The sequence below is a fragment of the Daucus carota genome, chromosome 9 (assembly GCF_001625215.2).
Source record: "Daucus carota subsp. sativus chromosome 9, DH1 v3.0, whole genome shotgun sequence".
Classification (NCBI taxonomy): Eukaryota; Viridiplantae; Streptophyta; class Magnoliopsida; order Apiales; family Apiaceae; genus Daucus; species Daucus carota.
Window position 1 is genome coordinate 43,552,530 of NC_030389.2, and position 71,730 is coordinate 43,624,259.

The window sequence follows — 71,730 nt, forward strand, 5'->3', positions numbered from 1 at the left end:
GCTAAACTAAAGTTATCATTGTGAAAAATCTAAATGCTAAAAGATATAATAAAATTTTACTACAACGTCAAATATTCAATGCAATCTCAGAATAAATATAAAAAATATTCAAAATCCAAAAATAAATATTCAAAATGTAATCAGTATTTGAATATTTGGTGAATGCAATTCACCAGTGCCACCACTATATATAATTAAGCCATCTATTGTCATATTCATCTCTCAAAATACATATCAACCAAAACAACCATCATGATTCTTGATCACAATATCTCTCTTGGTGCAGAATCCCCCACCAATGAACAAACATGCACTGTGAATCTGAGAGTCTCACAGCTCCTCTGCACCAATTTGATTGATATTCTCAAAACAGATGATGGAAAACTTCAATTAAACTACGATGCAGAACAGAATCATCCATCTTTTCTTCGAACCTTCTCGTTCTCCTTCGATGAGCTTCGACACTCCCCCTGGATGTGCACCAGATGGCTACGCGATCAGCTCTCCCGAATACTTTTCATGGACTCCGCCACTCGAAAGAAAGTGGGAGATGAAATTGTTGGACGTGCTGCACAATTGGCTTATTTCCGTGAGCGTGAGCAGACGTTAGATTCTGGGTACATGTTTGAGGCCACACTGGAACTGGTGCATTTCCATTTATCATGTATCGAGAGAGGACGATACGAGGCAAGAGGAGAAGGGGGAGAGGAGACGACGTGTTCGGTGTGCTTGGAAGGGCTGGAGGAGGGGAAGGAGTTCAGCAAGCTGCCGTGCTCTCATGTATTTCATGCCAGCTGTGTTGATTCTTGGTTGGAGAGAAATAATACTTGTCCGAATTGCAGAAATGAACTGGGATACAGAGATGATACGGAGGAGATGCTGGTGAAGTATTTGAGACAGAATGCGGCTGCTGGAAGATTTCCTGGTGCATGAGGGAGAATACTGGTTGGAGATTGCTCATGGGGTTAATTTGGAGATTTTTGTTTTGGGATTTTTTTTTTTAATGTTTTAAATCTGATTGGATATTCTGAAGGATAAGGTAGGTCCGACAGCTGTGAATTATAAGCTGATGTCGGTGAAAGATTCACAATTTAATAGTGGAAATTTTATGGGTTTTTTTTTTGGGAAAGATATGGATGAATTGTATGCGGATGTGAAAGATTTACAACTTTATAGTTGAAAATTTTATGATGTTTTTTTTTGGAAAGATATGATGAATTATATGCTTATATGTATGCTTATATTTTATGAAACCTATAGATGAATGGAATCAGGGATAAATTTTTCTGTGTTGGATAACATTGATTTTTTTTAGTTTGATCCAATGTTCATGGCTTCATGCATAATCTTATATTAGAAATTTTCTTCCATTATAAGCGCACTTGTCGAAATTACAGTGACCAAATTGAAAAAAAAGATGCTAGCAGACTATTTGAGACCGAATGCTCTGCCTGAAGAGTTCCAGGTGCATGACCAAGCATACAGGTTGCATATCGCTTATGGGGTTAATTTTATTAGAGATTTAGTTTTAGTGTTTTTTTTGAATGTTTTAAATCTGATTGGATATTGAGAGGAATAAGGTAGGCCCGTTTTGAATAGACAACTGTAAATTATATGTCGATGTCAGTGGGAGATTCACATTTCAATAGCTACAATTTTGTGAGGTTTTTTTTTGATAGATATGTGTGATTTTGTAAATCAAAATAATTTTATAAATTAAGACTTGTTCGAAATGAAAAACTAAGGTAAAACTTAATTAATCCTTAGAAATTTAGACAGAAAAGCTTAGCAAAATAATTTAAAAAAAAAAAAGCAATATTGATTACATCACCATCTTTTCTTTTCATTTTTGTCACAACACTTTCACGTCAGTTAATTGTATCGAAATACAAAATCAAAGGGATCGGGAAAGCTTCTTTAATACTCCCTCCATCCCTGAGTATTATACATCGGGAACGGGACGCGGCACGGACTTTAATACTCCTGTAAAGTGTAGTTGTGTAATTTATTTTTAAAATTTTCTTTTTCTGAATTAAAGTTTGAATGTTATATTTTTATTCAGAAAAAAAAATCTCAAAAATATATTACGAAACTATATTTTATAAGAGTATTGAAGTGCGTGTCGAGCAGTTGAAAAGAAACGTATACAATTAAATGAGACAGAGGGAGTAAATGAAAAACCATCCTATTAATACACTTATTACATTATCGTTGTTTAGATGTAAAATTTTGCATGTAATGACATTTGATCCTGTTTTGAGTATTATTTTTTTTAAAAATTATTCTTAAATACATGTTTTTATAATCTAAATTTATTTTATATTGAGATAATTTATTTTGGTATAATCATTATATTGTTTATGATTCATAAAATGATAAAAAAAATATTTAGTAACAACAAATATAAATTGGATTGTAAGATCTTTAATTTTTTGTAAAATTTAATTTTTAAAATATATAATTCTTTTAGTGTAAGAGTGACAATGATTCATTATCACGGAGTTTGTATTTTCACGAGAGTGTTAACACCACTTTATTCATATTTATCGCAATTTGGAGCAAGATGAGTCTTGAATTATATTAATATGAATATTTTTAATAATATCACTATTTATTTATTTGAAAATTAAAACATAATAAATGTTTTATATGATTGTTCATAAAATAAATTATTTAAGTTTTAAAAATTAAAATTTATAACGATATAATTTTGCTGGTGGGATAGTCATTACATCACAATCGCGTAAGTATTTTCATTAAGGTATAGTAATACATTGATTAAATAAAAAATTATATGACGACGATGATCAAATTTTGTTACTTTGATAATACTCTGCTACATGAAAATTATTCATTTATTTGATAACTAAAACATGATATGCGACAACCCGGGTCAAATCCCGAGTCTTTTTCGAAAATCGGGTCAAGTCCCGAAATCCGAATCCGAAAATAAGCCCAAATAAATTGGCTCAATTGCAACAACTTGGGTAAACCACAAGCCCACCACAGGCCCCCAAAAGATCATGATTTGTTGGTGCAATTAGTAGTAGTACTTATGCTTATAAACTGAAGTAAGTCTCCACACTTCTCGATGTGGGACTGGGATGTTACATGATATGACTATATGGAGCTAATTATTTCATAAATTATATAATTTACGTTTAAAAATTAAAATAAATAATTTTGACGATCATATTATTCTGTTGGTCGGACAAAATTAAATCGAATTTGAAATTCAATATCTTTTAATTGGGGGACCCTCGGATTTGATATATATCTTTGTAATTTAAAGCTAAAACTTATATAATTTGTGATTGTCTCTCATTATTTTTCCCCCCGATTCAAACGGAACTAATCGGATTCAAAAATTAATCGCTTATCTTGTGGCTTCGATTATCGAATCTAATTTTTTTATTTTGATTTTTTTCAGTTTGCTTTTATTTTGATTTGTGGCTTATTTTCAGGTTGCTTTTTCTCCTTGGTGAGACGTTTGTTTTCGCTTCTTGATTGTAGCGTTAGTTTTGATTTTGTGATGATATTTCGTTTGAGATCGCAATTTTGATCGATAACTCAAACGATAGCTCCTTCAGGGCATGATGAAGAGGGTACCAATATTTCAACGAGAATACATAAAGTGAGTACTTGTATTTATATATACATTATCCTTAAAATATCGTTTAACTGTCTCTTCAAAAGAATAGGCGATAACAATTTACTGCCGATCATTGATATAGATGCCGTATGGCCTTTTATTATTCGATTAACACTTTTGTTTTTCAAAAACAAAGAATGTATATTTTGCTAAACTAAAGTTATCATTTTGAAAAATCTAAATGCTAAAAGATATAATAAAATTTTACTACAACGTCAAATATTCAATGCAATCTAAGAATAAATATAAAAAATATTCCAAATCCGAAAATAAATATTCAAAATGTAATCAGTATTTGAATATTTGGTGAATGCAATTCACCAGTGCCACCACTATATATAATCAAGTCATCTATTGTCATATTCATCTCTCAAAATACATATCAACCAAAACAAACATCATGATTCTTGATCACAATATCGCTCTTGGTGCGGAATCCCCCACCAATGAACAAACATGCACTGTAAATCTGAGAGTCTCACAGCTCCTCTGCACCAATTTGATTGATATTCTCGAAACAGATGATGGAAAACTTCAATTAAACTATGATGCAGAACAGAATCATCCATCTTTGCTTCGAACCTTCTCGTTCTCTTTCGATGAGCTCCGACATTCCCCCTGGATTTGCACCAGATGGCTCCGCGATCAGCTCTCCCGAATAATTGCCATGGACTCCGCCACTCGAAAGAAAGTGGGAGACGAAATTGTTGGACGTGCTGCACAATTGGCTTATTTTCGTGAGCGTGAGCAGACGTTAGATTCTGGGTACATGTTTGAGGCCACACTGGAACTGGTGCATTTTCATTTATCCTGTATCGAGAGAGGACGATACGAGGGAGGAGGAGACGGGGGAGAGGAGACGACGTGTTCGGTGTGCTTGGAGGGGCTGGAGGTGGGGAAGGAGTTCAGCAAGCTGCCGTGTTCTCATGTATTTCATGCCAGCTGTGTTGATTCTTGGTTGGAGAGGAATAATACTTGTCCGAATTGCAGAAATGAACTGGGCTATAGAGATGATACGGAGGAGATGCTGGTGAAGTATTTGAGACAGAATGCGGCTGCTGGAAGATTTCCAGGTGCATGAGGGAGCATACAGGTTGCAGATCGATTATGGGGTTAATTTGGAGATTTTAGTTTTGGAATTTTTTTTCTTCCGGTTATGGGGTTAATTTAGAGATTATGGTTTTGGGAATATTTTTTTTTGATGTTTTAAATCTGATTGGATATTCGGAACGATAAGGTAGGCCCGGTTTTGAATTCTAGACAATTGTGAATTATAAGCTGATGCCAGCGAGAGATTCACAATTTAATAGTTGAAATTTTATGAGTTTTTTTTTTTTGGAAAGATATGGATGAATTGTGTGCGGATGTCGGTGAAAGATTTACAACTTTATAAGTTGAAAATTGATGTTTTTTTTTGGAAAGATATGATGAATTATATGCTTATATGTATGCTTTTATTTTATTAAACCTATAGATGAATGGAATCAGGGGTAAATTTTTCTGTGTTGGATAACATTGATCTTTTTTAGTTCGATCCAATGTTCATGGCTTCATGCATAATCTTATATTAGAAATTTTCTTCCATTCGAAATTACAGTGACCAAATTGAAAAAAAGATTCTAGCAGACTATTTAAGACAGAATGCTCCTGCCCGAAGAGTTCCAGGTGCATGACCAAGCATACAGGTTGCATATCGCTTATGGGGTTAATTTTATTAGAGATTTTAATTTTCGTATTTTTTTTCTTTTAAATCTGATTGGATATTGAGAGGAATAAGGTAGGCCCATTTTGAATAGACAACTGTGAATTATATGTCGATGTCTGTGGGAGATACACATTTCAATAGCTACAATTTTGTGGAGTTTTTTTTTTTATAGATGCGTGTGATTTTATAAATCAAAATAATTTTATAAATTAAGACTTGTTCGAAGAGAAAAACTAATGTAAAACTTAATTAATCCTTAGAAATTTAAACAAAAAAACTTGACAAAATAAACGAAAGCAACATCGATTACATTACCATATTTTTTTTTGTCATAAGACTTTCACGTCAGTGAATACTGAATTGTATCGAAATAAAAAACCAAAAGAATTAGGAAAGGTTCTTTTATACATCAAAAACCATCATATTAATACACTTATTTACATTTTTGTTGTTTAGATGTAAAATTTTGTATCCAATGACATTTGATCCTATTTTGAGTATTGTTTTTTTAAAAAAATTATTCTTAAATACATGTTATAATCTGAATTTATTTCAAAATGATATATTTTATTTTAGTAAAATCATTATATTGTTTGTGATTCATAACGTGATAAAAAATATTTAGTAACAACAAATATAAATTGGATGGTAAGATCTTTAATTTTTTCTAAAATTTAGTTTTTAAAATTTATAATTATTTTAGTGTAAGAGTGACAATGATTCATTATCACGGAGTTCGTGTTTTTAACACCACCTTATTCATATTTATCGCAATTTTGTGTAGGATGGGTCTTGATTTCTATTAATATGAATATTGTTAATAATATCACAATTTATTTCTTTGAAAATTAAAACATAATAAATATTTTATATAATTGTTTCATAAATTAAATTATTTAAGTTTTAAAAATTTAAATTTATAACAATATAATTTTTTTTGGTGGGATAGTCATTACATCACAATCGCGTAAGTATTTTCATAGAGGTATAATAATATATTAATTATATAAAAAAGTTATATGACGATGATCAAATTTTGGTACTTTCTTAATACTGATGTTACCTGAAAAATATTTTTCATTTATTTGATAACTAAAACATGATAAGAATTTATGGAGCTACTTTTATCATAAATTAAATAGTTTGCGTTTAAAAAGTAAAACGAATGATTTTGATAACCATATTATTTTGTTGGTCGGATAATCATTACATTTCACAAAACATGAAAGTTTTTTTTATAGTGGTATAATAACAATTATTATTGATTAAAAAAAATATGATAATAATCAAATTTGATATTTTGGTATTTGTTCCATAGATTTTATATTTAGTTGATTCTATAAATGAAATTGATACCTCTAATTTGCAGCTAATATTTGTATGATGAAGTGGGTACCAGTATTTCAACGAGAATACATAAAATGGGTACTTTTATTTGTATATATATTATTTTCAAAATATGGTTTCAGTGTGTCTCATGCGATAACAATTTACTGTCGATCTTTGACGTAAAGCCTTTTATTATTAGATTAACACCTTTGTTTTCGATAACAAAAAATATATTGTTTGCTAAACTAAAGTTATCATTGTGAAAAATCTAAATGCTAAAAGATATAATAAAATTTTACTACAACATCAAATATTCAATGCAATCTAAGAATATATATAAAAAAATATTCCAAATCCGAAAATAAATATTCAAAATGTAATCAGTATTTGAATATTTGGTGAATGCAATTCACCAGTGCCACCACTATATATAATCAAGCCATCTCCCCTGTGATATTCATCTCTCAATACATATCAACCAAAACAACCATCATGATTCTTGATCACAATATCGCTCTTGGTGCAGAGTCCCCTACCAATGAACAAACATGCACTGTGAATCTGAGAGTCTCACAGCTCCTCTGCACCAATTTGATTGATATTCTCGAAACAGATGATGGAAAACTTCAATTAAACTATGATGCAGAACAGAATCATCCATCTTTGCTTCGAACCTTTTCCTTCTCCTTCGATGAGCTCCGACATTCCCTCTGGATTTGCACCAGATGGCTCCGCGATCAGCTCTCCCGAATAATTGTCATGGACTCCGCCACTCGAAAGAAAGTAGGAGACGAAATTGTTGGACGTGCTGCACAATTGGCTTATTTCCGTGAGCGTGAGCAGACGTTAGATTCTGGGTACATGTTTGAGGCCACATTGGAACTGGTGCATTTTCATTTATCCTGTATCGAGAGAGGACGATACGAGGGAGGAGGAGACGGGGGAGAGGAGACGACGTGTTCGGTGTGCTTGGAGGGGCTGGAGGTGGGGAAGGAGTTCAGCAAGCTGCCGTGTTCTCATGTGTTTCATGCCAGCTGTGTTGATTCTTGGTTGGAGAGGAATAATACTTGTCCGAATTGCAGAAATGAACTGGGCTATAGAGATGATACGGAGGAGATGCTGGTGAAGTATTTGAGACGGAATGCGGCTGCTGGAAGATTTCCAGGTGCATGAGGGAGCATACAGGTTGCAGATCGATTATGGGGTTAATTTCGAGATTTTGGTTTTGGAATTTTATTTTTTTTTGATGTTTTAAATCTGATTGGATATTCAAAAGGATAAGGTAGGTCTGACAACTGTGAATTATAAGCTGATGTGGTGAAAGATTCACAGTTTAATAGTTGAAATCTTATGAGGTTTTGTTTTTTGGAAAGATATGGATGAATTATGGACGGATGCCGGTGAAAGATTTACAACTTTATAGTTGAAAATTTTATGATGTTTTTTTTTGGAAAGATATGATAGATTATATGCTTATATGTATGCTTCTATTTTGTTAAACTTATAGATGAATGGAATCAGGGGTAAATTTGTATGTGGTGGATAACATTGATTTTTTTTAGTTTGATTCAATGTTCATAGCTTCATGCATAATCTTATATTAGAAATTTTCTTCCATTATAAGCGCACTTGTCGAAATTACAGTGACCAAATTGAAAAAAAAAAGATGATGGCAGACTATTTGAGATAGAATGCCCCTGCCCGAAGAGTTCCAGGTGCATGACCAAGCATACAGGTTGCATATCGCTTATGGGGTTAATTTTATTAGAGATTTTACTTTTAGTATTTTTTTTTGAATGTTTTAAATCTGATCGGATATTGAGAGGAATAAGGTAGACCCGTTTTGAATTAGACACAACTGTGAATTATATGTTGATGGCTGTAGGAGACTCACATTTCAATAGCTACAATTTTGTGAGATTTTTTTTATAGATATATGTGATTTTATAAATCAAAATAATTTTATAAATTAAGACTTGTTTGAAGAGAAAAACTAAGGTAAAACTTAATTAATCCTTAGAATTTTTTTAAAAAAAATACTTGGCAAAATAAACGAAAGCAACATCGATTACATTACCATCTTTTCTTTTCTTTTTTGTCATAAGACTTCCACGTCAGTGAATCATATCGAAATACAAAACAAAAGGGGTCGGGAAAGCTTTTTTTCATGCAACAAAAACCATCCTATTAATACACTTGTTTAAATTATCATTGTCTAGATGTAAAGTTTTGTATCTAATGACATTTGATCATATTTTGAGTATTTTTTTAAAAAAAATTATTCTTAAATACATGTTATAATCTGAATTTATTTAAAAAAGATATATTTTATTTTAGTAAAATCATTATATTGTTTATGATTCTTGAAGTAATAAATATATTTAGTAACAACAAATATAAATTGGATTAAGATCTTTAATTTTCTCTAAAATTTAATTTTTAAAATTTATAATTATTTTAGTGTAAGAGTGAGATTCATTATTACGGAGTTCGTGTTTTCATGAGAGTGTTAACACTACTTTATTCATATTTATCGTAATTTTGTGGAGGATGGTCTTGAATTATATTAATATGAATATTGTTAATAATATCATAATTTATTTATTTGAAAATTAAAACATAATAAATATTTTATATAATTGTTTCATAAATTAAATTGTTTAAATTTTAAAAAAAAATAATAACAATATAATTTTGTTGGTTGGATAGTCATTACATCACTCATCACAATCGCGTAAGTATTTTTATAGAGGTATAGTGATATGTTGATTAATTAAAAAAATTATATGACGATGATCAAATTTTGGTAATACTGACGTTACATGAAAGAATTATTCATTTATTTGATAACTAGAACATATATATCTTTATAATTTAAAGCTAAAACTTATATAATTTTTGCTTGTCCCTCGTTTATAATCAATTCAATAACAAAGAATATTCAACTACTAGTATGTAGATCCCGAAAAAAAAAAGTTATCAATTAGAAAAATTGAAATGTTAAAAGAATCTATATTATACTATTAAAGACGAAACATTAAAAGTTTGGTCGGTCGGTACTTGGACCGGATTATGAAGCCTTTTTATATAATCAATTATCTTTTTTAACTAAAAATATTATGTTTTTCATATTTTCTAATTAGAAAAACTCAATTTTTTAAAAATAACAATTACAACATACATATAAAAAAAATATTATTATATAATTATCAATATACAACTGATGATATGTTTTATCTAAATATATTAATGTTATTTTTACTTACTCCATGTTATCACTTTAAAAGTAATATCATATATCCATACTATCTATTTATACTATACTATACAATTATTATTATTATTATTATTATTATTATTATTATTATTATTATTATTATTATTATTATTATTATCATTATCATTATTATTATTATTATTATAAAACTGAAATATTAATAATTTCATTGGTTGGTCGAGCTTTAATCAGCCGGTCGGTATTATGATACGGGTCTCCTTAATATATAAAGTGTTCTAATAAACTTTTTTATTATCAATTAAGCCAAAACATTTAAAATTTTGGTTAGTATGATCGGTTTGTATTTCAGTTAGATTTAAATTATCATTGACAAAATTACAAATATTATAAATCATTCGTGCATTACACGGGTTATGAGCTGGTAATACTAAAAAGTCAAATATAAAAAATATTCCGAATCCAAAAATAAATATTCAAAATGTAATCAGTATTTGAATATTTGGTGAATGCAATTCACCAGTGCCACCACTATATATATTCAAGCCATCTCCCCTGTGATATTCATCTATCAAAAAAAATATCAACCAAAACAACCATCATGATTCTTGATCACAATATCTCTCTTGGTGCAGAATCCCCTACCAATGAACAAACATGCACAGTGAATCTGAGAGTCTCACAGCTCCTCTGCACTAATTTGATTGATATTCTCGAAACAGATGATGGAAAACTTCAATTAAACTACGATGCAGAACAGAATCACCCTTCTTTTCTTCGAACCTTCTCGTTTTCTTTTGATGAGCTTCGACATTCCCCCTGGATGTGCACGAGATGGCTCCGCGATCAACTCTCCCGAATACTTGCCATGGACTCCGCCACTCGAAAGAAAGTAGGAGATGAAATTGTTGGACGTGCTGCACAATTGGCTTATTTTCGTGAGCGTGAGCAGACGTTAGATTCTGGGTACATGTTTGAGGCCACACTGGAACTGGTGCATTTCCATTTATCGTGTATCGAGAGAGGACGATACGAGGGAGGAGGAGATGGGGGGAGAAGAGACGACGTGTTCGGTGTGCTTGGAAGGGCTGGAGGAGGGGAAGGAGTTCAGCAAGCTGCCGTGCTCTCATGTATTTCATGCCAGCTGTGTTGATTCTTGAGTGGAGAGGAATAATACTTGTCCGAATTGCAGAAATGAATTGGGATACAGAGATGATACTGAGGAGATGCTGGTAAAATATTTGAGACAGAATGCTGCTGGTGGAAGATTTCCTGGTGCATGAGGGAGCATACAGGTTGCAGATCGATTATGGGGTTAATTTGGAGATTTTAGTTTTGGAATTATTTTTTTCGGTTATGGGGTTAATTTTGAGATTTTGGTTTTGAATTTTTTTTTTTTTGATGTTTTAAATCTGATTGGATATTCGGAAGGATAAGGTAGGTCCGGTTTGAAACAAAGACAACTGTGAATTATAAGCTGATGCCGGTGAAAGATTCACAATCTAATAGTTGAAATTTTATGCAATTTTGTTTTAGAAAGATATGGTTGAATTATATCGGATGTCGGTCAGAGATTTACAATTTTATAGTTGAAAATTTTATGATGTTTTTTTTTGGAAAGATATGATGAATTATATGCTTACATGTATGCTTCTATTTTATTAAACCTATAGATGAATGGAATCAGGGGTAAATTTTTCTGTGTTAGATAACATTGATTTTTTTTTAGTTTGATCCAATGTTCATGGCTTCATGCATAATCTTATATTAGAAATTTTCTTCCTTTATAAGCGCACTTGTCGAAATTAGAGTGACCAAATTGGAAAAAGATGCTAGCAGACTATTTGAGTGCTCCTGCACGAAGAGTTCCGGGTGCATGACCAAGCATACAGGTTGGCTTATGGTTGGTTGGGGTGAATGATTCCGGAAGGAACGGAATGAAAAATGAACTATATTATGGGCAATTGTTAACAAATTTCATTCTTTCCTCCATTCCATTCCTTACATTATATGTTAGAGATCAAACCTTCAATTTGAGATGGAATGCTCCTTCCCCTCCTATCTCTATTATTCCGAGTAATTTTACTCATTTCATTCCATTACATTCTCCCCAACCAAACACAACATAAGAGATTTTAGTTTTCGTTTTTTTTTTTGAATGTTTTAAATCTGATTGGATATTGAGAGGAATAAGGTAGGTCCTATTTTGAATTAAAGACAACTGTGAATTATTTGTTGATGCGAGTGGGAGTTTCACATTTAAATAGCTACAATTTTGTGAGTTTTTTTTTTTTTGATAGATACGAGTGATTTTATAAATCAAAATAATTTTATAAAAAGACTTGTTCGAAGAGAAAAACTAAGGTAGAACTTAATTAATCCTTAGGAATTTAAACAAAAAAGCTTGGCAAAATAAATGAAAGCAACATCGATTACATTACCATCTTTTCTTTTCTTTTTGTCATAAGACTTTCACGTCAGTGAATTGTAATGAAATACAAAACCAAAGAAACCGAAAAAGCTTCTTTTATACATCAAAAAGACAAAAACCATCCTATTAATACACTTATTTACATTATTGTTGTTTAGATGTAAAATTTTGTGTCCAATGACATTTGATCCTATTTTGAGTATTATTTTTTTTAAATTATTCTTAAATACATGTTATAATTTGAATTTATTTCAAAATGATATATTTTATATTAATAAAATCATTATATTATTTAGTAACAACAAATATAAATTGGATGGTACGATCTTTTAGTTTTTTCTAAAATTTAGTTTTTAAAATTTATAATTATATATTTTAGTGTAAGAGTGACCATGATTCATTATCACGGAGTTCGTGTTTTCACGAGAGTGTTAACACCACTTTATTTATGTTTATCGCAATTTTGTGGAGGGTGAGTCTTGAATTATATTAATATGAATATTGTTAATAATATCACTATTTATTTTTTTTTTGAAACACAATATCACTATTTATTTATTTGAAAATATTTTATATAATTGTTTCATAAATTAAATTGTTTAAGTTTTAAAAATTAATATTTGTAACGAGTTTGTGGGATAGTCATTACATCACAATCGCGTAAGTATTTTATAGAGGTATAGTAATATATTGATTAAATAAAAAAATTATATGACGATGATCAAATTTTGGTACTTTGGTAATACTGATGTCACATGAAAAGAATTATTCATTTATTTGATAACTAAAACATAATAAGAATTTATGGAGCTAATTATTTCATAAATTAAATAGTTTGCGTTTAAAAATTAAAATGAATAATTTTGATGACCATATTATTTTGTTGGTCAGATAATCATTTCATTTCAAGAATAAATGAAATTGATATCTTGTAATTTACAGATAATATTTGTATGATTACTGCATAATAAATCCGATAACAAATAATTTCTTGTGGGTTGAATACCGTTGTCGTTGTTAAAATTGAAATGCTAAAAGAAATAATAAAATTATACTAAACAGTTGAATATTAACTGTAATCCAAGTATACATAATAAAAATTCCAAATCAAAATCTAATTATAAAAACTACAATTTACCTGTCACCACTATATATATAATCAAGCATCTCTCTGATATTCATCTATCAAAATAGATTTCTACCAAACATCATCATGATCTTTGATCACAATATCTCTCTTGGTCCAGAATCCGCTACCAAGGAACAAACATGTACTGTGAATCTGAGAATATCACAGCTCGTATGTACTGCTTTGATTGATATAGTCGAAACAGAAGAAGGAAAAAAGGAAACCTTCTCGTTCTCTTTCGATGAGCTTCGACATTCCCCGTGGATGTGCACGGCATGGTTACGAGGGCAACTCAACACAATTGTGCCGGTCATGAACTCTACTATTAGAAAGGAAGTGGGAGATAAAATTGTTGGTCGTGCTGCAGAATTGGCTTACCGACGTGAACGTGAAGGGACGTTAGATTTTGGGTACATATTTGAGGCCACACTAGAGCTGGTGCATTTCCGGTTATCATGTGTCGAGACGGGGCGATACGAGGCGGGAGGAGACGGGGGAGAAGAGACGACGTGTTCGGTGTGCTTGGAAGGGCTGGAGGTGGGGAAGGAGTTCAGCAAGCTGCCGTGCTCTCATATATTCCATACCAGTTGTGTGCAGAGCCGGGCCTGAGGGTGTGCAGAGTGTTCGACGGAACAGGGCCCTAAAATATCAGGGGCACATTTTTTTTATGTAGGTTTATATATATGTATAGTCAAAATGAAAAAAAATAGCTAAAAAAGTAAATTTTATTTTTAAGATTAAAAAATTGTAAATGAAAAAAATATTAAAAAATATTATACACTTCAATAATTTTTAAATGTTATCTTAAATAAGTTATATAAATTCTAAAAAAATACTAATATCATAATCATGTTAATAGAAATAAATACTTGCATTGAAAATAATGGCATTGAAAATTGTAAAAGTTACCCTGCTCTCGAGGTAAAATTCTAATTTAACTGCTAACTTCAATGACTTCATTAAAATTCTACTTATACTATTTTTTTTCTTTCTTAATGACCATATACAATATTATATCATTAAAATAATGATTCAATCTTTAGTAACTAATTTATTTTAAATTATATTTATTTTTAATTTATACATGCATATATATATATATATATATATATATATATATATATATATATATATATATATATTAAATATGAAACAAGTAATTTAAATATAAAATGCATTGAATAATGGGTTTATATAATTTTAAAACAAGTATACCTCCAATATAAATTAAAATTGTTAAAGTTGCTGAAATCATACTTGAGGTCAACAATGTCGCAGGAGAGATTGAATGGATTAGCACCGTTATCCATAGAAAATAGTTTGCTAGAGAAACTAGATTATAAAAATATTATTAGTGATTTTGCTTCAAAAAATGCTAGAAGAACAATTTTCAGATAATTTTATATTATCTATGTACTCTTTTTATTTCTCAACAATTTTCAGTTAATTTTTGTAATATGAAAAAAATATATTATGCACTTTAATTGTGATATGATTTTTACAGTTTTGTGTCAATTTTTATTCTTTCATGTACTTATATTTTTAGACTATTAGAGCAGTATTAGGGCACACTTTTTACATTTTGCACAGGGCACAATAAATCTCAGGCACGGCCCTGGTTGTGTGGATTCTTGGTTGGAGAGAAATAATACTTGTCCAAATTGTAGACAAGAATTGGTCTACAAAGATGATACCGAGAAGATATTGGCAGACTATTTGAGACGGAATGCTGCTGCCTGAAGATTTTCTGGTGCAGTAAATTCCATCGTAAAAAGACCAGTTTGTTGCGGTGACTGGTATTAAAGATTTTTGAGATTTTTGTTTCGATATCTTGAATGTTGCAGTATTTTTTGTTTTTTATTCAACTTTCATGTTTTTTTTATAAGTTAATTTTTATGTTTTGAATCTGATTGAATATTCGGAAGGATAGAGTCTCCTTGCATGACTGGTATATTTCTGTCGTAAAAGGCCAGTTTGTTGTAGTGACTGGTATTAGAGATTTTTGTTTCGGTGTCTTAGTTGTTGCAGTATTCTTTGTTTTTTATTTAATTTTTGTGTTTTGAATCTGATTGAATATTCGGAAGAATAAGGTCCCACTTTGAATTGGAGCCAGCTGTGAATTAAATTCCAATGCATTCACAATTCAATTGTTAGAAATTTTATGTTGGTTTTGTTTGATAATAAGCTTTATATGTTTGTGTCTCTTTTAGTAAACCTAGGGATGAATGGAATTACACAGCATGCTGGTTATATAGCAATTTATGGGGTTGGAGTGGAGATTTTAGTTTGGGTGTATCTTGAATGGTTGCAGCATTTCTTGTTTTCTTTAGTTTTTATGATTTAAATCTGATTATGTTTTCAAAAGAATAAAATCCATTTTGATTCAAAGACAGCTGTAGTTGAAATTCTATGATGTTTTTTTAATTTTTATAAATAGGCTCACTTAGAGGTGAATGGAGTGCAGGGTGACTTTTTTTGAGGTTGATAACATTGATTCTGATTAGTTTGATTAAATGTTTATGCACAAATCTATATTGAAAAATTTGCTTCCATTACAAGCAGGCTTGTCGAAATTGCAGTCCCCCCGAATCGAAAGAAGATGCAATCTTTGATTTAAGAAAACTATTTTCAAAAGCTTTTCTGAATCTTTGGTGATTCCACTAATTATATGGGAATTCCTTTGGATACCTTACATTGTCCTCGATTTAATTATGTAATTCTATGGCAAACAACAACGTTCTTTCTTCAGCATAAAATATTCTCCCTCCGTCCCATATAAGTTTTTAAGGAGCTAGAGCATCTCCGACCCATCAAAACCCTTACTTAAAATTCATCAAATCATACCATAAATAAAAATTATAGATAACGTGTCAAATTTGTTCCACTTCAACCACACATAACCCTGTCTAAAGATATAGCCAACCAATTGATGTTGGCTATATTTGACGACTCACTATAGGCATGTAACAATATATGTAGCAAGATTTCGTATCATTTATTACCATATGATAATATACATTCTATTTATAACAACTTGGAAAAATAACAACTTACTGTTTCTGAAATATAGCCAATCAATATAACCGGTAAGAGCATCTCCAACCATCTAAAACTCTTGGCTAAAAGGTGAGTTGGCTTACTTAAAATAAAAAAAATTAGTCAGCAGCTCCAAAAACTCAACTCCAACCATGCTCACCTGTTGTCTATAAATTTAGCAAACCTCCTATGGATGGCTAAATTTGTCGAACCTCTACAGGTCTGTAAGAAAATCTGTAGGAAGATTGTACATCATTTATTACTATATTGAACTGATATATTCTATTTTAACAATTTAAAATATTAATAACATACTATTTTTAAATTATAGTCAACCAATATAGCCAGTATCATTGAAGCAAAATGTCTTACAGGTTCAGCAAATTTTACATAATGTCTTACAGGTCCAATTTAGCCGACGATTATAGCCAACGCCGTTGGAGATGCTCTAACATCGAAGCAAAATGGCTTACAGCTTCGACAAATTTTACTTAATATCTTACAGGTCCAATTTAACCAACCACTTTTAACCAACACCATTGGATATGCTCTTATATAGGCCAATTTTTAACTAAACATTATGAATTATCTATTCATTATTTTCAAAATCTAAAAGTTGAATATCAAAATAGACTAAATATATTTTTTAGTGATATAATTTTTATTATTTTTCTCAATTTATATAATACATATAAATTTTAGTGAAAATATAGTCAATTTAATTGGTCAACAGTCAAAAAGTCAATTTAATTTCTTTTTTTTGAAGGAAAAAGGTCAGTTTAACTTAAAATGTGTTTTGAACTCAAAACGAATTGAAATCCAACTTGAAATTGCATGTTTAAAAAAGTTACAAGTTCAAATAGCGTTTTAGAATGATCTGACTCTAATATTTTTGGGAAATGATATTTCATGTACCATTCGTTTTGTAAATTGTGAGATAAAAAGTCAACACCCAAATTTTTAAGGGTGGAAAATGGAGAAATTTGTGAAAATAAATAAAATTAGATTAATAGATATAATTAAAAAGTGGGCAAGAGTTATCGTTTTAAAGTTAAACTCACATGTCCTCTGCTACCATTAGCTTTTGCCTTTCACAATTTAACCAATTGGAAAAAAAAAAAAAAAATCTTGATATAAGAGGACAAGAAACGATTCTGGGGAGTAAATAGAATATGCATGAATGACAAAGCCTAATCAATCGCAATATATACTTATAAGCAAAGGGGACAAACAAGAAGAAAAGAACATAAGAAAAACAAAAGTTTTAGAACGCAATCTGAGATAATTTGATTCAGGCAATTTGAGATCTGAAGCACCCGATACATTTGAAAACCAGTTAAAAAAAATTGACTGCAGATAATGCAGTCATAAAAGATATTCCTCAATCATGTTTTCAAGTTAACTCTTCATCTCTCTCTATTTGCAGCTTGTAGAAGTACAAGTGAGGTAGTCGGGGCAAGTTCAGACCATTTCTATAGAGCTTCCATTAGCAGCTGAAAGTCTGAAACAATGAACTCAAAGTGACAGAAGACCTCATCGACAGAAAAGGCCAGAACTTTTCAAAGAACTGTAACTTGACTCAGCATCAGTGCTGCAGGTTGCCAAAGCAGTCAGCTCTAAACTTTCATGCTTGTCGAGAAAAACAAATGGGAGATGCAGAAAGCTGGCTACTTCAATTCTCAGTAAGTAATGAAGCAGATTTGCATATATCACCACGACAGAGGGGACAAATCCTGATTCATTTTGCATGTGAAATTTAAAGGTTAATTTAACATCTTTAAAGAATCTATTCAAAATTTGCTCTATCCATAAGAAGATATATGAGTGAACCTTGAATGGAAAAACAATCAAGGCTTTTCTCTAAACTAGTATACCTGTGGATCTCCTTCAGCCATTTGTCTACACAACTTTTATGAAATTCATGATGGCAGGGTAGTATCCGCACACTATCCCCTTCCTCGTATTCAACAAGGCATATATAACACCTGTCATAATTAAGCAGAGAAAGAATTGGTCACTGATATTTTATATTTAACATCTACTAATTTGTGATATACATTATGACATAAACATGTATGTTTCACCTATATAGAATGGTTTCTACGTAAACTATTCGATTGACTGGTATGAGATTACTGTTCCCTATGGGAGACCCGGAGGCATTTTCTGAATTATAGAGTTCAACTATTTATGTCGATATCTTTAATTAAATATTTACATGAGTTAGATAAAAGGAAATTTTTGTTAAGATTCATCTTTCTGGAGATGCCTATACTAGTATTAAGTAGGTTGTCCACGCCAAACAGTGTAGGAGAACAGATAGACCTTTTGGCAAGTAAACTGAAACTAAGCTCTTTCTTTTCTTGTTATCTATCAAATACCACCAAGACTGTAATTCAACTAATACGTGTCAAATCTTAATTCTGAGCTAGCCACATATTTTATAAGCAGAAAAAACTTAAAGGACTTCAGATATGCTCCTATATACGTTTTTCTCAAATTCTAGTACCACAAAGTCCCAACAAATATAATATTTAAATGGTGTTGCGTTTATAACTCGTACACCACACATGTGATGCAACTGCACTTCATACTTGTAATAGAAAAAAAAAATTCTTATTTCATACTTTCCGGAAACCAATTCCTTGCGACCAAAATAATCTGCAGTTCTACAGTTCCTAATGCATCCCGTTATATATAGTTCAGCTGTAAACAATCTAATGAACCACTAGACCACGCACCATCGAGAAGACAATGACTAGAATCGCAAAGGATATTCCACAACAGAATCAATCAGAAATAGGATAAATTACTTACTGTGCAGCCTCCTCGATCAAGTGCTTATGTGATTTACTGTATACTTTTAAAGGAAGGGAATCTACTGCTTCAATAGGGGCAGGAACAGACCCCAAAGATGATACTGAAGGTCGTGATAAAACTACAGATTGCTGGTGAATCTCATCCAAGACCTGATCAGATGGTGCAGATACATATTAAGTACATTTTAATTGAAGATATATAAATTGCAAGTAAAAACTTTACTTAAGAGTATATCACCTCAAACAAAGCTTCAGCTAGCATAACAATCCGGGAAATGCTAGCCCTGGCATTGGTGTCATCGCTGGAATTGACATTCCTATTATTAAGACGGCACATGCAATGTCCACTCCGATGTTGACCAGACAAAATACAGGCTCTCTCATGTCCGGATAGATTCTCAAAACGACTTCCTAACCGCTGAAGAGCTCGTACCTGAAAGAAGATAAAGAAGATGAGCATATACATAAAAGCGAAAATTCTTAATTAGAAATAAATACCGCATTTATGACTACATATGCATGCATACCTTATTAATCTACTTAATATGTAATGAACTTTATAAAGGACTCTTAAGTTTCTTAATATTTGGTAACTATTTTGTCTGCTCTCAATTTCTTTCCGGAGTACTTCATTTGGAAAAAGACACCTGTCTGCTGTCTAAACCTAATTTTTTTTCAAAAAGGGAGAAAATGAAGGGTGTCAAACAACAAACAATAGATTAACCCCACAACTTGCTTAATCATTTTTAATGGACGAACCTTACAGGGCTGGAGAGAAAGGTGATCCGAGCTTAATAGTGATGCGTCTTTTTGAACCAAACTTCTATACACTTTTTAATTTATTAATGGTATGATATACTTATTGGACAAGGTTGAATTCAATGACAGTGAGCCAATGAAGTGACTGGCGGAAGCTTCATATACTTCAAAGAATTCAGATAGTTTATATACGAAACACAGCTAGGAGATGACAGCGATTCAGGTAAGCATACAAGGAGATGGTCTTGGATATTTTTTAAATTTGGAAAGGGAGTATCAACCTGATTAGGAAAAGGGAAAAAAGAAGGGATGATCAAGAATTCCCATGAACTTCAGTTGTAAATCAACGAGTTTTATTTATACCTAACAGCTCTTTTTAAGGTATTGTGCAGAACTTCTTAATTTATCTGTAAAATCAAATGCAGAATCGGAAATTTTATTTCATGACACATAGAAACTGGTACAAATGGGATATTTATTACAAAATTTAGAAAATACTATCCTTGACCTATAAAGGTCTACATACAATTTTCACATAGGCCCATATACAGTTTTGTAGTGTTATAGTTCAAGTTCTTAGAATGAAATAATAAAATAGAGCTTCTCTAGTTAGTCTCATCCTCCCAAATATTTGTATACTGATGTAAAACATCATCATGCAATTATATGAATATATAATGTAGGTTCTATTATGAAAGAAATTAGATACATACCATCTTATGATTTGATATATTATGCGTGTATTTGTTATATAATAGTATATCATACACATGTGATCTTAGGTATACATCTGAGCATCTTTTAAAGCACGGTCAATATACTTACTTCACATTCTCAAATTAGATTCATTAGGACTTTGACATGAACATTCAGTAACGATGAAAATAGTTGAAACTTGAAAGCTTGCAGGCATTAATTATATACAGAATAGAGTATTAGTGACTTCAGAGATAACACAAACCTGAGATCTTATTCTCCTCCTTCGTTCAAGAAAATTTGATCTATGTTCCAAGAGATCGCGGTATCTTCCTTCTCTTCCTCGGGAGCTTTCTACTCCATAATCAGGAATATCGTTTGATGAGCTAGACATATTGGACGGTGCAAAGCCAGACGGGGTCGATAGCACATAAGTGTTCTCCTCTGGTTCCACTATCCCCGCTTCAACACCATGAACAGGGTCTCTCACTTCCCTTTCTTGTTCTAACGGACAAAAGCTTAAATCAGGAAAGTATGACCTACGAAGAACTCTGTCACGAAGTCTTCCAACACTAAGAGTTCTGCTAAATCTAACATTGCGTTCCACAGGCTCTCTAGCTCCACTACGCCTATCATTTAGTCGTGTGTCAGTATCCTCTGCGTCATTATGATTTCTTGGAGAATGTAAACCTAATCCAAAGTTGATATTATCAGTATCTTGAGCAGGCAATATTTGATTACCTTGTGTTGAATAATTTGAAAATGAGTTACCTGAATCAGATTCTTCATGTGGTCTGGAAGTTCTATTAATTAAACATGCTGGAGGCACGTCAAAAACTTGACCACTCCCGTTTCTGTCGATCAAATTATTACCAGAACCCCTGCCTAAATGAAGCTCTTCTTCATTATTATGTACAGACCTATTATGTACAGTTAAGCTTGTTGAAGGCATAAGATACGGTGTAGAAGCCCCTAAACTGCTTGCTCTATTTAGCCTAAAGCTTACATTCCCCGAAAAGAAACTAAATCGAGAAAGAAAACGACTAGAAAAATTCAACGAACGAGACGAGAAAGCTCGGGACGATGTACTACCACCTCTAGACACAGTATCAGAAAGATTAGATTGACCCCAGTCATCGAGCTCAACATTCGTGGATGCACTGGGCATTTCGCCAGACTGCTCACTTTTATCCTCTTCATAACATTCAGGAATCACAATCTCAGGTTCCGACTTATTCGGGTTTGCACATGGCATATCGTCAACATTCTCATTTGCCGGATGTTCCGTTATCTGAAGAAGAATAACACACATTAATCAGAATTTCCTAATCAATACATAGCCCACATTGTCAATAAATTCAAATTCAAGTTAAACTTCACAAACTAAGTAAAGTTATTAATAACATTCCACAAACAACAAAACCTATTTATTCAACCGATAGAAGTCGATTACAAAAATTAAAATTGAGGGTCTCAACAATCAAACCCTTGACCGCTCATTACAAAACTACAGCTCCCTAATTCCACATACACACACTATCTAGGGTTTTTATCAAATACAAAAAATATAATGTAGGTGATTTTCAGTAACCTAACAAAGTGAATTACAATTTATAACAATCAAACAAATATATGCAATAAGAAATTAAATAAAATTAAAATAAATAAAAAAGGACCTGGTCTTGGTGATAAGATCCGAGGCAAGAGGAGTGAAAATAATGTCTGGCCTTAGCCTTGCTGCTTTTTGATCGGATGACGCCGGACGACGACGACGACGAGGAGTCCGGCGATTTGCTACTGCTGGATCCCATTTATTATTTGTTTATTAATTGATACACATTTTCATGATTTGAGATCTGATGATGAGGAAAATATTCAAGGAGAGAGAGAGAGAGAGGTTGATTTTTGATTAAGGGGGCATTTGCATTTGGGGGGAGAGAGAGAGAGAGAGAGAGAGAGAGAGAGAGAGAGAGAGAGAGAGAGAGAGAGATGGTGGTGAGTGTTTTGTGCCCTCAATTTAGGAGGAGCCTCTCTACGAGATTCAAATTACAACTTGCTCACTGCTCAGACAGCAACGCTGCCCGTTTATGTACGTATATACCCACATTATTGTGAAAGTGTATTATAATATTTATGATTTGTTTATATTTCTTTTAATTTTTTATATTTTCAAGAAATATATATAATAAATTTTATGATATAAAAATTACTTTTATTGATATATTTATAAAGAATATTTTCGTGAAGGGTTGTGCAAAACTGGAATAAAATTGAATAACTGAACCAAATCGTATAATTTCTGTAATATTCGGTTCAATTTTTACTAAAAATTTTAGTTATTTCGGTTTTTCGATTTAAACGAATCTAAGTTCATCTTTGTCTCGGTTGTTAAAAAAATAATTTTGATATTATTTAAAGTATTATATATGATATTTGCATAGGGTGGAATCTATAAAAAAAACTACTTTTTGTTGGAGACTACAGATACATATAATATGTTGTTCTTATAATATCTTGTTCTTATAATCATCGAGATGTTCAATAAATTTGTAATTTTTATATGGCTTTTTCCGTTCATATATAATAGTTATAGAAATATAAAAATAGAATATTGATGACTGAAATCTAAAATGCCTAATCCAAAATTAGAACAGCAAGCTATTTTAGATTATGGGGGTGTTTGTTTCCGGCTTAAAAGCCCGGCTTCTAATTTATAAGTTAGAAGCACTTAGTTGTACCGTTTGTGTAAAAAGTCAAGATGCACTTATAAAAAGCTAGGAATGCTAGCTTTTGTTTCAGGACTTCTGCTTATTTCTCAAACACTTTAATCACTTATAACTTTTACTTTGCTTCTAACTTCTACTCCACTTTTTTATTTTAAGCAAGAAGCACTTATTTTAAACTCACCCAAACAGCCCACTTCTACTCCACTTCGTAGTATTACTTTGGTCTCTCCATTAAATTTTTGGAATTTATCAAAACTATAACTTTTTCATATTTTTTTGCATTTTTATTATCTTTTAAAAATATTTGTAAAAATACAATTTTTTTAAAAAAAAAATTTGCAAAATGCGATCTGCAACTAGATATAACCAGATACAAATTCAGCTAATTCGCCCCGCAAAGGTTGCATCCGGTTGCAATTACAGTTACATATGGTAGCAACAGGCTGCATTTAATATTTTTTGCAAATATTTTAAAAAATTTGAAATTTTTGTAAAATATTTAAAAAGGATGTAGTACTTTTACAAAAAATGTTTTGGACTTGGTTATTTATGAAAAAACCTCTTTTATTTATAATATTCTAAAATATTAATCACTCACTACTTTTAAAATATAGACAATCAAGATTAGCAATACCATGGAAGCATTTATAATATTCGCTTTTCTTGTATTGAGATAAAATTATAATTGGATATGAAAAGATTCTGACGCGGGCTCTGGTTACACATTTCCTCGAACATTCTGTCAGTGTAACTAGGACAAACACATTATGCAATTAATCTGAGCCTCATTGCAACTCTATTATTCCTTTCTGGAACAGATACACAAGAAATTCTTCTTAGTATAACATGTTGTAATGTCTGGGAGCCGACAATGAGGAGGGGGGTGAACATATATTCTCTGATAGGATCAAATCCATCAACATTCCATTAAGGAGCAAATCCATGTGGACAGAGTATATACAATATGCATACAGGGAACACACAACATAGGACAAATAGATGCCAGTTCCATGCTCAAACAAAATGTACATTCTAAAATTACTTAATAAACTGATAATTGATCCTTAATTGAAATCCCAGGTACGACAACAGAACAGCAGAACATGCTTCTTTAGCCATAATAGTCGTAGTATTCATCTTGTCACCATAAATTCTAGAGAAGGAACCACAATGCCTATACCATCTAGGAATTCCTTCCGAACACTTCATTTCAGCTTATAGTCAGAGCATATCGCGTCGACACCCCGATAGATTCACACCAGAATTTACGGGAAAAGTAGATACTTTGACTAACACAATATTGGAAACCGGTTTATTTATCAAGGGTGGCACAGTTTTAAATATAACAAATTTTATAATTTTGGCAGTTATCCTACTCCCGTACGTGATGCATAACGTTACAACTTACAAAGCATATTGGAAAAAAAAATGTATTTGTCTATAAAATCCTTTGGTTAAAACTAGTTAACGGACATCAAGCTTTGTATCACGCACAAGGCCCTGTTATAGTTGATTATAGTACTCTGAGAATAGATTGTTTACTATGCAAGGTAAAACATTATGCAACAGAAACAAATAAACTCACAACTTATCAAATAATGAACAACCTCCAGTAAAAGCGGAAACAATTTAAAGATACTCATCATTCTTAATGTAAATCATCGGCACTAAGAAAGGTTGTAACATATTACCAAAGCCTAAGGTTAGATGACTCTCCAAGTGATCTACAACCAAAACGTACTATCTCCGAAAATCAGTTAAAGATTTTTTCGGCCCAATTGCCAAGACAATTGATCAACAGCAACCATCGCACGAGACGCTGAGGCAATAGAACCATCATATCTGTAGCATACAGAGACAGTTCAAATATTAAGGTCGCTTATAAAATAGATGAGAAAGTAATATATTCAAAAGATCAATATATATATATATATATATATATGGCCGTGCTCCGTGGAGAACATTTTTAGCGTGAGAACACTTAACAGAACACTATTGTTCTGTTGCAGAACAATATAACATTCAGAAAATGAAATTTTTCCAAAACAATTGTTCAGCACTTTCTAAGAAGTGCATAACAATTGTTCTCACTGTTCTCACAAACAAAATGTTCTCACCTGAATCACTGTCTATATATATATATACTCTCCATGTCGGGTGAAGGCCCTAATTATCTGTTTTTAAATAAGATAGGACCAAGATACTTTAAGTCGGAAGTTTGGCCCAAACTACCAACCAGACACGCTATACGAAATAACGTATCCTTGAAGATATGCCGCAGATGAAACAAAGTATATGCAAGACACAACAATGTATAGAGCATATCATTCAGTTCTAACCCCAGATATAAGGTCATCCTCAAACAGCATATGGATGCATCACTGTATCCACTATCAATTCAAAATAGCTCACTCTTTACATTTCTCTCACAAATAAGATAAGATTGCGTTTGAGAACATGTATTTTATTTCAAATTTTGGATTTCAAATGACATGATTTGAAGTGTCATTTTAAATTCTCAGCTTTATACTAGTTGGATATGGTATCGAGCATGTCCGGTGATACTTATTTTCGAAAAATGAGGACTTATTTATGGAAAAAAAAATTATATTTACATAACTTTTTTATAATTAAGTATGTAACAAGCGTTTAATATTCCATATTTGCATAAATAAGTCACTTATTTCTATAAAAAAAAGTACATATTATATGTACTTATTTCAGAAATAGAACCGTAATGTGTTTAGGTTTGTGTGATGATATGATTAAAGATATGATAATAGTTTACTAATTTTAGAAAGTTTTGAAATGCAAACAATTAGGAAGGACATATAAAAACTGGAAAACGTAAAGAATTGGTTGGCAGTTGGGACGGAGGGAGTATAAGTTAACATATTGCCCGTCATTACTTACAATGCCACAAGGAGGAATGCCGCTGTTTGCATCACAATGGCACCTTCACCAGCATGATTTGACGTGTTCATGCATCTTGCAGAAAACCAGTTTTCAAATATTGACGTTACAACATCTGTTTCATTGTCATATACAACTTCAAACGATTAGAGATCACAAAAGCGTAAATTGTCCCCATGATATCCATCTATCTACAAAACATGGTGGCTGACCACTTTCCTCACAAGACCCTTACTATAGAAAGATGGCTATATGAATTCATGATGGTCTATGATAAACTGACTGAAGTCTTATGATGGTTAAGTTTTGATACTAAGATCCCCCAACCAAGACAATAAAATTTTTGTGCAGTAGAAAAACTTACATTGATTTGACTCAATATAGAAGCTCTCACTCTGAAGATTATTCCGTTTGATAAAGTTAATAAATTGACTCAACTCAACTGGATCTGCTTTTATTCCTTCTTGTTCTTCACTACAAGATTAAGCCAAGCTTTAACTTTGAGCTCTTAACCAATATATGCGCATTGTGAAAGGCAAAGTAGAAACATCATTCAACATTTCCCACATATACTTGCTGAGATAAAAGTAGCACCTCGTTAATCTGCTACTACGTTGAAACATAATTTTATCATGTGAAAAAAGATGCTATATGCAAAAAGTATTATTAGTTGAACACATTACGATTGTGATGATGATTACTTCTAATAGTAAGAGCAAGTCCGATATCATATGCAAAATTGTTGAGATTAATAATTCAAACTTATTTGAATTGTTTTAAAATTATTTAAATTTTTAGCTATTGGGTAACTCGAATTAGTTAGAGATTAGAATGAATAAGTTAGTAGTGATAAGTATTTTGAAGTCCCATCTATTAGGGATGGTTATCCTTATGTGTTAGCCTATAAAATGCAATTTCATGTATTCAGAATATATATGAGATCATAAAAATCATTTTTCTCAGCATAACATTTTGTTCTTTTTCTCTCAATTAAAAACCAACAAAAATGACTACAGCCATTGCTAATATATCTTGGTGCTAAAATGGAACTTGTACTCCAATGCTCCTTGCAAATTGCAACCAACTGATTCCATATTTAACCGACAATTTATCCAACTCTTCCAGCTTCCATTTAAAGTGGGCCAACTTGCATTCCGTATCTAGTAATTGATTGATGATATGGCAAGGATGCATACATCCATCCTTAGTTTCAAATTTGGAATCAAAAATGTAAGCATTTTTGCAATTGAGTATGCAATTACTTTCTGGTGGTTATTTTCTTGTATTTGGTTTCAAATAATAGTAATAGTAATGCAACCAAGCATAGTATTGCATTGGAATTGCTCCAACAATACCAATGTTTTTATCAGGTAAAATATTTGCATATTAGTAACAATTACATACAAATCACTTACAAACTCTGAGAAATTTCTATGGCAAGTCAGCCATAAGACCATTTAAATTTTATTTTAAACAAGGGGGTGAGTGTGTAATATAACGTACATCCAATCTGAGTATTCATCTTCACAATCCTAAGAATATATAAGAATATCATATAGCCATATCGACTTACGAAGCCTTGTAGTTAATTAAACATTACCTTGATCTCCTACTAATACTTCATATTCTTTGTTGGCCCTGGTAGGGGTCAAATAATCCGTTTTAGACCTTTTAAGATGTGTAATTTAATGTTTTAAGCCGGAATAAAGGATGATTGAGGCATGGCATACATATACTCCGATAAGCTAATACCCTGTTTAGTTAACAGTGACAATGTGACAGTATGGGGCAAATATGCAAACAGTGTACTTGTGTACTGGGTACACAGACTATAGTACTAACTGCTACTCCCACTGTCGCATGTGAAAACGAAACACACATGAAACATTCAGACAAGAATATCATAAAAAATATCTCGCTGAAGAGATCTATTTAAATATGACAGGAGGTTTCCCAAGACTCTAAGCCTTTGTGGGTCGAAGTTCAACAGGGCTTTCCTATTCTCCAAGTCATCATCATACTTAATTAAAATTTAGCATTTCCTTATTACTTACAGCTTTGACAGCATCAAAATTACAATATGTATAGGAATACTTAGAAATACTTTATTAATCTTCTTTCTCATATAAAACCATAGGGCAGTCCACGAATTTATAATTAGCAAAAAAAAAAAAAAAAACTGATGCACTATAAACAAAATATAAAACCCTTGGAGGTGTTAAATGCATTTTGTCTAATGTTAGGAAAGCAACACTATAAATATAGCTTACTATCTCACATGGTCGACAATAAGCGAGAAGGCCCAGTTGGATCATAGTTAACAAGCATAGCAGCTTTCAATGCCTGACCTAAAATTCAATGTATAAAGCTTACTCATATACACATATTCACAAAAACTAAAGTAAAAGTTGTATATATAAACGCCTCATATAAGCTCACCAGAAGAGCCTACACAGTGCGATGCCCACTTGTCCCAGGTTCTACTCACAAAAGTACGGTCCATTTCTTTTAAAACTGCAAAACGTACAGGGAAAGTCTGTTAATATCTACACAAGCTAGCTAGAGTTAAATATTCTAATCATCAATCAAGATGTCATTTCTTTTTAACTAAAAAGTCACAGTTTATTTTTTGACTAGGGCCCTTCCTGTTATGTACCACATTGTGCTACTAATTCCAACAATCGAAATCGATACCATTTGCTCAGTTTGGGAAACAAAAGTCATTAAAAAGGAGATATACAGTACGAAGAATCTAATCCACATATATTTTCACCAATTTTATAGCTTAGGTAGATGCATAACAAAGAACTTAAAATCTCAGTTCAATATAGACACACATATGTACAATATATACATACATATATATGATATATGTAATACTCCATAAAATAGTTAAACTGTAACATACTAAACAAACATATTAACGAGATCTACTCACCTTAAAATCTAAAGAACTGAGATCAAGTAGTCATTATAATCCAAATCCCTCAAAAACTGGAACTGATACTCAAATCATTTAGTGCACCAGCCGACCCAGGCCCAAATGACTCCCCCCACAAGCATACTTGATCACACAAATCGAATGTGTGTTGTAGTAATATTCAGTATAATGGATCCAATAACGCATCATAATATAGTATAAATGGTCCACATTCGGCTTTCTTTACAGGTTATGAAACGGGTCAATGCATCTTCAAATGGTATTAGCTTCAACGCTAATCATCTCTTTCTGGGGTAATGCAAATTGCTTTGAAATTTATATTGAATGTTGGTCTGCATTTATATTCCTTAACAGGGCAATAATCAAAAATATTAGCCTAATTACAGCTTCAAGTTACAAAATTCCCAAAAATTCTCATAGGCATTTCATCAAACATTCTCAGTGCACTATATTATAAAGGTGCCAAAAGCCTTATATCAAAAGAGCAGTTCAAATGCACATGTGTATGTGTTATATATGTGGATATCGAAGATTACCTTGGGGCCTGGAGAACTGGCGGCAGGGAGAGAAGTGACGATTTTGATTTCCTTGATTCCTGATCTAAAACATGAAATGTGTTCGGTTAGTATAGAGTTCGACTCCGAGTGAGTCCGAGGAGAGTTAGATAATGGAATTTGATCTAAATATTACATTGAGATATAAGTTACTTTTTCTAAATTGAAGTTGTTTGAGTTAAAAAAATATTGTGAACTTAACTTATCGAACTCCACCCAGTTAGGAGCATTTTCAAGAGACTTACAGAATATTATTAACAAAATTAATATAATATAAGACTCCTGATTATTAATATTGTGATAATTTTTTTATTATTTTTGATATTTATTTCCTATTTATCTTTTAATATCATTTGAAGGAAAGCAAGAGATAGAATTATAGAAGTTACCATAAAATATAATATTTTTTTAAGCTAAATGAAATATATCATTATTGTTCATTTTAGATTAAAATATTATATAAACATGCTTAGAAATTCAAAACATTGTATCGTTTAACATTACATGAATTTAGAGTTTTATTCAAAATAATATTTTAAAACATTTTTTCACAATAATATTTAGAACCTTGTTCCTCAAGTGAGAAATTGTTACATTTGATCATATATATTCAGAGCAAGTTCATCATGTTAATTATATGAATCGTCTCAAATTTTCTGACCATTACTTATTTTTAGGTAATCTCTAGTTATTAAGTATTCAATATTTATAAATAAAAAATTCATCTATCTCTTTCTTTTTGACTTCCTCCCATTTCTCACCTTCTTTCTCTCAAATTTATTATTAAAATAATAATTGAAAATAGAAAAAGAGATTACTATTGAAGTTGACGTTAAAAATAATTCTCTGAATCACATGAACCTCCTAAATTATTACTCCCTCTATTCGCGTGGTTATAATTTTATAATTTTTTTTAAATATTTTTTTTCGAATAAAACTTTAAACATCAAATTTTTATTTAGAAACATTTTTTAAAAGAATATATATTATGAAATTATATTTCAGAAAAAAAAAGTGTGTGAAAAAACATGACAAAATGTAATGTAAAAAAGGGAGAGGGTAAAAAAGGAAGAGGGAGTAGCAACGGAACATATTGGACTTGCTCTGACTCCCAAATTTTACCTTCACCACTTCCTCGTTGCTAGTTAGGGCTCGAGAAGAAACGTCACTGTACAACTGAGTTAGGGTTAGGGTTTGGAGAGAATCAAATAATTGAGTGAATGGGGTCTCGAGCTAAGAAGAGAACCAGGGTTCTTGAAACTGAAGTAGATAGACTCAGCAGCTTGCCTGATGATCTGATTCACAAAATCCTCTCGTTTCTTGATGCAAAAGAAGCACTTCAAACCAGCGTTCTCTCGAAAAGATGGAAGCTTGTGTGGACAACTCTCCCTTTTCTCAATTTCGGTGAGTATGAACACTCTTCATCTTGGAACACATCTGGCTTTATCAACCATGTTATGAAACACAGGTACCGTCAATCTCATATCTATCAACTGAGTTTATGTGTTTCAAAGAATAGACTTACAAAAGGTTTGCCTCGAAAGTTTATTGCTCATGCAATCTCGCGCAATCTCGAAAACCTAAGTATTGAGTTGAAATATAAACATATGCCTTATAAGTTATCCACTTTAAGCTCTAGGTTGATAAAGAAACTTACTCTGGGAGTCAAACTTGAAGACTTTGCTTCCGAATCAGATCGCTGGGATCTACCTGCTTTAACATATCTTCGCTTGAAACGCCCAGGTTTGAATGGTAATCACAATTTACCCGACTCATGTTTGACTTGCTTGCCTGCTTTAAGAACACTGTGTCTTGATAATTGGGATTTTTCAAAATCGTCGTTTTCTTTTAGTTTGCCGGATTTAACAACTCTCCGTTTGTCTGGGTGTACTAGAGTCTCTCGAAGAGATTGGAACTTCCCAGCTTTATTAAGTCTAGAGCTAGATAATGTAGTTCTTACGTGGAGTTGTATGTACAAACTTGTTAAGCTACAGAATCTTACATTAACATCGGTGGAGATACCAGGAAACCTTACATTTTCTTTTCCTCAATTGCTCAGCCTTGATATTGAAACCCGCTACTCTGATTCTAGAGTTTGGATTGAACTTTCTGCACCAAAACTCTACAATTTTAGGTCTGTTGGTATCTTTTCTTTGTGGCTTGAGGCTCCTGTGTTGGAAAATGCGAACATGAAGTTACAGGGTTGGTTTGGGAATTTGGAATGGATATACAGAAAGCAATATTATCGAAGGTTCCAAGATATGCTTTCACAACTTGGTAATGCCAAAAATCTTACTTTTGACTTGGAGAGCATCGAGGTAACTTTGTTTGATATTTTTTATTTGATCATATTTTTGGTATAGCCTCTTTTTTTATTGGTACTTGATTGTGTAACTTGTTGCCCTAATATAATTAGTTTCTATTCATGCATTTATCTAGTTGCAAATCTATTATTCACGGGTAACTAGTCACACATCAGACCCTCTAATCTACATTCAGCGTCATCCGTCCCAGTCTCCCAGATCACTATCTCTCCAAGACTCTCCATCGTGGATATGTTAAAATAGGCCTCTGAATTCTGATAGTTACACTCTGGCTGTAATAATAGAAAAGTAAGTTATCCATTAATTATAGTAGGGAGATGGTCCATGACAAGTGATTATTGGGAACAATCTTATACACGATAATATACCGCGGAAAAAAACCCTAGAGTGGGTGTCTAAACCACGGATGGGCCTGATGGGCCCCTGCATACACATAAAAAATTTAGTGTAATCTTTTTCCGCTAAAAAATAGCGCGGCTAGTTTGTTGCAACTAACGCTTGTCAACGACCTGGACCCGTTATAGTATGTACAATGCATCGGTGCGTTTTTAATTTTAATGATTAGTATTCCAAATTAATTTAAATACCAAACTTAACAGAACTGTAAGTTTACTACGGTGGACAGATGTTATATTCTATAAGTTTCCTTAAGAAAAAGTAATTGTCTTCTCTCTTTAGCTCCTTCAGTGATCTAGCTTCCAGTAAATTTAGGTTCTTCAAACAACAAATACATGAGTATTCGACATGTTAATTTTTATTATTTTCTTGTTGCATCTTGAAATGCTTTAATGTTGTAGTTCATTTGATGTTTAGTGAATTATCTAAATCTCTTTTGAATTTTGTAGGCACCCTCTATGATTTCCGACAACTTCGCCGGTAAACCTTCTCCATTCTGTAACTTGAAGTGTGTGAAGTTACCGCATGAATGTAATGAATCAAGTATACCCGGTGCTCTTAGAAGCTACTTAATTGGCGGCTCTTCAGTAGGGACCATTGTCACAGCATTTCCTCGGGTATTTAATGAATCTATTATCATCCTTCTTGACAACTCACGTCATATATTGTCTTTTTTTTAGCATGAGATACAATACATGTAGAATTTGTTATTATTAGGCAATCTCCTGTAAGTTATGGTGGTATTGTGATGGGAACTAGGGGATGATTGGTCGATTAATGGGCATTTTATTAAGGATTTTCTAGGAAACAGATTTTTTAATCTCTCTCTCTCTATATATATATGTGTGTGTGTGTGTAGGCTTAGCCTAGAGGATATTCCACATCATCTGTGCATGAGTTTTTAAATATTACACCCTCAGTCCCCTTTAATTGTTTGCATTGGAGGGGAGAGGCTTGACACGCATTCTTAAACTCCTATAAAGTATGGTTTTATAAATTATTTGTTAACTTTTTTTCTTTTGAATAAAAGTTTAATGTTTAAGCTTTTATACAAAAGAATAAATTTAAAAATAAGCCCGTAACTTAAGGGCTTATTTTTAAAGATGCATATTTTTATAATTGTTTTAGACATAAATGTTAAGGAGGTGTTTCATTTAATTATGTTGCAAAATAAATAAGGGCTTATTTCAGAAAGAAGTATAGTTTCATGTATTTTTCTCTAGAAATAAGTTCTTATTTCTGAAAAATTAGGTAAACCAATCAACCACATTTTTATATACATCTTAAAATCCGTGCCAAGCAGTGAAAAAAAACCGTAAAAAAATGAATGAGACGGAGGGAGTATGTAACTGGCCTGGCTAAAAAGGAAAGGACAAAAGCTTTTTAAAGTGAAGTTGTTTCAACTATAAAGTATGCTGGTCCTTCTGATGATATGAGTTATACTTGGAAGAAAACTAATACCAGTATGAACATAATTAATTAGTTATAGCTAGTTTATGTCCACATATCTTAATGATACATTTTTAAGATCATGTATCACTAACTTTGTTCACACACGCACAATGGGAAATGATGGTTTGAAACTATGTTTACACTTGAAAATTAGTGAACTCTAATTTCTATTAATTTATATATTAAAATTCTAAAAAAATTAATTATTTGAACAGTTTGTATAGAAACAGTGGCAATTGATCTTCACTATGTTGGTTATATTTTGCGACGTTGAGCCGTCAAGGGGATGCAATAGAAAATTTTAATTTGAAGTTGCTTAAATATTACAGTTCAGTGTTTGTTTGTGAAAATATCAGGGTCCAAATTGTTATCTGGCTATAATACATAAAAGCATTCAAATCAAATTTAATATTAAATATGTTGATTGGGATCTAGTATGCATTACAATTGAAATTCTCTGAGTCGTTCTTGTCTTAGTTTGAGCTGATTGATTTTAATATTTTGAACTAATATCTTTTTAGCATAAACTGTTGAAGCCATGCCAACATGCTAATTGGTACCGTGGCTATAAACTATCGACTCTATAGGGATTTTATTAAGTTGGATGCTCTACCAATATATGCACAGGTTACAGTGTGTTGTGTGTACTGTACTAATATTTAGTCTAAGCTTTTAGTTTGTACTGGATATCATATGAAGATGCCCTTTTCTTGTGCAGTTAAGAGTCCTAGAAATATATCAGTGATTTTTTTTATTTTTTTTTACAGGACACGATTCCTTGCACAGAAGCAGTTTCCATGATAGCTCAAAATTCTGTGCTAAAAGAGCCCTTGGCAGCTCCTGCCAAGGAGGTTGATGATACTCAGCAAAATATTCACTGGACTAAGACGATCGATGTAGACATGCATGTGCAAGAAGAGCCTTTTGTAGAAGATTCTGTTTGAGATGCTGACAGGGTGAGAGATATTAATTCTTTACTTGTAGAGACAGGCAAAGATCCAGGGAACTCTTCAGCGGGGAATCAAGATTTTGGATTATGGCGGGGACATAAACTCAATTCTGAGTTTGTATGCTTACTCAATCGCATTATGCTCAAATACCCAGAAACCTTTGAGAACTTCACCAAGAAAAACATGAAATTATGTGCAATGAATTTGAAAATGTTGTGCACCTCAATTGATGAATTTACCAAAATATCTATGACCGAGGTTAACTCTGAGATGCTTGTCGAGTACAGGGATGCCTTTGCTTACTTGCAGAATAAGGGATTCAATCTAAGTTGGCTGGTGAGCCGACTAGATTATATTGAGCATCTCCTCTTTTCGAAGCCCCTGATTCCCGAGCTCTATGCAATTGATTGCCGTATTGACGATGGCAAAAGTAAACTGCAAGATCTGCAGGCTTGTGTTAAAAATGCCAGAATTAAACTACAAAATCTGCTGGCTCGTGTTGATGATGCAAAAACTGAATTGCAAGATGTGCAAACTCTTCGCGGGGAGAAGTTGACAGAAATTGAGAAGGCTTTTGGAACTTTGGGTACTAACCTAGCTGTAGGTTTCATTGCAGGTGATCTATTGTCTAATCCTTAACTTTCATGGATTAGTTGTAGGTTTCATGGTGCCTCATCCAGTCTTGAAGTTATTATTAGGTACTTGAAGGTATCATTGATCAACTATCCATTTTGTATTACACCGCTTTTGTGTTTGGTTTCAAACTAATTGTCATGGAAGTGTTGAAATGCTTGTAGCATAATCTATCAAGTTGTTTGATCTAATTCTGAAAAGATGCCTAGAAACTTTTTCTTTGAGCAGTTCCTTGGAAGCAAGTTGTATGTAGTATGTAAGTTGAAGTTGGACGCTTTGAGCTTTTGCTTCTTAAAAGCTATAAAGTTGTTAAAACTAACTGGTAAATTCGTATGTAATATAAAGTGTTTATAAACTTTTTTTTACAGATTTAAATTTCCAAGTAAAATTTTGAAATTAGATTATTTGATAAATTAATTTTTAACATACAATTCAGAATTTGTAAATTTTTGATTACTTGTTTTTTAAATGGCTTATTTTTATTTTTGAAAATTGATTTTACAAAAACGTATACTCCCTTTGTCTCAGTTAATTGTATACGTTTTTTCCGTACTCGACACGTATTTTAAGATTTTTATAAAATATAATTTTATAACTTATTTTTTAATTTGTCGTTTTTTGTATAAAAATATAAATGCCATATTTTATAAAGAAAAAGAAAATTTTAAAAATAATTTGTGAAATTATACTGTGTTAAAGCATTAAAACTCATGTCGCGTTCCCAGACGCCTGTGTATACTATTGGTTGGGATGGGGAGTAATTCATGTAAAAGTATACGGTCTCAACTTAGAAATGAAAGATAGATACTCTAATGAACACTGCATAGACTTAGGGATGGACATTTACCCCGCCCCGCTCGACCTCGATTCGATTCCCGTCGGGTCGGGAATTCAGAGAATTTTTTGGGGTCTGGACGGGGAGCCCCGCCCCGCTCGACCTCGATCCGATCCCCGTCGGGTCGGGAATTCGGAGAATTTTTTGGGGTCTGGGCGGGGAGCGGGGAAAATTTATAAAAAATTCGCGGATCGGGGCGGGGTCGGGGTTTCGTGTCTCCCCGCCCCGATCCCCGACCCTGATCGTATATATATGTAAAAAAAATAATTTTTTATATGTAAATAATAATATATTTATATATATTATACTAAATATATTATTAAAAATAGATATCTTTTATAATATTATTAAAATTTTAAAAAATAATCTTAATTTTTATTGATCGATTATTATTATATTGTAATATAATATATTTAATAATTTTAAAATTATCGTTTATTTATATTAGAAATAATTTTAATATGATTTGATGTTAAAAATCTGAGATAATATTATTTTATTAGTATATTATGAGGTAGTAGTTTGTTTTTTATTGAAATAATATATTATATATTATAAAATTATTATTTTTTATTAAAAACTAAAATTCCCCGAATCCTCCGGGATCCCCGTTCCCCGTTCAGAACGAGGATGGGGTGGAAAAAAAATCATCGTTCAGGGTTCGGGACGGTATCGGGGATAGACATTGAATTCGGGGATGGGGCAGAGATAGCATTTCCCAACCCCGAAATGCTCCCTTGCCCTAGCATAGTTTACCCCCAATTTTTACCCAAAATATTTACGTCGACCTTCCTCGTTACTAAGGGCTAGAGAAGAAACGTTACACATTCTCTGGGTTACGGTTAGGGTTTGGAGAGGAGCAAATAATCGAGGGATGGGTTCTCCAGCTAAGAAGAAAATGAGGGTTCTTGATACTGAAGTAGATAGACTCAGCAGCTTGCCTGATGATCTGATTCACAAAATCCTCTCGTTTCTTGATGCGAAAGAAGCACTTCGAACCAGCGTTCTCTCGAAAAGATGGAAGCTTGTGTGGACTACTCTCCCTTTTCTCAATTTTGGTGAGTATCAATACTCTTCATATCTGAACACATGTAGCTTGATCGACCATGTTATGAAGCACAGGCACCGTCAATCCCATATTTATCAATTGAGTTTATGTGTTTCAAAGAATGGACCTACAAAAGGGTTGGTTCAACAGTTTATCGCTCATGCAATCTCGCGCAATCTCGAAAACCTAAGTCTTGAGTTGAAATATAAACACACTATGTCTTATAAGCTATCCACTTTAAGCTCTAAGTTGTTAAAGAAACTTACTCTGGGAGTCAGACTTGAAGACTTTGCTTCGGAATCAGATCGCTGGGATCTACCTGCTTTAACGTATCTTCACTTGAAACGCCCCATTTGGGATGGTAAATACAATGTACCTGACTCATGTTTGACTTGCTTGCCTGCTTTAAGAACACTGTGTCTGGATAATTGGGATTTTTCAAAATCGTCGTTTTCTTTTAGTTTGCCGGATTTAACAACTCTTCGTTTGTCTGGGTGTTGTAAATTCCCTCGAAAAATTTGGAACTTCCCAGCTTTATTAAGTCTAGAGCTAGATAATGTAGTTCTTATGTGGAGTTGTATGGACATATCAGCACACCTTCAATTTTCTTTTCCTCAATTGCTCAACCTGGACATTAGAACCCGCTTCTCTGATTCTAAAGTTTCGTTTCAAATTTCCGCACCAAAACTCTACAATTTTAGGTCTGTTGGTATCTTTTCAATGAGGCTTGAGGCTCCTGTGTTGGAAAATGCGAACATGAAGTTACAGGGTTGGTTTGGGAATTTGGAATGGATATACAGAAAGCGATATTATCTAAGGTTCCAAGATATGCTTTCACAACTTGGTAATGCCAAAAATCTTACTTTTGACTTGGAGAGCATTGAGGTAACTTTGTTTGATAATTTTTATTTGATCAGATCTTTAGTAGAGCCTCTTTTTGTATTGGTACTTGATTGTGTAACTTGTTGCCTTGATATAATTAGTTTCTAGTCATGCATGTTATTTAGTTGCAAATTTATTATTCACGGGTAACTAGTCACACATTAGACCCTTTAATCTACATTCAGTGTCATCCCTCCTAGTCTCCTATAGCACTATCTCTCCAAGTTTATCCATCTTGGATATGTTAAAATAGGCCTATGAATTCTGATTGTTACACTTTGGCTGTAATAATAGAAAAATAAGTTATTCAGTAATTATAGTAGGGAGATGGTCCATGACAAGTGATTATTGGGAACAATCTTATACGCGATAATATACCGTGGAAAACAAAAAAAACCCTAGAGTGGGTGTCTAAATCGCGGATGGGCCTGATTGGCCCCTGCATACACATAAAAAACTTAGTGTAATCTTTTTTCGCTAAAAAATAGCTCAGATAGTATGCTGCAACTAACGCTTGTCAGCGACCCTGACCCATTATAGTATGTACAATGCATCTTTGCGTTTTCAATTTTGATGATTAGTATTCCAAATTAATTTAAATAACAAAATGACTGATGTTATATTCTATAAGTTTCCTTAACAAAAAGTAATTGTCTTCTCTCATTAGCTCATTAAGTGATCTAGCTTCTAGTATATTCAGGTTCTTTAGACAACAAATACATGAGTAATCGACATGTTAATTTTTATTATTTTCTTGTTGCATTATGAAATGCTTTAATGTTGTAGTTCATTTGATGTTTAGTGATTTATCTAAATCCCGTTTGAATTTTCTAGGCACTCTCTATGATTTCCGACAACTTTGCCGGTAAACCTTCTCCATTCCATAACTTGAAGTGTATAAAGTTACCACATGAATGTAGTGAATCAAGTATACCAGGTGCTCTTAGAAGCTACTTAATTGGCGGCTCTTCAGCAGGGACCATTGTGACAACATTTCCTTGGGTATTTAATAAATCTATTATTATCCTTCTTGACAATTCACAGTCACATCATATATTGTCTTGTTTTTGAGGAGATACAATACATGTAGAATTTGTTATTATTAGGCGATCTCCTGTAAGTTATGGCATTGTGATGGGAACTAGGGGATGATCGGTCGATTAATGGGCATTCATTAAGGATTTTCTAGAAAATAGGTTTTGAATATATCTGTCTATATCTATCTATCTATCTATATATATATATATATGGTCCTACTCCACTTCAAACCCTTCTTAAACTAAAAACTGAAATAAAATTCTTTAAATCACATCGAAATATAGCACATATGGTATGGAATCGATCCTTGGGAGATGAGGAAAAACACAATGAAGTCGGATTTCAAAAAAAAGTTCACCGATTGACGGGAATATTCAAATTAAAAACGGAGAAATTATCTGGAATCATGTGTGGGAGGGTGCAGGTTTATTGTGTGTGGTGAATTCTAGGGGGGGGGGGGGGGGCATTAGATTAGATTGATCTGATGATGGCTGAGATTAGTTTGTATTTGAACACTTGCCTATATATATTTGTTCAAATACAAACTACTAAAATACAAACCAAGGGAAACTATACTTAAACGACATCACCCACCCTCTGTATGTCATCACCCACCCTCTATATGTCATCACCCATCACCCACCTAGGGCCCACCCTCGCCCCCATTTAATCCACCCTGAGCCCGGGCCTGGCCCCGCTAGAGCCTCGGCAAGGCTCCCACAGACAGCTTTAAGAGCCAAAACTTGGCCCACCATGGCCCCTCTTAGACCCCATCTATGCCCATCTCGGGGTCCATCCCCGGTCTCAAAACCCTTACCATTCTACTTAATCGGATTGGTTTGTATTTAGTTTGTATTGGTTTAGGACCTTATATATATATATATATATATATATATATATATATATATATATATATATATATATATATATATATATATGATGGTGGATTCTACAGGATGGTATATTAAAAAAAACTATTGTATAGGATTTGTCAAAAATAATATATGTCAAACCTTATGCAATTGTTTTACTAAAGTCTATTACAAAAAATAATATTTGTTTGTTGTATGACCCTATGCAGGGGAGAAATGAAAAAACACTTGATGAAGCCATTATTAATGATGCATGTGCGCGAAATGTTTTGGAGGGATACCAGACTAAAGGAATTGAGGTTTGTAAAAAACTAGCTCTATAATAATACATGTGAATATAAAATTCTAAATTATTCTATTTTATTCTTGAAAAGATTTTAAATAACAAATGTTTTGAACATATTCATAGAGTGTGGCTTATTAAAAAAAATTTCTTAAGATTCATCAAAGTGTTTTTTACGATATTAGGATTGTCTAGTAACATAAATTCTCAAGATTCAACAAAGTGTGGTCTGAAACTATATTAGGAGTCTTTACTAAATTTCAAATTTAGTTGAGTAATTGAACCACACGCTGATTTAAATTATTGTAAGAGTTATATTTATTTAAATTATCTGAAATCTTCCTCAGAATTCTTTTACTCACTTTTTTTCCATGTGCTTGTTTTTTTACTCGGAAATTAAATTCCCTAACTACTGGATTCTAACAAGTTATCTATTATCTTTATTTTGTTTTCATTCTCTTTCTATTGTTGTTGCTTTAGTTCTGTTAGCCGTTAGTATTCACAAAATTACTCTATTTTCCTTCTATTCTCGATTCTCTAATTAGTTGTATAAAATATTGTGTGTGGTAATGTATTCTGGTTATAGATGTCTTGGTTTTATAGTTCATACCCATATAGAATTGAGATTCCATATAGGTATTCTGTGTTAATCTATTGTTATAAAATTTTAAGATAATGTTTTCACAATTATTGACAAACCAAAGTAGGGAGCTAGTAAGTTTTCTAAATTGTCTTGTTTTTGCAGGGGATCGAGATTCTGCTTGATTCATATCAAAAGATACAACGGAAATTAGTTGTGCGGATAATTGAAGAAAAGTATCGAGCGGAATGTAAAGAACCTCTTCAAGAACTAGCAAAAAAATTCAAGGATCTTAACAATGATTACAACAAGATCGTTGAATGTGTTTTAGATGGTTCTAAGTAAAACAGAATCAAGTTTGTAGATGGAAAAACTTTATCATTTCACTTTTTTGGAAGACTTTTTTAGTTGGAAATTTAATATTATCAGATTCTTAAGCTCTTACAGTACAAATTGATTATTCTACTATGTGTCTTTTTGTTGGTATTTTTAATTATGATCTCTGTATATAGTTATATTGATGTTTGGTGGATTGAAAAAGTTTTCTTAGACAGAGTACTTGTTGAAATTACTAGTTACCAACAATCGAACATTTATTACTGCACTAGCTCATAAAATTAAATGAATCTAGTGTAACATTGCAAAACCATAGAGCTGATCTCTGTATATAGTTATATTGATGACTTTGAGATGCTTGTCGAGTACAGGGATGCCTTTGATTACTTGCAGAATAAGGGATTCAATCTAAGTTGGGTGGGGAGCCGACTAGATTATATTGAACATCTCCCCTTGTCAAAGCCCCTGATTCCCGAGCTCTATGCAAGAGCTGCAGGCTTGTGTTAATAATACCAGAATTACACTGCAGAATCTTCTGGCTCGTGTTGATGATGCAAAAACTGAATTGCAAGATGTGCAAACTCTTAGCGGGGAGAAGTTGACAGAAATTGAGAAGGCTTTTGGAACTTTGGGTACTAACCTAGCTGTAGGTTTCATTGCAGGTGATCTATTGTCTAATCCTTAACTTTCATGGATTAGTTGTAGGTTTCATGGTGCCTCATCCAGTCTTGAAGTTATTAATAGGTACTTGAAGGTATCATTGATCAACTTTCCATTTTGTATTAAACCGCTTTTGTGTTTGGTTTCAAACTAATTATCATGGAAGTGTTGAAATGCTTGTAGCATAATCTATCAAGTTGTTTGATCTAATTCTGATAAGATGCCCAGAAACTTTTTCTTTGAGCAGTTCCTTGGAAGCAAGTTGTATGCATTTAAGTTGAAGTTGGACGCTTTGAGCTTTTGGAGTATGCTGGTTATGTGACCTGGATTAAACTTCTTAAAAGCTATAAAGTTGATTAAAAGTAGCTGGTAAATTCATATAAAGTGTTTATGAACTTTTTTTATAAATTTAGATCTCCAAGTAATGTTTTGTAATTAAATTATTTGATAAAAGCTTATTAATATAAATTTTAAATTATAGATTCAAATTAAGAAAACATATTAAAATACTAATTACCAAAAGAATATATTTTAGTATTACTATTGCACTCCATTTAGAGGGGAGTATAATAGCAGACAGCCAGACACAGTGTGGGTATTTTGTGCAATATTTTCGAAAATGGGTATTTTCCATATGAAAGAACTCTTATTTTGACGAGAAGTTTGTACTGGACATGTTAGATTACTTACTTTTCAGAACAGAAATAAAAGATTACTTTTAGAAAAAATATATAAAAATTCTATTTTTTTCTAAAAAATCTTTCTTTTTTATCACATAATAAATACAAACATTTTATTAAAATTTATTTTTCAAAAAATTTCAATGAGCAAATAAAATTAAGGTTGTAATTCGAGCGAGACGAATTTTGAGCCAAACCTAATTCGAGCCAAGTTTATTCGAGTCGATCCGAGCCGACTCGGTTAACTAATCGAGTTTAAATCTTTACCCGAACTCGACTCGGTTAATTTCACGAGTCGAGTCGAACTATCTCGTTTAGCTAAACGAGCTGGTTTTAATAAGGCGATCTCGCAAGCTGCCCGACTAATTACCGCTCAAAATAAAATTAATGGGCCTATGGGCCCGAAAACAAAGTTTTATGGACAACAGATTTATAACTACAACACGGAAAAACATAAAACAGAGCAAACAGATGCTGCTTAATCTCAGACTCCCCTCACTTCCTTGCCGTGCTGTTGTTTATTCCTGCTTACACAGGTACGCACATGCTCTGTATCTATAGTTTTATTATACTTCAACTTCGATAAATAAATATATTCGATAAAATAATTTTGAAGTAAATAAATTATTGGATTATCGAGTGTTTGTTACAAAAATATTGAGCGTTGTTTCAGCAAGATGAGCGCGACTACTGGACCAGTTATTCGCAAATTCATCCCAGTTGAACACTCGCAGACTCATGGTATGTACTTCAATTTAGCTTATCTGGCTTTAAAATTGCTTTTATTACTTCAATTTAGCTTATCTGGCTTTATAATTGCTTTTATTAACTGAATTTCGCGGAATTACACGTTCATATCAACTGAATCTGCGATTTGGATTCATCAATTTGATAAGTAAATGGAGAAGATTGAGATAGAGATGGATGGAGGCGAGGAAATATTCATTTCGTTAATTAGTTAGTGATGAGGCTTGTCTATCCTTTTAACGGTTTCGGCCTAACTCGTGCCGACAAGGCATTCGAATGTAAAGGAAATTAACAATTGCTAAACACATTGGTGTATCAGCTATATATGAAACTATATCTATACTTATATAAACAATTTCTAAACGACACCGGGAGTTTGTCACTTGTGACAGTGTATTGTTGCTTTTGTTTCCAACTTGTCTGGAGTTCAATGTGCTTTGATAATGGTGATGACTGGATAAGTGCTAATGCTGTGATATATTAATAATGGAATGTGATGAGGTTGTGTATACATGCTAGACATGTAAGCAAACTTGAGTTCGAGTTCTTGATTTTAATGAAGTACGAGAAACTGTTAACTTTGTGTTAAGTTTAAAGTTTCGATTATATATTTATATTTATTACCGCTGTGCTTACCATCGTAAATACTATTACAGGCTCCAAATTGCGCCTCGTCTCATATAACATTTTGGCCCAGGTATGCCTTAACGTTAATCTAACACCTGTTCATAATTATGAATTTGTAATGTAAACATCCTAATCCTATGTGCTCTGTGTAATTGTTTGTAGAGAATTTTCTAAATTACTAACTTTTATAAAGTTATTTGAAACTCTACTACATGCATGAAATTATATGCAGAGTTTCGGTCTGCAACCAATTACAGCTTGAATCAACTTCTTGTATTTTTCCTTTAACATTGGTTTTTTTAGAAAAGGTGGCAGTTGCATATTTGGGTTGGATTTTGTTGCTTTTAGCTGATTTTGTTTGCAATTTTAATTTATTAGTTGCATGGTTTGGAAAGATGCATTTTGCAAAAAGTTTTTAATTGAACTGTGGTTTTGCCATAAAAATTGTTTTTTGTAATTTTTTTTAAAAAACTTTGTCTTAATGAAATCTTTTCTCTTTATTGGTACTAGTGCTTATCCAAGCCATTCATTTAAGTTTAAAATACAAATTTATTAACCTGAATAGATATAGTTACAGTTTTAATGCACCTTTTTTTAAAATCTGATTTATTTCCTCTTATGTTGAACTATCATTTCATATGTAATCTGGTGTCTAGATTACTCTTAAAAGGAATGACATTTAATTATAGTGATTAAGAGTGCACTTCATGTAAGACACACATGTGTTGTGGTGTTGGTTTAAATATGGCTGTAATCGAAATTTACTGTATTACTATCATTTAATTTGAACTGAATAACTAATATCACTATTTACATTTATTCATTTTGTAGGCTTATGTGAAGAGCTCCTTGTTTCCGCATTCACCAGCACCTTGTCTCAAGTAAGTACTTTACTCTGATATGTGTGTCATATTATATATGTTTCCACTAGCATGCACTCACCCTTTTTAGTGCTTTCAAATAAGTTATTAATTGGAGTTTTATTGTGATTTGAAGTTTGATTTATAATTACTGTTGACAATGCATCAATTCATTGACATGCAAACAAGTCACAAAATACATGACGTACAAGTTTTCATGCTAGTATTCTGTTGTTTAGGATTCTTGGGATAGTCATATAGATGACTTCACATAATTTGTATATGAATATTTTACTGAAAAATACTTTAGAATCCATTCGAGTGTGTAATAAGTTGCTGAAAAGCACTAATTCAAAACTAATTTAATGGTATTTCTCAGAAGGGATCTATAGAACAAATAACTGCTGTATATGGTCATCAACTCATCAACTAGTCATATTATGCAATAGCAACTTTCAGATGTTGTCTGTGGCCAATTAAAAAATTACTCTAGTTTTACGAGGTTAACTAAATACGTGGTAAGTAGGTTGTGGATACTATAATCCTGGTATTTGTATCTGATTTTAAAATTTTAAGAATCTCTATCTCTCTTTCTCCATCCCTCTCCCTTCTCATATTATTACTAAGAACTTAAATATTTCATGGCTTCTACGTTACATCTGTGTATAAGTCGATCTGTTGATACCACCATGACTAGATCTGGCAGTTCTGGTATTCAGATTGGTGCCGGATCAGAAGTTATTTTTTTGTATAAGTCGTTATGTGATCAGGGTATAGCATACTCTTGACTTCGACTTGATCATTTACGATGATTTTGTAATCTTGTTCTTATTCATCATTAACAGTTCGGTACTTTGGTTATATGCATTGACTCATTGCTAAGTTCTTTAACTGATATAGGTGGAAAGCTCGTTGCCAGGAACTTTTAACTGTTCTTAGGAGCTTTGAGGCTGATATCCTTTGCTTACAGGTATTCCACTACTTCTGCTATTTATCTTGATTTCCTTGCATCAAGTTCATGTGCCATGCACTATTTGTTTTTATCTAAGTTAATATTTACTCGCATCACCAGGAAGTAGATGAGTATGATACCTTTTACAAAGGAAATGTTGAGAGTCATGGCTATTCAAGTGTTTACATCCAGAGAAGTGGCACAAAGCGTGACGGCTGTGGAATTTTTTACAGAAACAATAAGTATGAGAGCCTTGTTTTATGTTTTAATGATGCATTAATATATATATATATATATAACAGTGGTTTAAGATTGTTTCAAATAATATGATACTGTCATGCAGATTGGAGTTGGTCATGCAGGAGAAAATAGACTATAATGATCTGGTGAACTCTATTCAAGAAGAAGAGGCATTGTGTGCTGGTATGGATAAAATTACCGTTAGTGACACCGAACGAGATACTGCATCAAAAGAAGGTAAGATATATTCTCTCCAATTAACCGAACTAAACAGATACATCATGTCCCACTCAAAAGTAGAATATGGTAACTTGGGAAGGGTAGATTTACGCTTACTTTACCCCTCCTCTTAGAGAGCCATTAGAAATAATGTAATTAACTTAAAGTAGAAGATAAAATATATGATTAAAGACGGTGTGCAAAGTGCCTATAAAATGTAATTAACGTAACAGTAGTACAGTACATATGTGTGCAAGGTACTTAATAGTTACTATGTCCACAAAACACACTTTTAACTGCAGTGCTATCCCAAATCACTGTATACCTCTAGCCCCCTAATTACCAAACTGCAGGGAGCCAGCAACTCCCAAGCGTCGCCAAGAACTCCTATCTGTCCTTGGAGAGGTTTCAGTCGACATGTCCAACTAATTTTCTTGAATGCCTTACAAACTATTGCATCTCACATGACATGATATATGTAGAAAAATGCTCTCATAGTGTATCTAGCTATATGGATTGACTTTCTTAGCTCATTCTATTTCCTTTATTTTTCAAGCTGGTCTATTTTACATATATCTGTGCATTTACTACTATATTTATGTCCTCCCTCCAAGTGAAAACTTGCTTGTTCATTAGTTGCATTATAAATATGTGATCAGCAATGTAGCCATCTCAAATGTTGACATATTATTTGTATTTATAGATTTGCAGCCCAAAGACACCAAAGATCGTGGGGATCCTAATGATCCGCGTGTAAGATTAAAACGTGATTGTGTAGGTATCATGACTGCATTTCGACTGAAGGAATCTTCTGAGCATTTTGTAATTGTTGCAAATACACATATTTACTGGTAATTTGATTCAGTTGTATCAAGTATTTCTATTCACATTCATCTAAAATTTGTAGCTTTCGTCAAAAATAAATAAATTAAGCACTAATTTTTCTATGTTGCAGGGATCCAAAATGGGCTGATGTAAAGCTTGCACAAGTTAAATATCTACTGTCGCGTCTTGCTAAATTTAAAACTCTGGTATCAGATAAATTTGACAGTGAACCTTCGGTTCTTCTTTCTGGTGACTTCAACTCAGTCCCTGGAGATAAGGTATTTGACCAAAACTTTATGTTTTTTCCTTTTTCTTCGATTTCCATATTAATTGTTCACGCACTAAAACTTTACAAAAGGATATTAATTGTACAGTCGCACTTACAATCTTGTATCTATTCTTCCAACACAATCGCACTTTGCTCCCCCAGCGTATCATGTGTGGGGGTGGGGGCATTCCTTACGGTCCCATTAAAAGTGAAATGGCTTCATTGTTGTGGGATTTGTACCATCGCATACCCATAACAATCTTGTATCTATTCTTCTAACACAATCGCGCTTTGCGCCCCCAGCATATCATCATTACCCTTTCGTAAATTGCCTTCGCAGGTTGAAACCTGTAACTTTGGTATTAAAATGTGAAACCCGGGCCATTTCCACTAAAAAATGTTAAAGATGTTAATTATCAGGAATATCTTTAGATATTTAATACTACAGAGGCACCTGTATCGTTTAAGGTTGCGGAGGAGGAATCGACCTGGGATTTGAAGATATGTATGCGTCAGAGAGGTTTAACACTTGCTCAGTCCTTCGCCAGCTACCAAAATTTCTCTTTTCTGATCAGCAACAAGCTGAGAGAATTCTTCCAATAATTAATAACATTTCCTCCAAAAACGGTGTTCGTCATACGAAGACTGTCTGAAAATCTCGGCGTAACATCCTTTAATGACAATACGACACACAGAAAATTCTTTAGGTCTTCAAAATTGGACATCCTCAGATTAATATCGAATCCACTACCGGGAAACTTGATTATATGTATCCTGAGTTTTTGAAATTGGTACTGATGTATTAAAATTGGCCAGCAAGGTCTGGAGTCTGGCAAAATGTAAAGACAAAGGCAGAGAGGAGTTTCAGTAATTCTATGTTTACCCTTTCGAAGTAAAGTTGATTCTCATTTTGGATGAAAATTTGTCCTTGGGTACAAAGTGACCCAATTTTGAGTGCTTTAGGACTAAATTGACAGGCTTTGAAGTTCGTGTATTGAAGTGTATATGGCTGTATGTAGGGAGATGAGAAGTGCAATGTGTGATTAGGCCTTCTTCTAATTGATTTAAAATGCAAGAGGCCGTGCTTCTAATTATGATTTGATGGAAATTGCAGTCACAAGCTCATTTTCGTTGCAGGTATATGAATACCTGATTTCTGGTAACCCTTCCATGGAACCTCAACTGGAACAGAGGGAGGATCTTCCAATTCCATTAGATAGCGTATACGCATATCTGAGGGGAGAACCGCAATTCACAAACTGCACACCTGGGTTTACTGGTACTCTTGATTATATACTTTTTTCTCCCAGTGGAAGCATCAATCCTATCAGTTATCTAGATCTTCCTGAAGCCGACTCTTCTGATGTTAAAGGTGGACTCCCAAATTACTACCATCCTAGTGATCATCTGCCAATTGGTGCTGACTTCGTGATTCGTACAAAATAAATTAGCATCAGTACCTGGCAAGAGCACTGTTGAAAACGTTCAGTTACTTCAATTTCCCAATTCTTTTCAATTTTTTTTATCCTGGTAGATTGTTTAGTTGGACAATTTTGCGAGCCCAGAGCAGTTTTGCACACAACCCCAAACCCCACCATTTTCCTTTATGTATGATTTGATTTCAACATATGTACTCCTTTTTTTTATTGAATATGTACAAATTAGTTGTTTATATTTTACATATAAACATCACTCAGTTAACCTATACTGAAATTGATATGTGTAGAAATATGTTTTTTTTTTTTGGTGTTACAGGAACTGTCAAAGTGTGTTACATGTCCATTTATTACAGAAGCAAATCTTCCGTCATAACTTAAACACATATAACCTCCTAACTCTTAAATAGTACTTATCTATTGGTATTGCGAAACCCCTGAAGGTTATTATTCTGAAATAAAGTAAAGTGAACTCTCTTTATAAAGTTATATTCCTATATCTTTGGAATAATATCTGCTTGTAAAATACTTCATCCGTAAGATTACAATTTAGAAAGGTGAGACAGGTATCCCTATATTCTTGAATGGCCTGCTTTAACTTAACGGTTGAGATTGATGAGCTTTCTCCGAAAGTGACCCTTGAAGATATTGCAGTTTTCTTCTCTTACTGTGGGACTGTTGATTCAATCCAACTCCAGAGGTACTCTCCTCCCCTTTCCTCCATGATCTGAACTTATGGTTTTGTTTTGCTGTTTCTAATGGCTATGAATAATAGGAGCATCGATAAGACGGGGATTGCCTACGTGACTTTCAGGCAGCCATATGCTTATAGAACTGCACTTCTTCTGAATGTGAGTCCACTTCTCATTCTTCATGCTCATGGCTGCAATTTTCTTACAAGTTATCAGTTTCAGAAACAAAAACACATCTAAATAATGATTTGAAACTGTGTACCTTTCTTATCCTTTATACTGTCTAGACAGAAAATTCATTTCTGGGCTTGTATTTTTTTCAGGGTGCAGTGATCATAGACAATCCGATAAAGGTGTTGCCTTATCAAGATTCCACCAATGTTCCAGTCGTAGACATCAAATATGAAATCCGGGTTCTCCTTCTCTCCCTCTAACAAATTATTGATATTCGATAACAATGCTAGAGATAGCATCTGCATGCAGTGTGCTCAAGCTCACTACTTTCATTGAAGATAGAATAATTATAATTTAGGAGTGATTTCGGGATTTTCCCTTCAAAATTTTAAACCATATAAGTTGTCATCGAATCTGCATTTACCTGTCTTGCTTGAATTCAATGTAAATGTTAATCCTAATATGTTGCAATATGATACTAATTCTTCTTTCTTTTACTTATCTTTCTTTGCAGTACAACTTTGATAGACTATAGAGGATCCCAGCAAGACATGGCAGAGGGGCAAATGGCCGAGAACTAACAAGCTGAGAAGAAATTATTGTTGAATTTGATTTTTCATGTAGTTACTTCTTCGAATATCAATTACTTAGTAAGAGTATCTTGTTCTATCCCAGTATTTTAGAAAAAAATAAACAAATATCGCTCCAACGATATTCTATCTCTATGTTCAAAGAGACTTTTGGGCAAAATACAATTTTTCAAATCGTGTATATCCAAGTAACTGTAAGCATTTTTATAGAAAATAATTGATACAAGCTATTCAATTATATAAAAGTTTAGAAATTCTATATTCTAATGTGATAATCATAATCATATTACTGAATATATAATCAACTAAATACGATGAATTTGAGCACTAATTGAAAAGTTCTTCCCTGACATGAAGAAATTTCATGCGCTTAATTCCTGGAAAATTGGGGAAGAGGTGAAAATCCAACCTTTTACGTTAAGGAGAAATTGGTGACTGATGGACAATTGGTACCACTCCTTTGAATGGCAAAACACATACATATTTTATGTCAAGAAAGCAAAAACCTCGTGCATTACGTTCAAAGAGTGTCATCAACATGAATTGCACCGGAGAAACATACAAAAAATGTGAAATAAACTCAATTATATGCCAACGTCGCATTACAAACCAAAGTTACCAAACCATGCACCATTTTCCTGGATGACGAAAGCTCGGGCTGTCTGGCAGACTTCAGATCTTCTAAAGAAAACGTAATTGCAAGAGGGAAGGATTCTAGTTTGAATCCTAGCATTAGAGGCCAGCTCCCTTCGATTTTTGGCTACCCTGTGATTGTGTTTGCAAAGCTGGCCACACTGAAATGAGATGTAATAGCATTTGGGGCCAACCTGATAGCCTTAGTTCCGAAACCATATGCCAAGAACTTCAAGAGAACAGAAATTCAGAAAACAACTGAAAACGTAAAATCACACGTCCTTTCACAAGATTTCACGACTCCCAAAACAAACTGAACCAACATACGGTTGGACAAACTACTTTCTGCGCTTCCAGAATAGATCATAGAGTTTCTCAAGGGTGTATAGTTCCCATTTTATCACTGTATATATCAGTCTTCCTCTTCGACTCTACAGCCTTCTTAAATATTCCATATTCTCAAGTCAGCTTGCACATCCATAAATTCATTATAAATACAGATACGAGACTGAAGTATCAGTAAAGTTGGTTTCTTGCGCCTTGACAAAAGAATATGTTGCACATACTTCAAAATTTTGGCATGACACAGTTTTAATGCCATCAAAGATTTCAGATTCCGCAAGATCAGTTTGGTTGATTGCCATTGCAACTCAAAACCACCAAGACAGATGGATTGAAGATTCTTGCAATTTACTCCAATTTCTTCAATAGTTCAGGGAAGGTCTAGATCTGCAGGACATAGACCATCGAATGCTCCATAGCCCCATCCTTTTCATGCACTTCAGCACCCATCGCCCTTGCAATCCCTTTACCTGTAATATTTTTTGCACAAGGGAGGAGAATATGTTTTAGCTCCGGGGACCTAAACTTAATTATTCAAAAGTTTAAAGATATAATAGTAGCAATTCATAATTTAACTTAAATATTAAATTTCATGTATGAGTTCTATGATAGAAACTACTGTACGTATTCGGATCAGGAAATTTACTTGGTTTTGTCATTGTTGTATGCCCTTAAATTGTATCACGTATTACCAAAAAATAATACATTGCTCGCTTTCTTTTAATGAATTGAAATTTAAAAGGTATTTCTTTGATGGCAATCTTTTTTTTTTTTTTAGATAATCACAGAGTTTGGTTTATAGTTAAAATAAAAATACAGTCAAGGTATTCGCAACTTGCAACCATTTCAACAAGCATGTCAAGCTACTATGACAGAGACCAGCAGAATAAATAACCATAATCATGCTCGCTATATGGCAGAGGGTTACATACATTCAATAAACAGAGACAAAACGATGATAACAGAATGGTCGTGAAAGTCTTTTTTTTCTGATGTAAAAGGAATGTCATAGCAATAATAGCCAAAAAATCCTTATCACAAGAGGACAGAACATCAACAAAAGAGACGCCAGTGCCAAAAAAGCAACATATTTACTAGTGATTTGAAATACCGATATGCGATATGATACCCACATACTTGAATTGCGAGCATAAGCTATGTACATTCTGTTTTAGTCTAACCTTCATCTGAAACGACCACTGTCTGGCATAGTATACTCCTAATACTTCGATGACCTCAGGTTATATCGTTTCCGTGGTCTTTCATTCCCCTGAAATTGTGGTGATTCAGAATCAGCATCTTCATGTTTCTGGCTTCTATGACTTGCTTGATATTCTTCTCTTTTGCGACAAGCACGAGTGCGCATTCCAGAGTAAACTTTTAAGTTGTTATTGTGATTGCCCAACTCGCTAGGTTTGGAATTCCAACAATTCAGTCCACCAGGATTTTTCAAAGCATCAGATTTATATCTAGTTGACTCTCTGGCATCATCTAGCCCCTTGTTCCAATCAGATGGCTTATTCACAGCACTTCCCTGTTTGTTGTCCTTTGTAGCCTCATCACCATCAGGGCCATCCTGTTGCCACAAATCCATAGCACTCTTTGACTCCAGTAAATCACCACATTTATTGCAACCCTGTGCTACATCCTTTACATCTACGTTATCTTCCAAGTGATGAGATTCCCGAGGGTTATCAACAGTAATATTATTTCTAACACCAGAACCTGAAATCTTATTATTGGTTGAGTTTTTTTCTTTTTCCAACTTTTCAAATTCTGATATCAGTCCAGGATCAATCACCGGGTCCCAGTTTACCTTCTCAACATACAAATCTGGATCAGGTAAGGGATGCTCACAAGGCAGGCCATTAATCATGGAGCAGAAGCGCTCATGTGCTTCAAACAGAGCATCTTTGGCACCAGAATCATCCCATTTTCGCACATTCTCGTAGCAGTATTTATGCTTTTGAGCAGCGATAACCTCATACCACGAAATTCCAGCCAGAAGGCAAAACTTTTCCGCCAACCGAAGCTTAGTATTCTGTAATACCGCTGCAGGTGAAGGATGACAGTAAAATATAAGCTATAATGCCAGATCATCTGCATAACTTCAAATAACAATTACAAAGGGATAATTATAAATACGGCATTAAATCCCAAAAATACTCTCTTTTACAAGACATCCCCCTATTCCACAAAAACAAAAACTTCACATACAAATTAATAGAACACTAAGGTTTACCTTTACGAAATTCACATAATTCATGAACAACAAAAGCATATCAAGTCAAAAACCTAAACAAGGTGTTCTTAGGTATTGCTCCGGGTTTTTTGCTTTTTTTGAAGGAAAACCTTTAGAAGTCCACATGTATCGAACTCCAAACCACAAATTATCCAACAATCTCCGCACTTGGGGGGTTTTGTTTCGGTTTTTTACAACACCAAATCATTTTACTTAAGACAGTGATAACCAATTCCCAAAAAAAACCACAACAACACCGACTTTTCAATTCCCAAACAGAACGAGAAAATCATTTAATTTCAATCCAGAACAGTAACAACAGCATCAACAACTCTCAAAAAAAAAAAAAAAAAAAAAAAAACAGCAGCATCAACAAAAGCATGATACAACACTTAAACCACATCACTCTTACAATCATCCGTACATCAAAAATAAAAAAACATCAAAAACCAAAAAACATGCATTTCAAACTCTCTTAGCATCATCTACAAATCATATCACAAAATCAAACACACACACGAGACTGATAGATAGTTGAAAAAACATGAATTAAAACATAAAAAATAAAAATATTGAAAAATTAGGAAAGACCTTGAGTATCAATTTTGGAGTAGTGATTTGGGGGTGGAAGTTCATCATCACGAGGATTATTATTTGCAGGAGGGTTCCAGGTTCTATAAGCAACTCGTTTTTTCCCCATTTTTGTGAAGTATCGATTCAGGGATTCGAATGAATGAATGTGCGTGTGTATTTATTATCGCACAGGCCACAGGGTATTTTTTTTTTTGGCCAAAATATTAAAGTAATGTTGATTTTAAATTTAAACTAAAAGTTATTTATGAAAAAATTTCTAATATAATCTTATCAATCACATTTTTTCAAATATGAAGTATGTTACATAATTATCTCATCGAAAGAATTTCTCATCGATTTTCATCGGTGAAAACCTCCAAATCAAGTTATTTTTTATGCTTTTTTTTATAAATTTTTTTATTTTTCGAGATTGTATTATCTGTTTGATAAAATATGAATGAGTAAGTTGTATATTTATTACGAACCTGTTGGTGGCTAGCAACTTGTTCCCGAATTAACCCAAGGGACAGTCATCTTCTCCACAATCTTTTTGGGTACTGCATTGACAAAATATGATCTTTATTATACAATGATAAATCTAACAAATGTGTGTGTCAAATATATTCACATAATATAAAAGTATTTTCAATTGAAGATACAGACTAAAGGCGCAAATAGTGCCAAATCATTAATAATATTATTTTTTTATTATCTCACTCTTTTCAATAGTATTTTTTGAACTCACAAAAATTTACTTCAATCATTAGTACTCAAACTTTTCAATATGGGGCTAGGATAACTCCATCACTAACTTTAATTATTAATCAAACTTACAATCATACAAATTATGATACTCAAGTATTTTGAAGCATAATTATCATACACAATACACTATGTATGTATCCAGTTAAACATTAACCACCACGACTTACCATACTTGTTATACAAAACTTACCATACTTGTTAAATAATTATTATTATTCTTAATAACTTATTACCTACACTTGAAACCAAAAACACACATTTGAAAACAATTATCTAAACATACAATTATAGGGACCGTTTGGGCAAGTTTAAAATAAGTGACTTAATCTAGAGAAGTGGAGCAGAAGTGAGAAGTAAAGAAGTTAATAAAGTGTTTGGAAAAGAAACAGAAACTGTGAGAGAGAAGCTAGGAATCTCAACTTCTTAAAAATGCTTCTACTTCTTTACACAAACGGCTCAAGAAAAGTAGTAGCCAGAAGCAGCTTTGCTTCTGTAAAACAAACAGGCCCATAATTTATATATATATTTTGGATCATCCAAGACTCATACTACCGTATTAAGTTGAATCCAACCAAATTTTATTTTCATTATGGAAGCACTTATGTTAATTTTATCTTTGATTTTAAAAAAATTAAGTATTTAAAAATTTAGTCAATTAAACCCGCTTAATAGTATTTCTAAGTAATATATTTCAATAAATTATTCATGTATAATTATTATATATATATAAATACACAATTAATAATAAGTGTGCCCGATAAGTTGGGTAGAAATTATATAATGCAATTACCTTCAGGGAAGACGTAGACTTGATATTTTGGAGCACTTTCTTCATTATTTCCTGTGAATATAAATTATTTCATTAATATACATATAAAAAAATTAATATGATATGTGAAATTTGTAGTGAAATTACAATGTCTTGTATCAAGATTTTGATTTAATATAATATAATATAATTTAAAGATTATATTATACCCGATTATGCATGAATAAATTCATATGATTTGATAAAGATTATATCAAATCAGATTGATTTATTCAAGCATAATCATGTACAAATAACCTTTAAATCAAATTATATTAAATTAAGATCTTGATACAAGCCAATACAATTTCTCAGATTGAACCATAACCCCAGAATTTTGGTTTATTAAAAATCTGAAATTTGAGAAACACATGAATCGATCGAAATCCTAAAACCAAAATCATAAAAAAAACACACATATTCCAAGAAATTAATTAAAGAAAATATGAATACACATAATGTTTGATCTAATTCGAAGAAAATGATATCCATTAATTCATCAAATCATCAGTATTTAATATAAAATGAATAATTTAGAAGACAACGAACGTACCTGATTCACGCAAAGAAATGATATTTATCAATTACGAGTATAGCAAAAACACATCTGTAAAAACAGCAAGTATGGAAAAATTACAACATCACAATGGTATATTTTTTTGGTTGTATGATTGTTGTTGGTGGTGCTACCGAGGAACTAATCAAAAAAGGGTAGATTAAGAAGTTTAGATTAGAAATAAAAGGGAGAACGAAAAGAAAAGAGGGGTCAATAAGATCTGTCGGTGGCGGCGTTACAAATCTTATGTATATATACTCACACACACAATATCATGGTATAGGGTTTCATGAGGGTGATTATACCCTTAAAATTACTAAAATACCCTTCTATCGTATCATTATTATATTAGCTAATCTATAATAAATTAAACGAATTTAAAATATTAAAATCATATATCACATCTGAATCAAATATCTGATGAGCAAATTTATGGAGGAGTACAACTTGATAAAATTTGTGGATGAATTTTTGTACAAATAAAATTTTTCAAAAAATAAATAATATATCCAAAATATTCTTTAAGTATGCAAACTAAGGAGTATAAAAAATATTTATATAACAAATACTATAAATTAAAATAATTTTAAATTAATAAAATTAACACAAACATTTCACAATTTTGATATTAGTTAATCTTCACACATATTATATATTTTAGATTCATGTTTATAGTTTTCATGCTAATTATATAATGAATATAAATATTTTATATATGATAATAAATTTATTTAAAATTATATAATATAATTTGAACAAATATATATGTCAAAAAGGGTATGAGAAGGTACGGCTCCCTTTAAATCATTACAAATATACTTTTTGTTTGAAGGGAAAATAGATTTTTTTGCCACTCAACTTATAGCGTTTTTAGAAATCTACCATCCAACTATTTTTTTTCTTCTTTTAGTCACTAATGTTAGGTTTGGTTTTATTTTTAGCCACCAACTTAGGTTCGGATTTGAATACTAGCATTATGATAATTTTTTGTAGTATCATTTTTACATGGTGATAGTATGTAATATTTTAATGATGTGTCGTATGTTTATATCTTTATATATAGCAATAATAATATAAAATGAGCCGATGAAAAATTAAAATCAGGAAAAATCGTAATTAGATTCTAAAAATTCAATAAATCATGAATATGAAATCAATGACTTCAAACAATTCACCCAAGATAAAGGTGTAATTGAGTGATATGACGCGTCATCTTTCGCTATTAAAGTTTCAATCGACTAGCTCAGTCCAAGATCTCTCTTAAATTTATCTTCAAAAGTTTTAATAACTTTATCTTATTACAATTTTCAAGATAAATAAATAGAGAGGAAAACTTAATTTTCAATGATTGTCCTCTCTATATATAATGCATCATTCCCTCTCATTAGTTTAAAGTTTTTTCTACTACTTAGCACGTATTTAAGACTCTTATAAAATATAGTTTCATAACTTATTTTTGTGATTTTTTTTGTGTGTAAAAATTCAAACGCTGAATTTTCATTCGAAAGAAAAAAAATAAAGTTATATATGAAACTACACATCTTTTAAAGGCCATAAAATACGTGTAAAATTCTTATCATCTAAGGTAAACGATCTTGGAGACATAAAAAGTACTATATATAAAGATACAAACATGTATCAAAATATTACAGACTACCACTGTATTTTAATAATGCTACACATAAAATGTCATGCTAATAATTAAATCCGAAACTAACTTCAGTGACTAAATAAAAGCTGAATATAACACTAGTGAGTAAAATAAAAAAATTATAGTGGAGTAGTTAGTTTCTAAAGACGTTATAAGTTTCGTGACAAAAAAAATTATCATAATATTAGTAATCAAATCCGAACCTAAGTTGGTGGCTAAAAAAAAAACCAAACCAAACATTAGTGACTAAAAAAAAAAAAAACTAGTTAGGTGGTAAGTTTTTAAAAGCACAATAAGTTGAGTGGCAAAAAAATCTATTTTCCCTTATTTGAAAAACCACTCAACATTTGCATTTATACATTAGTGATCAAAGCAACCCTCTCTTATGACCGTGACTGACTCAAAAATCGATGAACCCAACTCCTTCTGATCCTTTCATTTCCCTCCTCTCTCTATCATCTCTCTCGGAGCCTCCTTTTTTTCTCTCTCCTTGTTATCATTCTCGAACTCCGCGACAACGTCGATGAAGGAGAGAGCACGAGTGAGGCAAGTGTAGGGTCGGCGTGGCACCGGCGAAAAAATGTGGCGACGAAGTCTATACATCAATCTCTCTTGGTTGCTCAATTGTTAATAATAATTTGTGTGTTAATCTTTGTATAGGTCGTAATTATAAATTTATAGAGAGGATGAGAGAGAGAAATGAAAGAGATATAAGGAAGGAAGGGCTAGTCTCATATTGCAAAGAGAATGTGTATTTAATTGGTTGCTTTTAGTTGATTAGTCATGACCCCATCAGGGTACTCATTTTCTTCATTTGCAACCACCTGCAAGTTGCAACTTATTATGCAAATAATTATAATTTTTAGCAGATTTTTTTTTAAAGTTGCATTTGTGGTTGCACATGTGATTGCTAGTAGTTGCAGATATGGTTGCATATGCAAACTCCGTTGCAAATATTTTTTGAAATATAGTGATTTTATAATTTATAAAATAAAATGACAGTATTTTTGCAAAAATTCGTTTAGACTCAAGTGTTTGTGAAAAAGTCCCTATAAAGTATACACGGCTTTTAATTATCCGAACACAATTTTGAGGCCGGGTTGTCCAGAACAATTCACATGTCGACATAATTATAAAACTCGTATTGTTTACATGAATAAAAATAGAGTTGTGCTAGGTGCACATAATTGTGTACAGAATATTTGTACATAATGATGTGGCAAGTGATGTGGTGGATTTTAATTGGGGTGGTTGATGTAAATACAAGGGGCCATCCAATTAAAATCCACCACATATCATTATTTACATATTTTTGTATACAATTACGTGCACTAAGTATTTTCCATTTTTCATGAAAATAATGACTCAGCTAACACAATCTATTCGAGGATTAACAAATGATCCATTTTAACGTTGATTCTGGTCAAAACATATTAATTTCAAAACAAATGACCCATTTTAACGTTGATTCTGGTCAAAATATATTGACCTTCTCATATCGGTTCGCTTGGAACTTGTTGCTTTCATATCTGTGGTACTCCATTTCAACTTCATGAAATATTAAAGAGCCAGTCTCGTGAAAAATAACTATGACCAAAAAATATGATGTGCTTCTATATGGTCGAGGGTTATATGGACAATTTAGTATCGAAGGGATTTAACAATTCTGAATCCACTACCACCAATTTTTTTTTGCTTGCTTATCGTCATGATTATAAATAAAACAAAAATCGGAATCATCCTCCTCTGTTCTTAAATATTTATATTATGACTTTTAAAACATGTGTTAAAGTTTCGTCAAAAAAAAAAAAAACATGTGTTAAAGTAATTTGATTGTATAATTAAAAGTATTATTTTTAATTTTTTATCTAAACGAAAATATTATAACAATATATTTATTCAAAAAAAATATTTACAAATAATATTCTTAGCTATTGATCAAAATATCTTAAAATATATGTTAAACAATTAAAAGGCAACGTTTTCATCGATACAACGTTTTCAAAATATTCAATCTTTCGTATCATCCTGAATGCGCAAGTCATGCTGCGCTGGAGTTTGTACAGCTAAAGCCCGTTTGATGGTTCAAAACTTATAACTTAACCTGACTTATTTTACCCGACGTGATTTTTATGATAAAGTTAGGAATTTGAAATATCTATATAGATAATTTAGATTAATTAAAGACCTATGAGTTTTTAAAAATATATTAATAAAATTAAAATTAACTTATGTCTTGTAAGTAATTTTTATCAAAAAAAATTTGAAATAATTAATTCATTAAAAAAGTACCACAAACTAACTTCTGTCTTTAAGTCAGTTTTTAGCTTATTTCTAGCTTTAAATCAGATTTTTACTACACAAACAGCTTACAGTTGAAAACAACTTTAAATCCGTATCTTAAACCGGGACACACGGGCTCTGAAACACAAGTACCAGTTGGAGATTAACGTCCACGTTTATAACTTTCCCACCGCTGATATGAGTTTAGTGTCACAGTTTCCTCTCTTTCTCTCTTTCTAGAACAACTCTCTCAGTGATCAATGATCGATTGCGCACCTGATAACACGAGTCCTCATGTTTGGTGTTCAAAATCTTTGCTATATGTCATCAAATTGTCCGCAAGCAATCTAAGATCATCTCTACCTAGCCCAAACAAAATTGTACAAAAATAATTACTCGTCAGTAGCTTACTTGGTTGATTGCATTAGCCAAGGTATGAAGAAGATGTCGATTCAACATTCATTCGGTGCCCATTAGCAATCAAGAGCAGGAGATAGGTTTGATTTGATCGAGCCTAATAGCTTCACAATCAGTCATAAATTATCCATAAATCACTTTTATTTTTATTATTACATTTTTAATAAAATAAATCATTAATAAGTCAAAATTGTCCAAACTGATTCTAGCCTCTCATCTCTCAGCTTATAACATTAAATCACTTCAAGTCATGAATCACAATTTTAAACTCACCCAACCAGGCTCGTAATCAAAAATACAAAAAACATACGCACAAAAATATCATTAGAGTATCAGAAACAGTACATATGTTCAGATGTTCTGATAGATAAATTCTTGCATTATTGGTATATCATTGTATAAATTGTTGATGAACAAATCCGAGGAAAAAAAGAAAATGATTGTGATCGATGTAGCTAAGGATACCTACAAAATGTATTATTCTTGATACAAAGAAACAGTCTCTCATATGCTAATACCATCCTAGTTGATGTAAACATGGATGCTGCAAATTCCCTATATGCTTTTCCTCTTTGAGCTAGTCTTTCAGAGCCTCTGCGACCTCTAAATATCAATACTTCTACTACTTCAATACTTGAGCTCCGCCGATTCCGGAGAACAAGGATAAAACCTTAATGCCATCCGAAAACAAATTCTTCAATACTGAAAGATGGTAAGCCACGGTATTGACCTAAAATAATTCAAGTAAATTAGAATAAATTCATCACAAGAAAAAAAATGAAATTGTTGATATTAATATTTTCTATGGTGCAATGGATACCTGAAATGCGTTTGCGAGGCATTTATATCGATCTGTAGTGTTGAGTACACTAGTGTGGTCATCTGGATATCCCATTATATACTCTATCTCATGAGGCTCTAGACAAGTAACTTTATTCTTTCCGACCCAAACGTAGTTATATCTTTTGCAACGTCGAAGCACATCTTTTCTAATGTGTTCGGGTGGAGCAGGTCCTGAATTATTAAGAATTGTAGCTATGTTGTCGATATCGTTTGGCCAACCATTATTCATAACGACACAGTTGAACTTGGTTCTTTTATCCTATTTCTGCCACCAATATTTGGTCCAAGGAAGGGCCTCCAAAAAACTGAGGAAAGGTAATGTTGTTTGACACAAAAAAACCTCCGGACTCGTTTTGTGGAAGGTATGTTAATCCTAGGCCCTGAAAATAGGTTGTATATCTTTTACATATGAAACTGCATCAATTATTTATCATTGTGAAAAGAAAATGTTGTGCAACAGTTACTTGCATGCATGATCATCTTCTCTTATACAATGCTATCTATTTGTTATATAAAAATATTATTTAATCCAACTTTATAATTCCGTGTCTTGTTCTATGTAATCATCTATGATAAGAGTCATTTTTCACAAACCTGTTGGTGTCTAGCAACTTTTTCATGGATTAGCAAATGGATATTCATCATCTCACAAATCTTTTTGGGAGCTGCATCGATAAAATATGGTTCTTGTTATACAATGATACATCTTAATGAAACATAGCATCATATGTAAAATGAAATGCACAAACACTCTCTCTCTCACACACACACAAATGTGTGTGTGTTTCAATTATACACGCATAATATGAAAGTAATAATTTTATAATATATAATATACTTTTAATAAAAACAAACAAACTATTAACGTACATATACTAATAAAATGATATTATCTCATATTATTAACATCAAATCATATTAAAATTGATTTATAATATGTATAAACGATTTAAAATTATAAAATACATTATATCATAATATAATAATAATTTATCAATAAAAATAACGATTATTTTTAATTTTAATAATATTATATATATATTTTTTAAATTTTTTTCGTATAATATATATAAATATATTACTATTTACATATATATACAATCGGGGTGGGAGACACGAATCCCCGACCCCGACCCGATACCTTATTTTTTTTTATAAAACTTTCCCTGTTCCCCGCCCCAACCCTGAAAAATTCCCCGAATCCCCAACCCGTTCGGTCTGAAATCGGATCGGGATCGAGGGGGACGGGGTGAATGCACATCCCTAATAATAAGTATACTCGATGAGTTGGGCAGAAATCATATAATGCAATTACCTTCCGTGAAGACGTTGATTCGATATTTTGGAGCACTTTCTTCATTATTTCCTGTGAATATAAATTATTGCATTAATGTACATATTGAAAAAATTAAAATGATATGTGAAATTCGTAGTGAATTTTTTGATGGACAAGTTAAACACCTTATAGATAGAGATAGAAATTATATCAAATCGGATTGATTTATACATGCATAAACAAGTATCAAATAACCTTTAGATCAAATTATACAAAATCAAAATCTTGATACAAGCCACTATAACTTCTAATATTGTACCGCAACCCGGAATTTCTGTTTATTAAAAATCTGAGATTTGAGAAATACCTGAATCGATCGAAAAACTAGAAGCAAATCAAATATTATCATAAAAATACACACACGCATTATATCTCTGTGTGTGTGCACGCTTTCGGGATCACATTCAGGTCTCTATTCCCAAAAAACACACATGTACCAAAAAAATATTAATTTTAAAAAAAAACTTGAATGCAGATAATTTTTAATCTAATTCGAAAGAAATGATAGCCATTCATCGAATCATCGGTATTTAATATATGAAGAACAAGTTTACATGACAACAAACGTACCTGATTCAGGCAAAGTAACAATCATCAATCACAAGCATAACAAATCTGTAAAACCAACGAATATGGAAAAAATACAACATCACAATAACATATTTTTTTAGTTGTATGATTGTTGGTAGTGGTGCTATTGAGGAACTAATCAAAAAAGGATGGATTAAAGAGTTTAGATTAAGAAAAAATGGGAGAATAGAAAGAAAAGATCATATGAGGAATGATGTTGGTGGCGGCGTTACAAATCTTATATATATAGTCACACATACACTACCACAACGTAGGGTTTGATGAGCCTGATTATATACTTCAAATTACTGTAGTACCCCTATATCATATCATTATTATATTAGCTATTTTATTATAAAATAAATGAATATAAAATATATAGATCAGATATCAAATCTGAATCAAATATCTGAATGAGTAAAATTTATGGATGAATAAATTTTTTGAAGGAGTACAAATAAAATTTTTGAATGAATAAAATTTCTTGAGAAATAAATAATATATTTAAAATATTTTTGCAAGTATGCAAACTAAGGAGTGAACAATATTTATATAACAAATACTATAAATAAAAAAGGGAGTTAATAAAAATCAACACAAATATTTCACAATCCTAATATCAAATAATCTTCACAAATAATATAAACTTTAAATTCATGTTTATAATTTTCATGCTAATTATATACCGCATATAAATATTTTATTTTTAATAAAAAAATTAATTTAAAATTATATTATATAATTTAAAATAAGTGTATAGTTCAGGATTATAAATGGGGTATTAGAAAGTATGCAAAGTTTTTTAATCATCCGGACACAATTTGGAAGCTGAATTGTCCAGTAGAATTCAAATGTGGTCGAGATGATTATAAATCTCAAACAAATGATAGGAACGGAACCGAAGAAAAACAGATCTCCGGAGGATCACCATTTGCTTGTAAGAGTACCTTTGGTTGAGCTCAAAGTGATTTGTGTGAAAAGCTGAAAACTTAAAATACATGTGTGGATAATTTTGAGTACTTATTAATAACTCGTGAGTTATTAAATATATAATAATAAAAATAAAAGTGTTTTATGGGTAATTTATGTCTAATGAGTAATGTTTACAAAAACAAAAGTTTTAAAAAATTAAGTCACTGAAAAAACTATTCAGTGAATTAATATTTTAATAATCTATGAGCCATAAATTATTAATAAGCTAAAATTATTCGAATAAGACATTTTAAACTCTTAGCTTATAATATTGAATCACGTCAAATCATAAGTCACAATTTTAAACTCAGCTTAACCGACTCATAACCAAAATTATGAAAAACAGAGTATCGCAAACATGACATATGTCCAGATGTTCTAATAAATAAATTCTTGCAGTATGTTGGTATATCATTGTATAAATTCTTGATGAACAATCCGAGAAAAAAAAATTGTATGACGGAGAATATATCCCCCTAGCTAATCAGGCTTCATGGAGCCTAATGTACAAGTGTCAGCTGGAGAGTAACGTCCACGTCATAGTTGAGCTGGAGTTTGTTACATAATGTAACAAACTATATAACTTCCTCAGCACTCATGTGAGTTCAGTTTTACACTTTCCTCACTTTCTCTCTTGCTCTCTCTCTAGAACACCTCTCTGAGTGATTTAACGATTGATTGCGCACCTGATAACACGGTCATCATGTCTGTTGTTCATAATCTTTGCCATCTGTCATCAAATTGTCTCCAAGCAGTGTAAGATCATCTATCTATCCCAAACAGAATTGCACAAAATAGTTATTTGTCAGTAGCTTACTTGGTGGATTGCATTAGCCAAGGTACTATAAAGAAGATGTCGATTCAACATTTTATTCGGTGCCCATTAGCAATCAAGAGCAGGAGGTAGGTTTGATTTTATCGAGCCTAATAAGAACAGAACTGAAGAAAAACAGATCTATTAATTCAAGATCACCATTTGCTTGTTAGACTGTTAGCGCTCGGTACCTGCAATTAAATTTTTACTGAGAATATATGCATTTAGCTATCGAGTTACACAAATAACAAGAATTATGCTAGGTTCAGACGATACCAAATATCGTGCACATAAAGGCTTCATTTTACAAATTATGCTAGGTTCAGAGGATATGATCAATTACCAAATCTCTTGCACATAAGGCTACATTCCAGATTTATTTACACCGGCCAAGTAGCTCACATCGAGCCTGTTTGCCAGAGCTTAGAACCCGGATTTTAAGTCCTTTCCATTTTCAGTTGAAAAATGTATGCTTGTGTAATAAGTCGAAATGGATTTTAAGTTAAAAATAAGCTAGAAATTGACTTAAGCCCGGAGTTTGTTTAAGATGTTTCTTTCATTGACTTAATTTTTAAGTTTCCTTTATAACAGTTGTCCATAAGTCATAAATTACTCATAAATCAATTTTGTTGTTATTTTTATAAATACATTTTTAATAACCCATAAGTTATTAATAAGTCAAAATGATCCAAACATATATTTTAAACTCTCAGGTTATAATATTAAATCAAGTTAAGTCCTAAGTTACAATTTTAAACTCATCCCAACGGTGGGATCATATGATAATCAAAATTACAAAAAACGTATGCACAAAAATATCATTAGAGTATCAGAAAAATTACATATGTTCAGATTTTCTCATATACTAGTGCGGTCATATGGATATTCCATATACTCTATCTCATGCGACTCTAGACGAGTAACTTTATTCTTTCCGACCCAAACGTAGTTATATCTTCTGCAACGTCGAAGCACATCTTCCCTAATGTGTTCGGGTGGAGCAGGTCCTGAATTATTAAGAACTGTAGCTATGTTGTCGATATCGTTTGGCCAGCCATTATTCATAACTATACAGTTGAACTTGGTTCTTTTATCCCATTCCGGCCACCAATATTTGGTCCAAGGAAGGACCGGGAGAATTTCAAACCTTCCATTAATTGGAATGCTATGAAGGTATCCTCTTCTACTTGCAGCCGCTGTAAAATGTATCGAGTCCACAAACTCGGGCTTAATCTCGTATAAATGGCTGCTTATGGTTTCCCACGTCCCTTTGGGTGCCCGCGCCACATTCTCGCAATTACCTTCTGGAAAAACTTGATATTTTGGAGCACTTTCTTCATTATTTCCTGTGAACATATGAACTATTACATTAATGTACATATTGAAAAAAAATTAGAATGATATGTGAAATTCGCAGCGAAATTTTTGATGAACAAGTTAAACACCTTATAGATATATATACAAATTATATCAAATCAAATTGATTTATACATGCATAAACAGGTATCAAATAACCTTTAGATCGAATTATACAAAATCAAAATCTTGATACAAGCCACTATAATTTCTTAGATTGTACCGCAATCCAGAATTTTGATTTATTAAAAATCCAAGATTGAGAAATACCTGAATCGATCGAAAACTCAGAAGCAAATCAAATATTATCATAAAAATACACACACATTATATATCCCTCTCTCAGATGTGTGTGCGTTTTCTGGATCACATTCAGGTCTAATATAGATAATTTTTAATCTAGTTCGAAGAAAATGTTATCCATTCATCAAATCATTTGTATTTAATATACGAATAAGTTTACATGACAGGAACGTACCTGATTCAACAAAGTAACAACTATCAATTACAAGCATAACAAAAACATATCTGTGAAAACATTAATAATGGAAAATTTACAACATCACAGTAACATATTAGTCGTATGATTGTTGGTGGTGGTACTATTGAGGAACTAATCAAAAAGGGGTGGATTAAAGAGTTTAGATTAAAAAGAAATGGGAGAATAGAAAGAAAGTATCATATGAGGAATGATGTTGGTGGCGGCGTTACAAATCTTATGTGTATATATATATACTCACACATACACTACCACAACGTAGGGTTTGATGAGCCTGATTATATACTTTAATTACTATAATACCCCTATATCATACCATTATTATATTAGCTATTTTATAATAAAATAAATAATATAGATCAAATATCAAATCTGAATCAAATTTCTGAATGAGTAAATTTATGGATGAATAAATTTTTGAAAGAGTACAAATAAAATTTATGAATGAATAAACTTTCTCGAGAAATAAAGAATATATTCAAAATATTTTTGCAAATATGCAAACTAAGGAGTATGAACAATATTTATATAACAAATACTATAAATAAAAAAAGGAAATAATAAAAAATCAACACAAATATTTCACAATTCTAATATCAATTAATCTTCACAAATATTATAAACTATAAAGTCATGTTTATGATTTTCATGCTAATTATATACCGCAGATAACTATTTTATTTATGATAAAAATTAATTTAAAATTATATATTATATAATTTAAAACAAATGTATAGTTCAGGATTAGAAATGGGGTATCAGAAAGTATGCAAATTTTTATAATCATCCGGACAGTCTGGAAGCTGATGTTCCGGTAGAACTCAAATGTGGTCGAGATGTCTGCTTATTAAAAAAAAAAAAGTGGTCGAGATAATTATAGATGTCAAACAAATGACATGAATAAAGAATAGTTTAATGGGAATAGAACCGAAGAAAAACAGATCCTTGAAGATCACCATTTGCCGGCGAGAGTCTGTGGCTGAGTTTATAATTTATGACTTAACGCGATTTGTGTGATAAGTTAAAAATTAAAAATGCAAGTTTGGATAATTTTGACTTATTAATGACTTATGAGTTATTAAAAATATAACAAAAAAAAGTGATGTATGAGTAACTTATGTCTAATGAGTAATTTTTATCCAAAAAAAAAAAGTTTAAAAAAATTAAGTCACTGAAACGTCAAACTAACTTCTGGTTTTAAGTCAGTTTTTGGTATTTTTTTCGATAACTTATATTTTTTTATAATAATCCATGCCCCATAAGTTATTAATAAGCTAAAATTACGCAAACAGGACATTTTAAACTCTTTGTTTATGGTATTAAATCACGTTAAATCATAAGTCACAATTTTAAACCCAGATTAACCGACTCATAACAAATATTACGAAAATCAGATTATCGCAAACATTACACATGTTCAGATGTTCTCAGAGATAAACTCTTGCAGTATGTTGGTATATCATTGTACAATAAATTCTTGATAAACAAATCTGAGAAAAAAAAAAGTAACGAAAAATATATATATATAATCGATTTAGCTAAGGATACCTACAAAATGTATTATTCTTGATACAAAGAAACAGTCTCTCATATGCTAATGCCATTTTAGTTGCTGTAAACATGGATGCTGCAAATTCCCTACAAGCTTTTCCTCTCTGAGCTAGCCTTTCAGAGCCCTCTGCTACAACTAAATCCAATGTCTCCTTCAAAGACTCCACATTCGGAGAAAACATGAAACCATACGCTTCATCAGTGATGATTGTGCCTTTGATGCTTGGAAATCGCGACGCCATGACTGGTTTTCCACTCATCATGGCCTCCATCAGTGTCAGATCAAGCCCTTGTGGTCTCAGTGTTGGGTTGACAAAAATGTCAATTGCATTGTAAAATCCCCCTAGCTGATCAGGCTTCATGGAGCCTAATGTGATCACTTGGGATCCCAAGTCTTTGTATCGATTCTCCCAGGGCCCGGATCCTGCAATGATGAGGTACACGTTCGGGTGGCTTTCTATGAGCTTGGAGAAGGCCTCATGGAGAAGGGGGTGGCCTTTGTCCTTCACCAGTCTTCCTGCAACTCCAAGGACTAAACTTGCATTTTTTGGAAGGCCTATTTGAGCTTTGAATTTTTGGCCTAATTCTCTGTTTTGTTTGAAATCATTTTCGTCGACTCCATTGACTATGACATGGACCCTTTTGTTAGGAATTTGATAAAGATCTCTGAGCATTTCTCCGCAGCTATCACTTATAGCAATATGGTGAGCATAGTGTTGAAAAAACCTTATTTCATCAAGTACTTTAGGAATTACCCCGTGTATTGTTGTGTTAAAACCAGGGGAAATTTTTTCTTTGGGATCACGTACGAGATCTTGATAGATATTGGAGTGGACACTTTCCATGGCAATGCCATGCCATGAAACCGCAAGGTTGGGGACGTCTCGGGCTCGCCAGTAAGGCAGTGCTACGCTCTCTGAATGAACCACATCGAAAAGGCCATTTTTCTGTTCCTCTTCATACAGCTCCCATGCCTTGTTGTAGCTCCATCTCCCCGCTTCACCCTCGTGGTAATGGATATGAGGAGAGAATTTCGTAGATGGATCACTTTCTTGAGAAGACAGAGTTGAACCAGAGTCCTCCGAAGGGGGAGAAGTGAAAATATGGACTTGGTGGCCACGGTTGGCCAGAGCAGTATGGAGCGTCTGTGCATGACGCTCCATACCTCCCGGGGAGGCCCCACTGGGCCATTTCCGGGAGAAAACAGCTATTTTCATCCGCTCCAACGGGGGATCTTGTTTGTAGAATTTCAGACGGTTCCATGAAAATTCTGCATTACGAAGATCCCCCGAAAACGTCTTCGTGTAAGTAGAGAAGCTGGTGCAAATGGAAGTTGGGGGGGTGTGGAGAAGTAGAAGAGCCGGAATGGTAAAGAGAATCACAAAGAAAAGAGTTGTGGTAAGGCCAGATTTTAGAGGGATCATTGGTTTCTTGGACTTGGCTAAGGCCATTCTAATTAATTTTATCACTAAGATTGTTTTTTTTGGTGTGTTATGTTAAGTATATGAATTGTGTGTGAAAGCTTAAGAGGTGAGTAAAGTGCGGTGACTTTTAAGTGAGAAATCTTTATTTGTGGGAGTTGGACATGCACTAAAGCAAGCTAGTGCGTTGGGCTTGAGTGTTTTTTCGGCTTTTAAGTGCATTTCTCGCGGAAAAGTTGAATGGAGATTAGGCCACAAGGGGGTTGCTTCTGTACAAGGTTGGCTCACGTTCTTGACTACTTGTTATCAATTTGAATACCTTATTTTGTAATGTTTTTATGTTCTGCAAGTCAACGAGGTTGAATACTTGAATGTAACTTCTGTGAATCAAAAGCTGCGAATAAAGTGAAATGGTAATCTCTTCACCTCTCATAGTGATATGGGTGTAGTGATATTATTATTAGTTACGAATTACAAAATATTCCAAGAAGATGGTCCAGACAAACAATTTCTGATGATAAATATCTTAGCATTTTTTCGCAGCAGATAGATAGAATCCTAGAATGTAAATTTAAAGAGCGGATAGACGACATAGCCGCCTATATTCACATGAAAAATCACATAATGTGTGTTGGTTATAAAAACCGCGGATAGATTGTTATAAAAAATGATTATGAGAGATTCAGATCCTTTCGTTTATATTATTGCAAGATTAGGAAGTAGAGTAAACATTTAAACAAGACGACATCGAGTTATTCCAATACTAGTTTGATCATATTTGTGAAAATTAAATTTTAACCTGAATGACTAACCTTATACACGATGAATTTTAGCCTCGAGGTGATGTTTTTTAATTTTTACTAATTCGACTTGTTGATTATTACTACTGAGATTTGAGCCATATAGCGGTGAATTCGTTTCCGGGCCTTGAAGATAAGAACACCGTGTGATTTTTCTAATGCTAATGAGAGTTAAAATCACAAAAACATTGCTTGTGATAAAATTAGACGTGAAAAAAAAAAGTTGAGTTGAGTAAATGGCGTTAATCTTATTTGAAGGACATGTGATTTGCTTATTTAAATTGATTACTATTTATCGTGTGTTTATGGCTTAAAGCATGATAAGACAAGTGCAGCTGCTCTTTGCTTGGCCTTAAAGCACTAAATGGTCTAGTGTGTATGAGCCATGCAGTTGTTCATAAGCTGAAGTAGGGGTGAGCAAAAATTCTCCAAACCGGCCGATCCAATCCGTCCAAACCGAATTTAACGGTTTAATAACGGTTTGGTTTGGTTATGGTTTCAAATTATAAAAACCGAATTATTTCGGTTTGGTTTCGGTTTTTACCTCCAACCCAACCGATAAACCCGAACCGAACCGAATGTGTAGATTTAAACATTAATATACATGTACTAATAATGTATTATTAAAAATAAAATTATGATCTACAGAAAAATGTAAAATCTTAAACATATAAAAAGTATCTTAGTAAAGATTTTCTTTAAAAATATTATTTATTCTATTTTATGATATTAATTTTGATGTATGTATTATGTTTCCATTATTTTTATTTATAT

The 71,730-nt window shown here is 32.4% G+C and overlaps 8 protein-coding genes across 11 annotated transcripts; 4 read left to right on the plus strand and 4 right to left on the minus strand.

The window, feature by feature from the left end:
- Positions 1-17,764: 17,764 nt before the first annotated feature.
- On the minus strand, positions 17,765-22,860 carry LOC108200430 (uncharacterized). The gene is made up of 7 exons (XM_017368570.2): positions 22,468-22,860; positions 21,563-22,082; positions 21,057-21,481; positions 19,575-19,769; positions 19,335-19,486; positions 18,392-18,502; positions 17,765-18,250 (listed from the first exon to the last, which is right to left on the minus strand). The coding sequence occupies exons 1-7, from the start codon at positions 22,600-22,602 to the stop codon at positions 18,190-18,192; spliced, it is 1,599 nt and encodes a 532-aa protein (XP_017224059.1). The 5' UTR covers positions 22,603-22,860; the 3' UTR covers positions 17,765-18,189.
- Positions 22,861-25,085: 2,225 nt separating this feature from the next.
- LOC108200889 (uncharacterized) lies at positions 25,086-30,160 on the minus strand. Of its 2 annotated transcripts, XM_064083951.1 has the most exons (7): positions 29,908-30,160; positions 29,369-29,717; positions 28,870-28,944; positions 28,709-28,778; positions 26,795-26,904; positions 26,431-26,545; positions 25,086-25,359 (listed from the first exon to the last, which is right to left on the minus strand). In XM_064083951.1, the coding sequence occupies exons 3-7, from the start codon at positions 28,931-28,933 to the stop codon at positions 25,275-25,277; spliced, it is 444 nt and encodes a 147-aa protein (XP_063940021.1). In that variant the 5' UTR covers positions 28,934-28,944; positions 29,369-29,717; positions 29,908-30,160; the 3' UTR covers positions 25,086-25,274. The 2 variants fall into 2 exon arrangements, with proteins under 2 accessions (XP_063940021.1, XP_017224645.1); XM_017369156.2 differs by lacking the exon at positions 29,369-29,717 and having other exon boundaries at positions 29,908-30,157.
- Positions 30,161-31,013: 853 nt separating this feature from the next.
- Positions 31,014-35,911, plus strand: LOC108203063 (F-box/LRR-repeat protein At3g26922-like). 2 transcript variants are annotated; one of them, XM_064084554.1, is made up of 4 exons: positions 31,014-31,393; positions 31,559-32,243; positions 33,095-33,262; positions 34,865-35,911. In XM_064084554.1, the coding sequence occupies exons 1-4, from the start codon at positions 31,146-31,148 to the stop codon at positions 35,039-35,041; spliced, it is 1,278 nt and encodes a 425-aa protein (XP_063940624.1). In that variant the 5' UTR covers positions 31,014-31,145; the 3' UTR covers positions 35,042-35,911. The 2 variants fall into 2 exon arrangements, with proteins under 2 accessions (XP_063940624.1, XP_017227265.1); XM_017371776.2 differs by having other exon boundaries at positions 31,015-32,243.
- A 1,332-nt stretch (positions 35,912-37,243) lies between these two features.
- Positions 37,244-41,655, plus strand: LOC108200477 (putative F-box/LRR-repeat protein At3g28410). Its single transcript, XM_017368645.2, has 4 exons — positions 37,244-38,448; positions 39,280-39,447; positions 40,565-40,654; positions 41,384-41,655. Exons 1-4 carry the CDS (start codon positions 37,390-37,392, stop codon positions 41,561-41,563), a joined length of 1,497 nt encoding a protein of 498 aa, XP_017224134.1. The 5' UTR covers positions 37,244-37,389; the 3' UTR covers positions 41,564-41,655.
- A 1,653-nt stretch (positions 41,656-43,308) lies between these two features.
- On the plus strand, positions 43,309-49,304 carry LOC108202839 (carbon catabolite repressor protein 4 homolog 4). Of its 2 annotated transcripts, none has more exons than XM_017371402.2 (10): positions 43,309-43,430; positions 43,568-43,635; positions 44,298-44,338; positions 45,100-45,149; positions 46,029-46,098; positions 46,201-46,322; positions 46,424-46,557; positions 47,243-47,390; positions 47,495-47,642; positions 48,770-49,304. In XM_017371402.2, exons 1-10 carry the CDS (start codon positions 43,312-43,314, stop codon positions 49,076-49,078), a joined length of 1,209 nt encoding a protein of 402 aa, XP_017226891.2. In that variant the 5' UTR covers positions 43,309-43,311; the 3' UTR covers positions 49,079-49,304. The 2 variants fall into 2 exon arrangements, with proteins under 2 accessions (XP_017226891.2, XP_017226893.1); XM_017371404.2 differs by having other exon boundaries at positions 43,369-43,430; positions 43,572-43,635.
- A 219-nt stretch (positions 49,305-49,523) lies between these two features.
- LOC108202841 (polyadenylate-binding protein 2-like) lies at positions 49,524-50,759 on the plus strand. Its single transcript, XM_017371406.2, has 4 exons — positions 49,524-49,768; positions 49,844-49,919; positions 50,084-50,173; positions 50,449-50,759. The coding sequence occupies exons 1-4, from the start codon at positions 49,653-49,655 to the stop codon at positions 50,467-50,469; spliced, it is 303 nt and encodes a 100-aa protein (XP_017226895.1). The 5' UTR covers positions 49,524-49,652; the 3' UTR covers positions 50,470-50,759.
- A 1,071-nt stretch (positions 50,760-51,830) lies between these two features.
- LOC108202840 (uncharacterized) lies at positions 51,831-54,491 on the minus strand. Its single transcript, XM_017371405.2, has 3 exons — positions 54,333-54,491; positions 52,681-53,551; positions 51,831-51,969 (listed from the first exon to the last, which is right to left on the minus strand). Exons 1-2 carry the CDS (start codon positions 54,439-54,441, stop codon positions 52,719-52,721), a joined length of 942 nt encoding a protein of 313 aa, XP_017226894.1. The 5' UTR covers positions 54,442-54,491; the 3' UTR covers positions 51,831-51,969; positions 52,681-52,718.
- A 14,199-nt stretch (positions 54,492-68,690) lies between these two features.
- Positions 68,691-70,273, minus strand: LOC108201967 (uncharacterized). The gene has a single exon (XM_017370316.2). It carries the CDS (start codon positions 70,184-70,186, stop codon positions 68,723-68,725), a length of 1,464 nt encoding a protein of 487 aa, XP_017225805.1. The 5' UTR covers positions 70,187-70,273; the 3' UTR covers positions 68,691-68,722.
- Between the last annotated feature and the right edge of the window lie 1,457 nt (positions 70,274-71,730).

Coding starts and splice junctions, on each gene's coding strand:
- LOC108200430 (XM_017368570.2), bottom strand. CDS start 22,602: ATGGGATCCAGCAGTAGCAAATCGCCGGACTCCTCGTCGTCGTCGTCG. Junction 22,083..22,467: donor GATCTTATCACCAAGACCAG/GTCCTTTTTTAT, acceptor ATTCTTCTTCAG/ATAACGGAACATCCGGCAAA. Junction 21,482..21,562: donor ACATGAAGAATCTGATTCAG/GTAACTCATTTT, acceptor ACTTTGGATTAG/GTTTACATTCTCCAAGAAAT.
- LOC108200889 (XM_064083951.1), bottom strand. CDS start 28,933: ATGGACCGTACTTTTGTGAGTAGAACCTGGGACAAGTGGGCATCGCAC. Junction 28,779..28,869: donor GCACTGTGTAGGCTCTTCTG/GTGAGCTTATAT, acceptor ATTGAATTTTAG/GTCAGGCATTGAAAGCTGCT. Junction 25,360..26,430: donor GCATTCCTCCTTGTGGCATT/GTAAGTAATGAC, acceptor TGTATGCTACAG/ATATGATGGTTCTATTGCCT.
- LOC108203063 (XM_017371776.2), top strand. CDS start 31,146: ATGGGGTCTCGAGCTAAGAAGAGAACCAGGGTTCTTGAAACTGAAGTA. Junction 32,244..33,094: donor TTGACTTGGAGAGCATCGAG/GTAACTTTGTTT, acceptor TGAATTTTGTAG/GCACCCTCTATGATTTCCGA. Junction 33,263..34,864: donor TTGTCACAGCATTTCCTCGG/GTATTTAATGAA, acceptor TTTTTTTTACAG/GACACGATTCCTTGCACAGA.
- LOC108200477 (XM_017368645.2), top strand. CDS start 37,390: ATGGGTTCTCCAGCTAAGAAGAAAATGAGGGTTCTTGATACTGAAGTA. Junction 39,448..40,564: donor TTGTGACAACATTTCCTTGG/GTATTTAATAAA, acceptor GACCCTATGCAG/GGGAGAAATGAAAAAACACT. Junction 40,655..41,383: donor ACCAGACTAAAGGAATTGAG/GTTTGTAAAAAA, acceptor TTGTTTTTGCAG/GGGATCGAGATTCTGCTTGA.
- LOC108202839 (XM_017371402.2), top strand. CDS start 43,312: ATGGACAACAGATTTATAACTACAACACGGAAAAACATAAAACAGAGC. Junction 46,099..46,200: donor CTGATATCCTTTGCTTACAG/GTATTCCACTAC, acceptor TCGCATCACCAG/GAAGTAGATGAGTATGATAC. Junction 47,391..47,494: donor GCAAATACACATATTTACTG/GTAATTTGATTC, acceptor TCTATGTTGCAG/GGATCCAAAATGGGCTGATG.
- LOC108202841 (XM_017371406.2), top strand. CDS start 49,653: ATGGCCTGCTTTAACTTAACGGTTGAGATTGATGAGCTTTCTCCGAAA. Junction 49,769..49,843: donor GATTCAATCCAACTCCAGAG/GTACTCTCCTCC, acceptor TATGAATAATAG/GAGCATCGATAAGACGGGGA. Junction 49,920..50,083: donor GAACTGCACTTCTTCTGAAT/GTGAGTCCACTT, acceptor TATTTTTTTCAG/GGTGCAGTGATCATAGACAA.
- LOC108202840 (XM_017371405.2), bottom strand. CDS start 54,441: ATGGGGAAAAAACGAGTTGCTTATAGAACCTGGAACCCTCCTGCAAAT. Junction 53,552..54,332: donor CTCCAAAATTGATACTCAAG/GTCTTTCCTAAT, acceptor CTTCACCTGCAG/CGGTATTACAGAATACTAAG.
- LOC108201967 (XM_017370316.2), bottom strand. CDS start 70,186: ATGGCCTTAGCCAAGTCCAAGAAACCAATGATCCCTCTAAAATCTGGC.